Source organism: Numenius arquata, chromosome 2 (genome assembly GCF_964106895.1).
Source record: "Numenius arquata chromosome 2, bNumArq3.hap1.1, whole genome shotgun sequence".
NCBI lineage: Eukaryota > Metazoa > Chordata > Aves > Charadriiformes > Scolopacidae > Numenius > Numenius arquata.
Window position 1 is genome coordinate 49,483,609 of NC_133577.1, and position 70,222 is coordinate 49,553,830.

General features: G+C 42.1%; 4 protein-coding genes and 4 non-coding genes across 8 annotated transcripts; 2 read left to right on the forward strand and 6 right to left on the reverse strand.

Annotated features, from left to right (window-relative positions):
* Positions 1-12,167: 12,167 nt before the first annotated feature.
* WDR43 (WD repeat domain 43) lies at positions 12,168-36,144 on the reverse strand. The gene is made up of 18 exons (XM_074167978.1): positions 35,890-36,144; positions 31,057-31,191; positions 29,579-29,700; positions 24,528-24,648; positions 23,166-23,305; positions 22,583-22,685; positions 21,454-21,518; positions 20,656-20,827; positions 20,031-20,117; positions 18,076-18,207; positions 17,484-17,621; positions 16,571-16,657; positions 15,156-15,187; positions 14,567-14,630; positions 13,613-13,726; positions 13,240-13,309; positions 12,820-12,875; positions 12,168-12,724 (listed from the first exon to the last, which is right to left on the reverse strand). The coding sequence occupies exons 1-18, from the start codon at positions 36,121-36,123 to the stop codon at positions 12,605-12,607; spliced, it is 1,992 nt and encodes a 663-aa protein (XP_074024079.1). The 5' UTR covers positions 36,124-36,144; the 3' UTR covers positions 12,168-12,604.
* LOC141462696 (small nucleolar RNA SNORD53/SNORD92) lies at positions 19,191-19,269 on the reverse strand. Its single transcript, XR_012463211.1, has one exon. It is a non-coding gene; the product is annotated as a small nucleolar RNA SNORD53/SNORD92 (small nucleolar RNA).
* Positions 22,980-23,063, reverse strand: LOC141462699 (small nucleolar RNA SNORD53/SNORD92). Its single transcript, XR_012463214.1, has one exon. It is a non-coding gene; the product is annotated as a small nucleolar RNA SNORD53/SNORD92 (small nucleolar RNA).
* LOC141462698 (small nucleolar RNA SNORD53/SNORD92) lies at positions 24,303-24,386 on the reverse strand. Its single transcript, XR_012463213.1, has one exon. It is a non-coding gene; the product is annotated as a small nucleolar RNA SNORD53/SNORD92 (small nucleolar RNA).
* LOC141462697 (small nucleolar RNA SNORD53/SNORD92) lies at positions 29,234-29,311 on the reverse strand. Its single transcript, XR_012463212.1, has one exon. It is a non-coding gene; the product is annotated as a small nucleolar RNA SNORD53/SNORD92 (small nucleolar RNA).
* Positions 36,145-36,241: 97 nt separating the features above from the next.
* TRMT61B (tRNA methyltransferase 61B) lies at positions 36,242-41,385 on the forward strand. The gene is made up of 7 exons (XM_074168571.1): positions 36,242-36,809; positions 36,913-37,015; positions 38,278-38,468; positions 39,658-39,749; positions 40,174-40,409; positions 41,016-41,096; positions 41,278-41,385. The coding sequence occupies exons 1-7, from the start codon at positions 36,291-36,293 to the stop codon at positions 41,319-41,321; spliced, it is 1,266 nt and encodes a 421-aa protein (XP_074024672.1). The 5' UTR covers positions 36,242-36,290; the 3' UTR covers positions 41,322-41,385.
* A 175-nt stretch (positions 41,386-41,560) lies between these two features.
* Positions 41,561-48,000, reverse strand: SPDYA (speedy/RINGO cell cycle regulator family member A). Its single transcript, XM_074168572.1, has 6 exons — positions 47,772-48,000; positions 46,672-46,730; positions 46,328-46,413; positions 44,592-44,763; positions 43,142-43,439; positions 41,561-41,649 (listed from the first exon to the last, which is right to left on the reverse strand). Exons 1-6 carry the CDS (start codon positions 47,998-48,000, stop codon positions 41,561-41,563), a joined length of 933 nt encoding a protein of 310 aa, XP_074024673.1.
* A 12,581-nt stretch (positions 48,001-60,581) lies between these two features.
* EPCAM (epithelial cell adhesion molecule) lies at positions 60,582-66,227 on the forward strand. The gene is made up of 9 exons (XM_074168829.1): positions 60,582-60,953; positions 61,382-61,486; positions 62,134-62,374; positions 62,696-62,761; positions 63,995-64,058; positions 64,449-64,550; positions 64,715-64,909; positions 65,287-65,328; positions 65,700-66,227. The coding sequence occupies exons 1-9, from the start codon at positions 60,887-60,889 to the stop codon at positions 65,739-65,741; spliced, it is 924 nt and encodes a 307-aa protein (XP_074024930.1). The 5' UTR covers positions 60,582-60,886; the 3' UTR covers positions 65,742-66,227.
* Positions 66,228-70,222: the final 3,995 nt, after the last annotated feature.

The following is a 70,222-nucleotide window of genomic DNA, read 5'->3' on the forward strand; positions in this document are numbered from 1 at the left end:
CTATAATAAACACAAATGCCAGCCTCGTGGTTCTGGAGAACCTTGCAAGAACAAGCGAACACACACGCAGCGCAGTGCTTGTTCCTTCCTCCAATATTCAAGGAATCTGTACAGCCTGACACCGCAACTGTCTCGCTGAAACAGGATAATTCCTGTTTCTCATCTGGGCTTTGCACTTACGGATGGTAAGTCCTCATTTGCCACTTCTCAAGGAAAAGGCTCACCTAGATTGCCACTCAAGGAATTGAGGCAACCAGACTTCAGAACTCCTACTGATGATTTCCTCATTTTCTTTTCAAAATCTTTTGTTTCTCTCAACAGCTATTTAATTCTACTGCTGAGTATTTAAAGGAATAAGCTGCTTTGTGAAAGTTTTAACTAAGCTGCTGGTTCAGGTAAGAGCTTATAAAGCTCTCAAGTTTTAAAGTAAAACGATATCTATTGACACAGATATTTTCTTTGTTTAGAAAAACAAGTTTGGGTTGAAATGTCTGTGAATAAATTAGCTGACAAATATAGCTCATTTTGCTATCCACAAACCAATACTGACTTTTATGCCGAAACTGATTATTAGCAAATATTTTCCAAATAGCTCACAGAAGCAACATTCAGCTGAGTAATTATTCTTGGAGCAATTCACCACACTGCTGCCTCTGCGCTCGTGGAACATGCACAAGTGGGTGCCCAAGCCATATGGCATTGTTGCTGCTTCCTAAGTAACTGAAATGGGCAAAAAAACCCAGAAACAAAACGAACCCTAAATTACAGCTGCTTTTCGGTTTGAATTTTGAGCAAGCAATTATATGTACTAAAACTCTTGAATCTTTGCAATTTCTGAATATCTCTCTGAGCAAACCAGTAGCTAGGCAAAAAACCTCCTATGTTGCGGCAACCACAACACAGATTTTCCCAGAAGATATCACAACAGATCATGCATTTTATCCACAAAAAAACATAAACCAACCTTTCTTCAATCCATTCAGCCTGCTCTATTAGTATTTCATCATAGGACTCCTAGTGAGTCTGAAGTTCTGGCCAAAGCAGTCATTTGCTGCAAAAGAAGGTATAGCGGCATCCAAGCATACGTTTTTATGAGTGTATCCTACTAGACAGATATTCAGGTGCTCTGCAACTGCTTGGATAACACTGGAGAAGGCATTTCTGTTTCCCAGTGCCTAGAAGGACACAAGACCACACTTCCACAGCCCCAGACCCCTGGGAGCTTCCCCTGGCACACTGCTACCTCCAAAGGGAAAATCTTCTGCTCATGGCCATGTCAGAGCACACAAGGCCCAAACAACTGCATGTCTCAGTGGTGGAGCTGAAGGAGTGCATTGATGCCCATCCATTCGCAGCCTTGTCCTTGTTTCACCCAACTGAAGCATTGCCCTGGCCTCTCCTGAAGGACAGCTGTAGGAGGAAGAAGAACCAGGCTGCAGGGTTTTGCCAGCTCATCACGAGACCCTTCCAACACATTTAACATACCAGCAGTCTCCTGACCAACAACCACAAAGCCTGCAGACTCGTGTGGCACTTCAATAGTGCAAAACCCTCTACCTCCTCCTTCCAAACAGGAGACAATGTCTTACCCTGTTTCACATCTGGCCATTGCTTCATTATTATTTTTTTTTTAAGCTGTGTAATTAAGAGCTTATATAAACTTGATTTAAAGAGAGTCTGCACTCTGGATGACTCCACTGAGAGTGAGGTAAAAGAGCCTTGACAGGTCAGGGCTGGGTTCATTTGCTTTGTTTCCCTGAGCAGCTGAAGTTTCAAGGAGGGGTCCTGGGGATCTGAACAGAGGTGTGACTGGAAACTAGCTCCCTTGGGGATCTTCAGTTCTTGTCTAATTCATAAATTTCCTGTCAGCTCGCATCAAGCACTCTGGAGCAGAGATCGGGGCTGGGTTTATGCCCTCCATGAGGATGAAATATTCTCTCTGCCCAGAGCAGGGCTCTCCCGGCCTTGCTCCAAAACCCCGAGCCCAGGACGGCCAGAGAGGGGACTCTGGCCAAGGCAGGTGACCTGAGGTCCATCTCACCTCTCAGTTCACACATTCCTGACTGAGCAGGCCTCGTCTCCCACCCCTGGGAAAAAGCCCGGTTAAATTAGCAGCAGCTTCATTCCTCTTGCAGGCCTCTGCCTAATTTTCAACTGGCCAATTTCACAGCCCTTCGCAGCCACGTAAAATCAAGATTTTATTTATAAATACCTTCTCAAGCTCCATAACGCAGTGCTGCTACATACCAGGTGGTGGTCACAGCTCCAAAACCAGAGCTGGCTGGAGCGGGGGCCGCAGGGCGGGCTCTGTGAGGAGAGGCCAGGGCAGGCCATGCTGCTCAGGGCCAGGCCCCTCAGCCCCTCATTGCCCTGGTGGCCCCCCTGGGCAAAATGTGTCAATGGAAGGGTGAATGCCACGAAGACAGAGAACTGTGAGGGGAAAAAAGCGAGGAAAAAAAGCCCTGAGGTCCGAGGAGGGCAGGAGGTGCTGCAGGTGTTGGAGCAGGGATGGCCCCTGCAGCCCCCAGAGAGGAGGCCGTGGCGTTGCAGGTGTCGACACTCAGCCCATGGATGACCCCAGCAGAGCAAATACATCCTGAAGAAAGCCATGGCCCGGGGAGGACCTGTTCATCCTGAAGGACTGCAGCCCACGCTGGGGCAGGAGAAGAGTGTGAGGAGGAATGAGTAGCAGAGAGGAGCCATTATGGAGTGGCCACAGCCCCCAGTGCCACCCCATGGAGGGGGAGAGGGAAGGCAGAGGCGTCAGGAAGGAAGGGGTGAAGTTCAGTCTAGGACACAGCAGAGGGAAAAAAGTGCTGTGTCGCTTTTGCCTTTGTTTCTCACCATCCAAATCTCTTTTAACTGGCAATAAATTCATTTTCCCCAAGCCGGGTCTGTTTTGCCCATGATGGTAAATGGGTATGTGATCTCCCTGTGTTTATCTCTGCCCATGAGCTTTTTTTCACCTTATTTCCTCCCCCGCTGTCCCATTGAGGACAGGGAGCAAGAGGGTGGCTGGTAGCCGGCTGAGGTGAGCCCACCACAGGTGACATCGCTTCACTGGCACCGCAGTGACAAGAGGGGATGAAAAATGTAGGATCTCCCTGCGAGATCCATGAGAATTGTGGGGTGACCAACAAAACCCAAACCCACTCTGCAAAACCCACTCTAATTACTCTGAGATGGCTCAGATACAAAGGCAATAGGTACCAGTAATAAAGCACTATGACAACTCCTAGAGGGCCCCTTTGGCAAGGCCTGGAAAGCAAGGGAAGGTATCTGCAGCTGGTTTAAGACTTCCCATCACTTGCAGCTGTATTCATATTTCTAAAAGGAAATTGCGGGGCTGCACTCAAGTTCTTCCCTCAAGGCATGAGTTGAACTTGCACAGTTGCTCATTTTTTGTTTCCCCCCTGCCTCTAATGAACAAGGATTTCTTGCGCGCGCACACACACACACCCCCCTCCCTTCTGCTCCATCAGCCTTTCCTTTCTCCACATACTGAGCTGGAATTGTTCCCCATGAAACCATACTTTAAACCCTTTTAGAGTACAGAAATGCCAAATGCTGCAGTTAAGATAGCTGGAGCAGGTGAGGCACCCCCCCACAAGCTTCCTCTCCAAGATATTACAGCTCTATCATACAGAACAGCATTAAATGCTGTTTTTTAAATGGCGCTGTTTATTTGGTCCTGGCAAGCAAGAGGTGATAACCAAAGGAATTACTGACAAATGGAGGGATGCTGAGAGGAACAAGAGCAGACATTCTTAGGAGATGCTAATCCAGCAACTGAAAGCGTCAAGCTGACTGGGGAGGTTAATGGAAGGAAGATTTGTACAGGAGAATCTACTCTAATCTAATCCTTCAACAGCCATAATGCGCTGACACTTGGAGCCCCCTTCAGCAAGCCCTATTTTTGACGTTCAGGGCATTTCTTAGCAGACGCAATTAAAGCTCTAATCTTAAATCTTCAGGAGACAATAAATCTTTGGCCTCAACGTTAGAGGAGATTACCTCGTGTAATCAGTCATTTCCTCTCCTGAGTGGCACAGTGACATCAGCTCCCATACCCGGCCTCAGCGTTGTGTGTGGAACTCCCTCCAGCAGTTTGCCAGCTCTCTACAGCCTCAGCAGATGTCATCTATGACTCTCCTGGGCCTCCAGCACATTGGTTGCACTCTCCACTAGTTTCTTTTCTCCACCCAGCACCTACCAGTGGCAGTATCAGACCCTCTGAAAAGGGCACCCTCTGCAATGTATTTAACTGCATGCTTCAGTCTAGAGCAGCAGTTTCAACTGTGGCAAATGCCACACCACAACCATCACTGTCTTCAACAGATTTGTGGAAAGATCAAAGGAGGAATATGAACTTTACAGAGGAACTAATGGAGGCATTTATTTAGAACAGGTTTTTTGCAGTTACTCTCTGAGGAACATAACGGCCGCCCAGAAATATGGCTCTCCCTGCCCTAACCTCAGCATTTTGCTCAGATCCCCTCCCCTTTTCACACTAGTCCCTACCAGAAGGGAAAGGGCTAAGCGTGGACAACAAGGCAACCTCACCATGTTTTAAGACTGGCACACCAGCCAGCAAAGAATGAGGACTTGCTGTTTCAGACCACCTGCATATTCAGCCTCTTTACCAATAAATTAGGGTTGGTTCTCTTGGGAGGTGCTTTTTGAAGCCACAGGAACTAAAAGTACACTTAGAAATCAATGAAAGCTGAGATTCTGCACACGCTAGCAAATCTTAATGCACCAAAGAAACGCACTGTACAAATTAATTGGAACACATAGACCATGCTTATTCAACTCCCTTTTCTACAGATATCTTCTCACAAGGACTGGATTGGCATCCTTTATGGTCCCTGAGTTCTCTGTATTTCCAAAAGTGCTATCACCGCTTTACTTAAAAAGCCATCATCTGTCTTTTTTTTCCTGTCACTCCCAACATTTTAAGAACATCTCAACAGCCTTCCCCACAGTGAAGACACACTGACGTAGCACAAGACAAAGAGCCAAAAAGTCACATTCAGAGGGGCACACACTGAGGCTTGGCTGCGTGACGGACCAGAAAGGGCCGGGGCCAGATCCCAGGCAGCACAGAGGGAGCTGGAGCATTACAGCGCTCTTGCATTAGCTGCATTTTCCCCACCATTTTGCAAAGCAACCAACAGTTTGGAGCTGCAGACCGAAAGACAAGAAAAACTTGCCTTGGTGGTTATTTTGTCCCTCACAATCCCCAAAAGCTATACATCCCCCTCTGAGGGTATATCAGGTGTTTCATTGCCTGGCCCAGCAACAGAAGCAATCTGACATTTGGTCCCCTTCCCAAAATAGTTTGGATTACAGCACTGTTATCAACACATCCAATTTTCAAATGCTGGACTATGACTAGTTCCAGGAACATGGCTGCTTCCCAGAGCAGCTCTGAATAACATGAAGAACCGAGAGCATCACATCTGGAGAATCACAGAATGATAGGGGTTGGAAGGGACCTCTGGAGGAGATCATCTAGTCCAACCCCCTGCCAAAGCAGGGTCACCCAGAGCAAGTTGCACAGGAGCGTGTTCAGGCAGGTTTTGAATGACTCCAGAGAAGGAGACTCCACCACCTCTCTGGGCAGCCTCTTCCAGGGCTCTGCCACCCTCAAAGTAAAGAGATTCCTCCTCATGTTTAGACGATAGGGTTGGAAGAGCGAGCAGCTCTGGAACAGGATTTCATTTGCATGACTGCCCACTGCAGCTCTCCTCACCAGCACTGAGTGGGAAACACAATTTTCAGTTTGAAATCCAAATTGAAGGTGGATGAATCCAGTAGACTTGAATTGAAAAATAAAAACCAGACAACAACCACCCCTACCACAAAAAAAAACCCCAAAACTGACATAAGTGGGCATTTTTTTATGGGTACTTAAAGGAGAATCAATGAAAATATTTAAGTCAGTTTAAAAAAATCAATTCCAAAGAAAAAAAAATACCAGCAGTTCCGTTAGACTACTAAAATAAAATGCTTTAGCCTCTCCCCAATAAAAGCAGTCCAAAACCTTCAAGTTTTCTCTTCAGTTTTTCCCTCCCTTATCATTCACTTCACCCTCTGCCTTTTTTGTGCATCAAACTATTAGTCTGCTCAAAATTCTTTTTTTTTCTTCTGCAAATGTACCATTTCCAAGTTGAACTGAAGTCTTATTTCAAACGGCAAGCTTCCAAAAAAGCAGCAAAGGATTCAAGACACCACTTCTGAGCTCAGAGCAACCTTACACCCGTAATAAGACACACTTCTCCTAAAAGGCAGCCAGACTAAAAGGAGATCGTCCACAAAGCGCAGTGACCCATGCGGTTCTGACCTGTGGTGCAGAGACCAGGTTGGCCTTGGGGACACGGGAGAAGGATGTTAAACAGCCCACCAGTGGTTGCAGCGCAGTTTCCTCCTTGCAGCATCTTGGAAGCACCAAGAAGGACCTGGATGCCACCTAGTGCTGTTCCACTCAGGCCTTAAATTGTATAGAAATGTAAACACTATTTTTTCCCTTCTTTCAGAGGTTCAGCACATCATGCATCAGGTGCCTTTGGAAGATCCAGGGATGTGCAGCCAAAGCCTCCTGTGCACTCAGGAGCGTGCTGGGTGCCGAGCGGACAGTTGCAGTTCTTCTGCTTGCAGTTTCTAGCAGTGGTCATCACGGCACTAATACACATTACCAGAAGAAAAATCATCTAGAATAAGCAAAGATTGGTAAATTACGTTAGGATTTGTGGAAGTGGGGCGGGGGAAGCACCAACTGAGCTCCAAAATTGTTATCAGACCTCTTCATGACGCAGCAGCAAGCTGTGCCTTACAAAGCGGCTCTTCTGTGGAATTACCTTAGGGAGAAATTTATTTACACATGGAGGGAAAAACCCTTCCTATAAACATGGAAGTATTTCACTGGAAATTCCTGTAGAAAAGGAATTGTCACATTGAAACTCCCTTTATTTAAGGGTAAAGTCATTTAGTTTCAAGCATCCACCAGAGTTCATATTTTCCAGAACAGCCTTCCTTCAACCTCTTAGTTTCCTTCACCGAATGTACCCCTTTTCCAAATCTTTAGTTGTATCTGCAAACTCCATTTCAGCTATACACCTTGCTTTGAGGAGCCTGGAGGCACAATAAAGCTTCAGAGAACCAGAGGTTTGGAGAGGACCCAAGCTCCTTCCAACCGACGAGTGCTGGCAGCCAGTCAGCTGAAACAGTGGCTACAAATACCCGTGTTCCTGGTTCCCGAGTTCACACCGTGAGATTTTTTTGCATCACAGAAACCTCTGAACCAACACGGTGCAACTCCAGCAAAAGCAGGTTCTGCCAACCTTTGCTGTCAACCCCCCTTCCTCAGAATACCCAGCTGGGGGCAGAAAATATTTCTCTGATCTGATTACAGGAACTTCCAGCTTGAGGGTTGAAAGGGTTATTGGTTCCTGTGCCGGACACTCTGCATGATATCATTTCAATCTGACTTACCTCTACACCATCTTTTTGGGAAGTGTCACAAATGGTCTCACCCGATTCAGAGCGGGAAGATTTTTTTAATACTTTCATTGAGGTGGACATGAAAAAGATTCTTGTTGATGCCAGTTTCCCACAGCAACTGTTGCCGTGGTTATAAATCATTTATTGCCCCCCATCGGCCAACAGCTGAATATAAGGAATGAGTTTACTGTGTGCGAGAGAGCATGACAAACACACAAGCCTTCTGAAAAGTGCCATCAGGCCCTGAAATACTGTCGTCTGTTTTATTGCAGGTGCTTTGGGAAATCACTAAAATAACCAACAGACAAGTGCTGTCTGAGGCTGATGAATGCAAACAGTCCTCCAGTTCAGGGACGCAAAGATCAAGGGGGTCCTAAGCTTGTGTGTGCAATTACCGTCATGGGAGGAACCTAGAGACAACCCTCTTCCTTTAAAGCCCTCAGGGAGCTTAAGGGAAATAATTTCTACTCAAGGACAAAATGCGCCATTAATTCCGTAAGTTATTCCTAAATAACTTAAGAGCACTAAGGTACTGAGCCAAGGTATTTGAAATAACGTAGTTAACCCCATCTCCATGATTAGAGGAGCTTTGGGTAGGCTCCAGGTCTGACCATGACTTCACTTTCCCTCCTAGATAACGTGAGATTCACTCACACAAATCTTATTTATCTCTCATACCTCCTCGCCGAGCAATTTTGTATCTTGCTGCCAAAACAGAAGCAGAGATGAAGATACTAGGACAAAATTTTCCTCATACAGAGGCCCAGGCTCTCTTCCAAGCAGGATTTTCTTTACAATCTTCTTGATTTTGCAAGGGCTGGGTATAAGGTAGTTTTGGAAAAAGATCCAAGAAAGAGACTATGTTTTAGGCAGCAGTTGAGTCAAAAAACAATCATGCTGGCAACAACCAAACACATTTTGCAGTTTATTTCCTCTGCTCAAGCGCAATGGCTTCCCACGTTATTTCTGCAACACCAACAGGGATGGATCTCTCTTTCCAGTTCAAAACAAGCCCTTACAGATGTTTAAACGAACTGAAAAACACCACAGCTGTCCCAGCATAAGAGCTGAGGCATCCAGACACCGTAACTTAATGTTACCAGTCCCTGCTTTACATCGTCACCTCCAAACCACAGCTCCAGCAGCCCTCCCGGCTGTGTGACTCCTTCACACCCAGGACCTGCATGCCGGGAAGGAGATGGTGAGACTGATCCCAATCCTAAACTGGAAGGCTATGGCCACCTGGCAACCAGACAAAGTAGCAACCACCCACTTTCAGTAGAGTGGAGATGTAGGAACAAATTTTTCCTTACGGGGTCAATCATACTGCTCTCTAAAGCAAAACTGAAGTTTTAAGCCTCCCACCATAAATTAACCCACAAAATATCTGGCTTTCTTACAAGCCAGGGAAGCGGAGAGTCTTCTGGATGGTTCATCAAGGTCCCACGGCTGTGAGGTTGGACACACTTGCAAGGACACAGAGTGTCTGCCACAGTCACCTCTCTCCAGCCCCCTCCTTCCAGGGAGCGGGGAACCAACATCCCAAAGGCCACAGATAAGCTTCTTAGAGACTTAATCTTAGTTTATGCATGTGTTAAAGGGTTAAAAGGTGAAAACAGTGGACAGAGTGAGTTTTCCTTACCACCACACAGTTCCCTCCCACGCAAAGAAGGGTGAATACAGCACCAATCCCTTGTGTCATCACAAAACAGCCTAAACTATAACTTGGCTATCAAGCTAAATGCCATCTCCATAATTTTCATGTGCAGTTTTCAAATGCTGACATGCTGATGTTCCCAGTAGCCAGGAATTTCTAAGAACTAGTTGTGCACCCTAAATTTTTCCTTCTTTTCTCCCTTTCCATGTCTTCCTCCTCCTCTGCTCCATCTCCAACTGCATGTTTTGCTTTTGTTTGCTTCTTCTTAACCAATGCCACCGAGATAGTTATTTTGGGACAGAGAAGCTATTAGCAAAAGTAATTTAAAGGATGAAGAAAAAAAAAAAAGTTTTGTTTTTTAAAACCAATTAAATCACTTCCCGTAGCACACAGGGAGTCCAAAACATCCACACTCCAAGCAAGTGGAGTCCTTACACAGCAGGACCCTTAACAAGACCCTTAATCCAAGCTCTTATGCAGCAGGACCTTTAAAAGACACAGCTGCACATCCCACACGGGCAGCTCTTATTCCCGTACCAAACTTCTGAGAATCAGATGCAAAACTGCTATGTTTAGCAAAAGAGGCAACAAGCACCTCTTGCACCAAGTCCTGGTGTGGTACTAAGTCTCTTTGGAGTAGAACCTTAACGAGAGGCGAGACTGGGAGCCACACGGGCTTACTGCAGGATGCATTTAGCAACAACGAGATTGTGCCCGCCCTCAAAGGCTGGAGTCACACAGGTTGCACTTGCAGCCCGGGAACGCGAGGACTTTTTGTGGAGCTGGTGTGACACCCCTTGGCCACCTGTGGTATCGCTCCTTAGCGCATTCAAAGTTTATTTCCTTCTACATCCTGGAAATAAGGCCACCACCACATGAAAAAAAATCGCTTACACTGTGAAGCGGTGCCTGGAAAAACCTTAAATACACACCTACAAATGGGACACGTTACTTATTAGGCAAATAAAAAGAAAAGTACACCTCTGAGTTTCCACCCCGTTGATTTGTTGACTGCTCAACCATGGAGGCTTGCTCTGGACGCACCTTGGACTCTTTATGCAAACCCTTATCCAGCCTCCTCTGCTCCAAATGAGTGGGCAATCTGTCCTCCTGACTCTCTTCACTGCTCCAAAAATACCAGGATTAGGGCTGCAAGGGAGGACCTACCCCATTTTCCAGCCTCCTTCTCCAGATGCTGCTGCACCTTTGGGAGACAAAGACACAAACGGCGCAGTCATCAACTGGCCGAGAGTTGGCTTTACAGATAAATAGTTGTGAGGATTAGAAATGGCACAGAACTGCCAGTTTTCAGCTCTAAAGTGAGGGAAATTTTTGGAACAACCAGCCTGACTGCTTGCAGCTGCCATACCCAAACGGTTTCACACACAACAGCTCCTCGAAGATGCTACAGCCTCAGAGGACAGCATGACCCAGCTGCCGTTAACACCGGAGTAGAAGACCAGAACTACCAGCTCGTGATCTGATATTAAAAGAGATTTGCAGAATCTGAGCGTCAGCGAGACAGAAGACCGAACAAAATGTTCTCAAAATCCCCCTCCTCTTCCTGCTGCCAGGTTCTCCCGCAGCTCCACTCCTCCAACAGTTTCTGGTGCACTGTGAGGACAGACACAGGTAACACTGAAATTCGAAGTGTGATGGGGAGGGGTGGTAGGTCCACCAAGAAGATGCTCAGCCTGCTCGGACCCCAACCCGGGGCTGCCGCTTTGACATCTGGAAAGGCTGGAATGCAGATGCATGGAAGAACCTTGCAGAACCAAAATGCAGCTGCTCCACCTGTCAACTCCACATCCCAAACTCTCCACAGACTGGCGCTCATCCCAGATGCCACAGATCTTCATTCACATCCCTTGATGATCCCAGACTTGAAGCCTGCACATAGGAACATCAGTGCCAGTTAAAAACTTACACATCGCTTCAGCCCAATTTGGTGGCTCATGTGAGTACAGACAGTGCACGAGTGTTGGCATTTATTTTCACAGCATCTCAGAAATTAAATAAAAGCCCAGGTTTACGAATTATTAAGACACTAATTTACTGTCGGTTAAAACCCTCCATAGACTGGAAGCCTCCAGCTGCTGCCCTTCTACCTCCAGCTCTCCAAAGACAGAGCATGTCCCTTCCAGCTTTGACAACAACCCCCTGCGCCTCCAGACAACGCTGTGACCCCAATGCAGTCCCCGAGCAGGGCACAAACCCACAGACAGGACTGACACATAGGGAGCTAAGAAATCAATAACAATTAACGCTCTGCAGAGCACTGTAACCTTATGGGTTGGTTTCCTCCTCCACCAGAAATCTGCTTTCTACAAAGAACGTTTCATTCTTCACCACCACCCTTAAGCTACCTACAGTCTCTCTCAACAAACACCACAGGACAGGTACTTGGTAAAGGAGATGTATATTTATTCACTTTACAAAGAGGGTGGTATTTAGTTGCAACAGCTCCATTTATAGACAAATATATTATTGTACATTATAGTGGTGAATGGCTCAAACCTTTACCTTGTTTTGCTCTTAAAAATTTGTTTGCACCACTTCAGCTTCCATTAGCTGAGCAAATAGCTGTCCTTGTTCTGCCACTGAGAGATTAAAAATCCGTAATAAAGGTATAGCTGTGCGCTACATATTCACAAGCATCCACCTTCTCCTCTCCCCTGCGTTACTCCCCTCTCGCCACCCGATCCAACACAGTCTGTCCTCTGGGTTAGCATTAAACTTATATACAGCCTCCATTAAAACAAAATTAGGAGCCAGTGATAGTTCTAATGTCCTTCTGAAGCACAAGAAAAGTCATTGATTTATACATAGAAAAGTCTTGAGTTCAAATTTGTTAAAAAAAGAAAAAGCCATTTTTAAGTCAGGTTGGCATTTAGATATTGCCAAGGCATGGCTAAACCAATGGAGGGGGGGTGGGAAGAAAAGAAATTAAATATTACAAAAATATCTTTTTTTTTCCTTTTTTCTTTTTTTTCTTTTTTTTTTTTTTAAAAACGCAGCAAGATGCCCACTTGCTATTGCTAACTGAAGCATGGAAAGAAGGTATATAGATCGGTTGTCTTTGATCCTTGAATATTTGAAACAAATTCAATGTAAAGCTGAACCAAGTTTACCACACAAACAGCGGTGGCAGATTTATTTCACTTGAGATACAAATGCATGTCCACGTGACAGGCATAATCTGACCATGGGGTGGAAGAAATGTTTCTATTAAGTAAGCGCAGGGAAATAGGGCGAGAGAAGGCTGGCATGGTTAAACATTCTGGATTCAGAAACGCACAGTGCCCCACATGTGCCTCCACACACAGGCCGTGCACGAGTCTGCACTCCCCATATGCAAATATGGCCTCTTTCAGCAAGATGATCCAGAATTAGACAGTTTGGTGGCCCACTGGTTTAAAGTGTTAAACTTATTCTTTCGTGCTGCTATTCTTCTTCACTTTCATTCTCTGGGTCCAAATCAGAATCGCCATTGATTTCCTTTTCAACAGTCATGTCTTGTTCATCAGATTGCTCCTCTTTCTCTTCATCTTCTTCCCAGTTTTCCTGGGGAAAAAACAGACAGGAATGTTTGAACCTTTGACAGTAACACAATTTCTGTTACAAGCAACTGGGAGAAGATCCCATCCAACTCCACTTACATCAGAGTCTTTATCTGCAATCATCTCATCGTCTGAGCCTTCCTCCTCCGACGATTCTGCAAAGAGAAAACAATCCCTCAGTCCAGAGAACAGACTTTAAAATGTCATTGTGCAAACAAAGCCCAGCTCCACATGCTGCCAAGTCTCCAAACTATGCCATTTCAATTCCAAAACTAATTCTACCTGAAGATTTGGTTGATCAACATGAATTAGAAACAAGTCACTTTCATTACAATTACACAGGATGAAGTTGCAGTAGGAAAAAAGGCGAAACTGGAAGTGTACATGGACACACACTGGCATCCACCACCTTGATGTCCTGCCCAGATTGTACACGAACAGGAACATGATGAACAGCCATCAAGTATTGTCTGTCACAGGAATTCAGGAGCTGGGCTACCCCCAAGATAAAACACTTACCATCCTCGTATACCAGCTTCGCCGTCTGATTAACCTCGGTTACATCCTGAACTGCTTCCGATGCGGCAACCTGAATGGAATTGGCAGATTAGCCTTAGACGCAATCATATATTCCAACCTTAGAAGTCAACAAACGTAAACGAAGCCTACATCAAGTTTAACACGCATAAATTCATTTACAGCAGTAGTTTAACAGCAGAATAAGTACGAAGGACAAAGTAAATTTTTAGAGGCATTGCTCTGCAGTGGCCCAGTACCTCCTGTTTATTTCCCTTTAAAACGCTATGGGTTGGTAGACACATTTAGCAGGAAAAAAAGCCATGTAACACTTCCAGTGAGCACAAACTGAGTAGACAGTTTAGTTGGAACTCACCTGGGTGACGAGAATAAAGAGTCTTCCATGAAGACGAGAAAGCTTTTGCAAAGTTTTTACTCTGCTCTCCATTAACTGGTACAGCATTCCCAGCTGAGGAATAAGGTCTGGCAACTTAGGAGAAGAGAGGCATGAAGAAAAATGAAACTTTTGACCAACACATCACAAATGTCTTATTTTTAATCCTTGCTCACATTATTCTAAACAGAAGTGAGAGCTGAGGGTTCAGAGAAACTACCTGCATCCTCATCAATAAACTTTTAGCCGTGTTTAGAAACACATCTAATTTCATGGCAATTCTTGTACTACTCTGCCTTTCCACAGTCACTGCTGTAAGCAGGTGTTGAAGCACCACTCGGAAAGCTGTGCAAATGGGAACGGAACATACACCACTGTACAAATGCAGCATCAGCAACGTACGCAAGTTTTGTCGCACAGCTGTCCTATAATAAATAGAAGAAGTGCCTTTTTCTCACCTGAGTGATTTATCCATCAGTTGTAAAGCAAGGCTGGACTTCACTGCAGAAGCTACAACATTACTTACTATCCTGCCAACTCTGGCCCACCTTTGCCCTATAAATCAAGCCAGCCCCAAGACAGTCTCAAGATGAGCATTACAACAGCATGGCAAATACAGTTCTGTAAGATTTAGCGACACAGGCTGGATTACTCTCTTACAGTAGTTTTGCCCCCTAACTCTCACAGGGATGACAACTTATCTTGGTTTGACTTCAGGATGCCTACAATTATGTCATGAATGACTAAGACCAACAATTTATAACCAACGTGCAGCAATTTGTCAAAAGCGGCAGAAGTATAGCCCTCCATATGTTGATTTGTGCACTGCTGTATGTGGAGAGCAGGAGACAGTTTCCTGAAGGAAGAACATACTTACATTTAAGCATTTAAATCTAGTTTTAGTTACCTGCATTAGCATTAATGCAAAATACTTACTGTGGAAAGGTAGGATGCGTGTAGAGTGAAAACAGACTTCAGCCATCGAACCATTAGTGAGGCACTGGAAAAGAAAAATAAATGATATCAAAGAGATACTGGCTGAGAAACACCCATGTTCAAGATGCTAAACAGCTGTATAGAAAGCGCTTCTCTTCCATTGTATAAAAAGATAAATGCAGGTGGAAATATAACAGTTTGGCTATCCATACGAAATAACTGTGATTTATTTTTTCGGAAAAGAACAGATATTTAAGTGAGGGATTAAACTAGATGTGTCCAAGGGTTTGTGCTTCTGACATCTTTTATGGGAGGTTTCAATGAATAAAAGATCAAGGAATGCTAGTTCTTTCTCCACCTACAACGAGGGAATTTTTATTTAAAAGAACTTCTCAACTAACACCACAGTTAAGGACAGCTAGTCTCAGTAAAACTTTGCACCCACAACAAGGTGAGAATTTTTATCTCAAGTTGTTGCAGCTTAATTACAGTTACTATGGAAATCAATCACGTAGATGGAGCGAGGGACCATAAGGAACACAGTAGAAAAGTTTCAGGTGAATGAAACTGTAGTAGAGTTGTCTCTTACCTGTATGGGTTGCCCTGCAATCTCTTCGTAAGCTAAAAGGACAAAAACAGTCAGCAGTAAGTAAAAAAACACATCATGAGTTTTGAAACCCAAAATCACATGTGACAGTCCCAATATTGGGGCAGAAAGACCGCAGGCATTTGAAATTTGCTGGGATTAACCATCACCAGGCTCCAGAATATTACATTGCTGGCTTTACCATCCTACATGCAGGCTGGTAACTTGCAGAAGCCGAGTTTCATTATTACCATAAAATTGGAACTGTGAACAGGCAGCGAGTGTATCCAGAGAAAATTTAATCTGGCAGGAATAAGTAGAAGGAAATCCCTTTGTTTCTATGTCTCTGGGTATCTGCTTAGTAGAGCAGCTCTTAAAAGGCTGACAAGTTGGGGAAAGAACTGCAGGTAGTATCAGGTGAAGACTACTTCACAGAACAAATCTCAAGCTCTGGAGAGGACAGTTCCATGAAGACCTGCCATCCACTGAGATTATGTAGTCAAACACTTGCACTTAGATTTGTTGACAAAGGTCCTGGTGAAGAAATGCTGCTTCTCATTAACATAAGTCTAAGAAGGTGTCACAACACATGCTTAAAGGAAGTCTAACCATTCAAAACCAGGCCATTTGCATAATTCATTAAAGATTAGTACCACAAATTAGAATTAAATCTTACTTGTGGCCAGCACATTAAAACACGAGAAATCTAACCATTAATTTATGTGAATGACATTCTATAACACAACAAGTGCAACTATTCAATGTTCAGCTGAAAAAAGTAATGTCTATATAAGGCTAATCATTAAAATACTTCTGTCCAAATACAGATTTTATTTAATATCACTGCTTATTCAAGCAGTTCAGAAGCCAAATCCCTTTCAAAATTATTATGAAGTGATGTTGCAAAGCTTCAATACAGCAACTGGGCTTCTGAATTACTTTCAAAAGAGGAAAGAAATTGCCCCTCAAGTGCTATCTAAACTCACTGCTGTAAGTACGTACTCTATTTTTCTTTCTTTCACGTGAGTATCTAGCATATTTAATGCTCATATAACTTGCTCTGGCTAGCATTACTATTTTCATGTTTCAAATTATCCATTTTAATAGTTTAAAAGAAGATGTAGTGGTAATTCTTTGTCATGGACTAAACCTCTTCCTTCTCTTTTTCCCCATCTAATCATTTTAGATAATATTACATGATCTAATGCGCTTCCTAACTTTGACAATGGCAGTTTGTCCTTTGGTTAAGCTTCAGCCAGAGAAGATAAGAGCACAAATTAAGAATAATTTCTGTCCTGTAAAGCTACCAAATGAATTTCATTGGTAAAAATAGACAAGACACATCCTGGGTTTTCCCCAGCTGGAACACAAACCGAACGTGGCTCGTATGACAGAACAAGAAACACAGTCTCTCTTACCTCGTGCAGCAGTGGAATGACAGCATGTATAGGCATTCTGGCTACCGTGTTCTTTATTACGTGTTCCTTTCTCGTGTTAAGCACTCTCTGTTAAAATGAAAAAAATACAATCAGAGAATCATTCGGTTTTAACATGTGTATGAGCAATGAGCATAATCAAAAAATCCTGGCTTTAAATCACTTTTTCTACTCCCCTACCTTTGTATGCTAAGATGAGGGTAACAAGTAAAAGAAGATTTACTATGAAAAGGAGTGCCACTTTTCAAGTCAGCTACAATTAACAAAATAAGCCACTTGGTTAACCCATCTCATTGCTTCTAGCCCGCTCACCCTGTGTTAGAAACAAAGCATCACAGGCACATTAAAACTTCCCTTGTTATTTTCTGTGCTTGCCTTCGGTAAATAAATGCCTTTCACCAGTATCTGTGACAAGTAATTTCTATTCAGCACCAAATTCTGAAGATTCTGTTTTCCTGTCCCAGAACTGTTATTTCCTTCTAGTGCAACAGTAAGCTTTTCAAGTGAAACTGCTGTCATCTATGCATTTTTCAAACAGTGTCTACTTGGAAACCGTACACTCAGGAGACTAAGCACAGATTATGCTTCAGCTCAAGCAGAAGGGAAGATGGCTGTAACATTGCTTGTAAAACATCTGAACTGTGACACAACAAATTTATGATAAACAGAAGCGCCTCGAAGTTCATGGACTGACTCCGAAATCAAGGCAGATAACAAAAAAGTAATACCGCTACTATTCACTTGTAATATCACTGCCTTGAGCAGCAAATCAGCACAGAGCAGCTGGGAGAAAACAGCGGGTTCTTGAGTGTTCAGTCCCCCCAGCTTTCAGGGAGGCTCCCCACGAGCCTCAGCGAATGGATTAAACAGCACACAGTGATCTCGGAACACTTACATTTAAGATTTCTGCATCGTTGCTTTCCAAGCCCTGAACCAAAAGTACCGCAAAGCTATCTGTTTGTGGAAGGCCACCTGGAGTTTTTACTTTGCTCACATCGATGTCCAATGCCCCCAGGCGCTCCTCGATGCTTTCCTGCAGAGGGTAAACAAAGACAGTGCTGTTTCAGGGCAGTTTCTCAGGAACATCAGCTGAAAGCCAAGTACCTAACCTACAGCGTTCCCTCTGACTCTGCTAGGAAATATCACAAATTTTGCATATTTTTTTAAATGTACTGACAGAGAACAGCCCGAGAAAAGAAGATGAAGTTTTGACTGAAAAAGCAGTAATATACCTCAGCACAGAAAGACAGACACAGGCTTGTGACAAAGTTCTGCAGGAACATGGCAAAACTACAGGAAGGGCACACAGCTTGAATCAGGGAAAGGTTCTGAGCCGAAGGAAGTCTCTTTCATACGAAAAAATGGTATCACAAACTTCACTTCCACGCCAAACAAAGCAAGTGTAAGCTCACCTAAAGAAGTTATAATGATGCTTTATTATTCTAGTTGCTCCATTATTGCTGTGTTTAAAAGAGGAAGCACTTTACCTCTGTCTCTCCTGGTTTCCTCTTGTTTTTCTTTTTCTCCTTTCCCGAGGATGGAGTTTTGACAGCTGTACTATGTCCTGGAACGCCAGGCACTAGAACTTTGGTGTCTGAGTTCACAACGGGAGTCTTTACCTGGGAAACATGAGATAACCACATTTGCATGAATCGCTAGTATCTTGAGCTTTCTTCCAATTTAAAATATTGGTTTTATTCCAAGACGCTCACATACCCAGTAAAACCAGTCTGCCACAACCCATTTTCTTGGCATATATACTAGGAAAATCAGACATTTTTAAGAGCAAATAATGTCATATAACAGTCAGCTAGTTTTAGTCATTAACTAAAGCAACAGTCTCTTTGGAATCACCCGTGTATCATTTTTCTTACAAGCTTGTTTCATAACATTCACAGACCTAAGTGTTTGTATCTAACAACGAATATTTGGATGTTTGCTAGCAATAGACAACCAGGTGTACCAACAGTCAGGCCCATAAACCACATGCTGATTAATTCAGCTTCCACTGGAAGGTAAGAACTGATCACGAACAGCAGCACAATGTAACACTAGAAAGTAGTTACTATTTATTTCAACCTCACAGATTTTCTTCTAGGGATTGCTCAGATGCAGAACCTGGGAGTCTGAATTAGACTATGATCACAACGACAAACAGCAACCTCAGGTTATACCAAACAAGCTCTGGTGTCTGTTCTTCAATGAACACAAAGGAGATGGAATTTTAAAGGCAATATATTTAACTACCAAGTGCTCCCCTGACCCACAGAGGATGTAAGGGAGGACACACCACTTCCAGAATAAAGAATGCTACCTGCTACTTCCAGAACACTTCTTTAAACACAGTGCTTCCATGCAGGCCTTTTTCCATGCAGGAAGTACCTGCCCAAACTTCTGTACTTGTGGCAGCCCTGCTGGGTGCCCACTGAAGTGATAAAAATATAATTTACTACAGTGAGGAAAGCAACTTCCACAGGCTGTGTTTAGAAGTAAAAAAATCTGATTTTGTGGCTCAAGAATTTTACTGTAGGAGAGCAACGGTGTTAAAATACTTCCCCCTTTGCTCACCACACACTAATCACTGACCTTCTCCCCACAGGGCATGCTCAGACAGCCAAGAGAAATTCGTCTTCACTGGAATTCAGCAAAAAGCGAAACCAAGATGGGTATCATCACCGCATGCCAGGGAGTTCCTACACCTCTCACTGCATTTCAGCTCTGCCATCCACCAGCTCCACGACTGAGGAACCAACACAAAACCCCCCCAGCTGATGGAGCACCAGATCCAGTAGGTAACTCGAGGGTTTCTCACTGATACTTCAAGCGTTTCCAATCTTCAAGGCCTCGAATATGCACACTGATTAAGAACTTCACAGCCTGTCTCTAAACCCCGAGGGGATCCTGCATGAGAGAAAACAGTGGCAAATGGCCTCGGTGGACACTGTTGCCATCAAAGTGTCAAGCTCACATTCCCAGGTGCCACATCCCTTTGAGTAGGAACACATGAAGGCCACCTCGAGAAAGAGCGAAAAAGGACGTGCCCTTTAAGGCTCCACATTACATTTTGTTTAGACTGTAAAGCAAAGCCATCCCAACTTCACCCCAAACCATCAGGGTCAAAGAGGCTGTGGAAGGACTGATCTCAAGCAGAAAAGAAACCATCAGCCAGTCCTGTCTATCAAGAAGACCTGCTGAGAACAGGACTTGCCATGAACTACAGCAGCATACCTTTGTGCAAGAGCACACTCAGATGCAGAGCAGCCATGAAGCACACTGTACCCACACATGCCTGAGTGCTATGGACATCTGTAGCTACCACTTCAGCTTTGAGCAGGTCTATCCAAAAATCCAACCGCATTTTAGAAGAGAGCAGTGAATTCTACCCATTTCCAACACAAAACAAGAGGAGCAACAAACAAATCGCATTTCACAAAAAGCTCACCTTTGTTACAGCAACATCTGTTTTAAGTGACAACACTTTCTGGATGTCCCTTATCAAACATACGTGGGATTCAGTGGTGTTCAAAGACTAGAACGACAGGAACAAAACCAGTTAGTATATTTGAAACTGACCCCTGTGATTCATTACGCTATTGAAAGATGAGAATAAATTCAAGAGGTATAAAGTAGAATGAACTTCTTTTTTTTTCACTCTAGGACAGCAGCCGCTTTGCACATCTGCTGTTTGTTACCAGATCTCTATGCTCTCCAAAGAAGCTCACGCAGATAAACTGAAACAGTATTTAAACCAGCTTCAATGGCCTAACTCAGTAACACTTGAAAAGGCAAGAAACAGCCAGCAATAATGTCAAGTTGTATTTTAATTGAAAGAATGGAAGAATACAAATTGCCTTTCAAAACAGCTCAGGGGCAACAGTAATTGCTCCCAGAAAAGGGGGAAGGAATAAGCTTTGTCTTGTTATACAGATTTTAAAAAAGTAAAAAATAAAAATCCTTATTTATAAAAAGTCCATATTTATAAAAATAAAAATCAAAATCCCCCCAACTGAGAGCAGTACGCAGTCCATATTACAAAATCCAAAACCTCTCCAATAAGTTTTACATACCACTTTCTCTATGATGGGCTGTAAGAGGTTTCCATACACAAGCAGCAGAGACTGTTTGTCTGAGCAAAACGCAGCTGCTAGAATAGGGACTGGTTTTGGTGTGGAGTCCCCATCATTTCCAGGCGTTGCTATCTGGATAGTACAGTTTGATGTTAAGGGTTTTTTGCAATAACTGAAAAAAAAAAAAAAAAGAAATGAAAAAATTCCAAAAGGTTTAGCTTACACACTTCAATATCTTGCACAATTAAGCACCTTTCATTAGCAGGTCGTCAGCAAACTCAGCCAGTTTACAGCTTTTATAGATGGCTAAGATGACGAAGACACAAAATCTTGGATAAAGCAACACTTAATACTAAAGTGCAGCACAGCCCCCAGTAAATAAGTTCTCCAAAAAAGCGTCCAGTAATCTGAGACAAAGAACCAGCTGGAACCTGGTTTGTGAACAGATGCAAGAGCTTAAAGGCAAGCAGCATGACAAGACTGAACTTTGCCTTACAGTAATCCCAGACCTTTCCATTGACAGGACAAGGGTTTTAAACTGAAGGAGGGGAGATTTAGATGAGATCTTGGGAAGAAATTCTTTCCTGTGAGGGTGGAGAGGCACTGGAACAGGTTGCCCAGAGAAGCTGTGGCTGTCCCATCCCTGGAGGTGTTCAAGGCCAGGCTGGATGGGGCTTTGAGCAACCTGGGCTAGTGGGAGGTGTCCCTGCCTATGGCATGGGGGTTGGAACTGGATGATCTTTATTTAAGGTCCCTTCCAACCCAAACCATTCTACGACTCTATGAATACTAACTTACCCATTTAAGATATGTTCAAATAAATGCAACTGCCCATCTCTGCACACAACTGCTAACTTCACAGGCTGAAAGAAGGCACAGTAAAAGATTTTAATTAGATCAAAGGAAAAACCTCTCATAAGTACAGGACATCAAGAGACAGTCGCATGGCTATGACTCGACTTTTTTCAGTAACTAAACACATTAAAGAGATAACTAAATCAGTAAGGAAGATCAAAAACACTAACATCTCAGGAACATTTAGTACAATTATTAGGAGACAAAAAGGTAACTCATAACTGTACTTTACTGTATCGCTACTGATAGATCTAAATTTGAACAGTTTGCACAGTAGCAGACATATGTCATCATAAGCAGTAAAGTTCCAAAAATATGGTACCCAACATGTTTAGAGGCAGAGGGCTACAAAGGCGCTGAAATTGTAAATACGCTTACAGGAAAAAATCTGAGTACCCCGAGCAATTAAATGGCAGGCGTACATTACAGAATACTCTTATCTCCAATACATGCATAAGAGGCTATATAAGAAAATACAGCTTGAAATAATGTTTTTAAAAAAGGAATCTAAAGACAGAACAAGAATTTTTGAAAGAATTACTGAAACATTTTGTGAACACAGTCCACATGCAAGCGTTTTTCATAAGACAGCTACTTTGAAAGACTTGTACTTGCTGAAATTGAGATAGTTGGGGAATGCACCCTGCTACTTTAACTCATTAACGGCTAATTCCAAACACCAAAGCTACTTGAGATCAGAAAAAATAGGACCATACCCAAACTGGGTTTTTAGACAGATTTTTTTTGTGTTTTTTTTGCTGCCAAGTTCTAACAACAATTTCGATTCTAACTGTTCTAAATAGGAAACAACTGATATTCCTGCCATCAAAAGTAAAATTTCTAAAGCAAACACTGAATTTGCACTTAGTAGCTTTGAAAATTAGTATTTCAAACTACCAGCTTTATAAATGCACCTGTAATATCCTTACACCCATGAACTGGCAGGCAGATGTGATCTCTGCGTAACAGAGCCCAAATACAAACCAAGCTTCTTTCTTTACAGCCTTAAACAGAAACTGATGTGACAACTGAACACTGATGAACATATTTGGTTAAAAACTATTGCTCCTACCTCTTCTTTGACTTCTGATACTGTCAGGTCAATAAAAGTTGGTTCATCTGTTACTGTGAAAGACATCACAGCATTCTTTTCTTTCCTATCTGATCTGATCTGCCTGGAAGAGACAAACAGCATGCGTTAATTTACCATAGCACAAACAGCACCCTCTGCATCTGAAAAACATTATAAAGCCTGTAAATCACCAGCGACTGTGGTAGTATCTACTCGACCCAAAAATACTCATGCTGTAATTTCAGCTTTCAGCTTAGAAAGTGTTCTAAAATCCAAGTGCAAAGTAAGTCCCAAATGAAATCTACCAAGAAAACAGCATAAACCTTGCAGTAAGGATAAAGAACAATGATGCCTATGTTCTTGGCATACACTGGCAATTCAAATGGCAACTCGAAGGATGCTCAGACACAGCCAAGGAAATTCACATCTTCATTCAACAATCAGTGAGTTGAAAGCACTATTTCAGAGATCATCACTGCATTTCTCCAGAGTGCCCCTTCTGCTTAATCACAGGACATACCTGTTGAGCCTATCCTCAACACTGATCATAATCCAAGTTACAAATTATGAAAATCTTACATACCATACACTCAGTAATCGGTCATGTATAGCTCCAGACAAGAAATAAAGCCCTGTAATTCCATCAAAGGGCTTATTTTCATTCATAGGTTTCACTGTGGTAAACATTAATGATGACACTGATGTAGCATGGCCTGTGAAATGCTAAGAGGAAAAAAAAAGCAATCTTTCAATGACTGCCATAAGCAATCGCATGGCAAAATTTAAAACATTAGTTAAAAAAAAAGTTAGGAAATATTCAAGTGTTAGTAAGGACATTTCAATAACTTTTTTAGTAGTGATCAGCTTCCTTGCATTTCTGTATTTCAAGGAAACTTTTCCTGACCCTCCAGATATTTATCAGTATTTTAACAGTTAAATGGGGAATCAGAGGTTTGCTCCCATGCCTTCCAACTGTTTCAACAACAAATCTGATAATGCTACCAGTTACATGAAGCTTAGAAAAAACCCCTAAATGCTTCAAGGAGGGACTCATGTTAAGAATCAGGGAGCTCACAGAATTGTTAGGGGTTGGAAGGGACCTCTGGAGATCATCTAGTCCAACCCCCCTGCCAAAGCAGGGTCACCCAGAGCAGGTTCCACAGGAATGTGTCCAAGTGGGTTTTGGATGTCTCCAGAGAAGGACACTCCACCAATCTGGGCAGCCTCTTCCAGTGCTCTGCCACCCTCAAAGGAAAGAAGTTCCTCCTCATGTTGAGATGGAACTTCCCATGTTCAAGTTTGTGCCCGCTACCTCTCGTCATGTCACTGGGCACCACTGAAAAGAGACTGGCCCCATCCTCCTGACACCCACCCTTTAAGCATTTATAAGCATTGATAAGATCTCCCCTCAGTCTTCTCTTCTCCAGACTAAAAAGATTCAAGTCCCTCAGCCTTTCCTCATAAGAGAGCTGTTCTAGCCCCCTAGAGTCATCTTCGTAGCCCTCTGCTGTACCCTCTCCAGCAGTTCCCTGTCCTTCTTGAACCCGGGGGCCCAGAAGTGGACACAGTGCTCCAGTATTCACGCACAAACCCATGCCAACAGTAACTAATACTGTGGTGAACTGAGGTCTCCTGCTAGAAGGGTATCAGAAAGAGACACAGTGAAAAAGAACAGCGCATCTATCTTTCTGCTCCAAACTTGAGAAAGGGTGCTGGCAGCATGCTCAGACACAGCCAAGGAATTTAATGTCTTCATTCAACTCTCAGCAAGTTGAAACCACAGTTGAGAGTATCATCACAGCACAGCTTCCAGCAATCCCAAAACTGCCAACTGTCTCCTCACACTCAGTGAAATTTTCAGATGTCCCATCAGGAGACACTAGATATATAATGTCACTCATCAAGAACGGTATTTTTTTGCACCTAGTTTAACAAAGGTACTTACTCTGTAGACTTCTTTGGTCTCCAGGTCCCACAGTTTTATAGTTCTACCGGCTGACAGCAGCATTTTCCCATCTGGACTTATGCATAGAGAGGTGACACTGCTATTGTCACCTTTCCACTTGCTAGAATTTGGATGGAGGGGTTTTGTACAAAGGGAGAAAGATTGAGAAATAGAAAAAACGATATTCATTAGCACAATGTCAAAATGCCCATCAACCATGCTGAAAAATTTAAGGCAAATATTATTTAAAAAAAAATAATTTAAGCAGTCAAAGATGAGGTCAAAACTATCCGGTTTCTGCTCCTCTCCTTCAAACTACTTTACACAAAAATACAGCAACTAAAAAACGTGAAATTGTTTAATATGGAACTGTTGACTTTTTTTTTTTTTAAAATATTTGCCTGTTCTGTTCTGAATTCCTCTTTCAAAGTTCTCTGCTACTCAAAAGAGGGTAAGAGGAGCCATACCATTTGAAGACTCCTCTTTGCACTATAATCCAAAAAGCTTACATCAGCCCATTCAGAAAGGCCTTCTCAACACTAAAATTGAGAGTTTCAAGGCCCAGTCAGTTCCTGGTCCTCCCCCCCGAGTCTGTCAATGACACAGACAATAATAAACTTCACCTTAAAGGTCTATGGTTCAAAGCACTATTAAATAAAAACCCATCACATTCTGTTTGCAAACAAGTGCTCTGGAAATACTTCCAAATAACTTTCACACGCCCAAGGAGGCAGCGCCTCTCCCATCTTCCAAAACAGAGCTCATTTAGTCTATCACTTTTAATTAGATTTCACAGAACCTGAAAGTTTTACTCGCTACAAACCTGACAAACAAAATTACACCTTACAGAGAGTATGACAAATTTTTGTAGTCTCTTCCAAAGAAAAGTTAAGAACTAAGAATTTCAAACCATTTAATAATGTAAACCCAGGAAGGTATTTTTAAATGTACTAAAAAAGACTAGTCTAAACTAGATTGCCAAGCATAAAACACAGCAAAAATTCATTAGTTTTTTACTTTATATAATTTTACAGGTAAGAGTTTTAAACAGGATATCACAAAACAAGAAGCTGTGCGAGGAGACATACAGAACACCTCTGAGTATTCAGAGTATTTAAGACACGAAAAAGCTATAACCAGAGAAACAAGAAGTCAGAGAATGATTTAGACCACCTCTCTCCAACACCTTGTCTTGCCTCTTCAGAATCTCTCACAACAGCCTGTCCCTCTGCCAGAGGTTTCAATGTGTGCTGCAGACCTCCCAAAGTGGTTCTATGGATTATTTCTACAGAAATTAAGAAAGTCAAGCCTAAAGGCATGTGGTTTCAATTCCCTGCCAGTGAATTCCCCATCTAGCAGTCCACATCTCTGTAAAAAAACATCTAGAAGCCTGCAAATCAGAAGAAGTTGAACACCACTTCTCTACCCCAGGTGCAACATCATGAATTACCTGTGGAATGTGTAAAGGTTCATTTTTAGGTCTTGACACCTGTTAAAGAATGCAACGTACATGCAATCTACATGTACACTAGGCACAAGCAATTCTTTTCAATAATTTGTTCCTCCTCGTCTCATCAACTTAGGCAAATTTTTAGAGAATTGTTTCCTTCTACTCTTCCCAATTTCACTTACCTTAGGTACAACTCATAATACCACCAAAGAAATTTCATGTAAAAAGTATGATATTATATTGCTGGTGTACTTTTAATGTATACACTGCAGGAATTATTTTTTGTTGCCATCTTTAAAATTAAAGAACACTCTAATTACCTTTTCTAACCACAGCCCCCTCAAAAGCAGTAGTATGGGACAGGGGCGGATACCCAGGATAAAGCATGACAGGAAAAATTCTCACATTTCCTGAGAAAGCAGCATGACTGCGACCCATCTCAAGTACTTGTACATGAACACACACACTATGGGATACAAACAGGGTGAATTAGATGTCCATGGGCAGCTTCAGAGCTTTGATCTCACCGGGATCACAATAAAATAGTGGGAGAGTTTGCAAGACAGGAGTGCTGCAATAAATGGACCTTTAGGAAGGCACTTCAGCAAGGACATGACAGGAAGGAAAAAGGAGAGAGGTTTCTCCACACAACAGGGTAGCAAAATTCCTCCGAAACAGGCAAAGGTCCAGCGGAGAACTTACAGGTGTATGAGAAGAGACCCATAAGGGTGATGTGGTGGGCATCTGCTACAGATTGTCCAATTAAAAAAGAAACAGATAAATCTTCATAATCCCATGCCCTGGTTCTTCTAAGGGGCTTTAACCACCCCAGTAACTGCTGTAAAGGCAGCACAGGAGGGCACAAGCAGTCCCAGAGATTGCTGGCAAGAGCTGAAGATCTTTTCTTGATCCAAGTGATTTACAATCACACTATGAAAGGTGTGTTACTGGATCAGGTACTCAAAAAAAAAAAAAAAAAAAAAAAGAAAAAAAAGGAAAAACTGGTCAGGGATGTGATGGTTGATGACAACCTCCAGCTACAGCAACCACAAGACAATAGAGTTTAAGACCCTAAGAAAAACAACCAATATAAACAGTAGAATTACAACCCTGGACTTCAAAAGAGCAGACTGAGACTTATTCAGAGAACTGATTGACAGGATCCCACTGGAGTCTGCCTTAAAGCGGCCCATGAAAGTTACTTGCTCTTCTAGGATAACCTCCTCAAAGCAAAGTAACATCAATTCTGAAGAGCAGAACGTCACCAGCTACTGCAGAAGGCTGTCTTGGCCAAGTGGGTAACTCCCAACTCAAAAAAACCACCAAAAAACAAACAAACAACAAAAAAAAACACACAACAAAGAAGTGTAGAGAACATGAAAGTGGAGATAGGTTACACAGAAGAATACCAAAATATTGTCCCGCCATGCAGGGACAGAATTAGTCAAAGCTTAACTGGTGTTTAACCAGCAGGGAATATGAAGGCCAACAAAAGGCTATCAACATACAGCACATGAGCAGCAGTGAAATGATGACTGAGGAAAAGTGTGGGCCTGCTGCTGCATGGTATAGGGACCCCTTCAGTACACAGAAAAGGCCAAAACACTGAAGAGCAAAGTCTCTCAGGCCTCCCATGTTCCCAAACCTAGCACCAGAGACAGAAGGAACAAAGCACTCCCCACAATAAAGGGAGATCAAATTAGGGATCACAACAGCAAATCCAAGCCATGCAACTCCTTAATACTGAATGGGATGCATCCAGAACTGCTAAGGCCAGGGTTATTACAAGACCGCACTATCATTTTGAGTGGCCACGGAGCTCAGGAGAAATTTTTGATGACTTGGAAAGAAAAAAAAAAAAAAAAGAGACAAAATATATCCACCAAGAAGGAGAATACAGGAAACAACAGGGAAGGTTATACAACAAATCCACCTGGAAGCCACTTCCAGGCACACAAAGGTGAAAAAAGTGACTGGGAAAATCCAGCATATATTTACAAATGGAAAATCAAGCCTAATCAATCTGATTGTCTTCTTAATGAGACAATGGTCTTGGTGGGTGAGAAGAGCATCAGATACGCCATTTAACTTGACTTTTGCAACACTTTAACAAAGTCTCACACAGTGCCCTTGCAGCCAAACTGGAGATTTATAGACCGAATGGATGGACTCCAAGGAGGGATAAGATCTGGCTGGATCATTGAATTCAAACACTTGTGATCACTGGCACGAAGTCCAGCTGGTGGCCAGTTACTGGTGTCACTCCCTAAGGGCATCCCAATACTGTTTAATATCCTCAGTAACTGCCCAGGTCTTCATTAATGAGCTCAAAACAGGACAGAATGCCCATGTAATCAGTTCTCATTCAATAGCAAATTAGGCATAGCAGCTGATATGCTGGCAGGCAGTGCTGCTACTCAGGGGCATCTCAGCAGGCTTGAGAAACAGGCTGTCAGAATCTCAAAGGAAAACGTGAAGTCCCGTACGTGGGGTGGAAAAATCCCAGTACAGGCTGAGGACAAACGGCTAGAAAGTAGCTTTACAGAAAAGCAGCTTGCAGTCCTCATAGTCAAGTTGAACATGAGTAAGCAAGGAGTCCTTGTGACATGAGGTCAACTACCTACTGATTTGCATTAGGTACAGTGTAGTCAGCAGGTCAAGGAAAGTGATTCCTCCCCTTTGTGCAACATTTGAAACTGCATCTGAGCACTATGTCCAGTTTGGGACACTACAAGAATGTAACTGACATAGTCAAGTAAATCCAGTGGAGGGCCATGAAGGTGGCTTAGGGACTAGAGCACGGAATGGAAGAGTAAAAGGTGAGGGAACTGGGTGTGTTCAATCCTAAAGCGAGAAGGCTAGAAGGAGGTTTTACAGCCATCTTCTGCTACTTTATGTCAGGGTCTCAATTTAATACAACCTAAGCATGCATCTCTTTTATAGGGAAATCAAAGAGTCTATCGACAATGGGGCTGCCTGCAGTGCCCACACCATTTTCAGCAAGAGCTACAGTACCAATAACAGCAGTGGGAAATGTCACAAAAAAGAAACAACAGCATAAGAGAATGGTCAAAGTGTCACCACACACTTTCATGGAAGTAAGACAACCAGGATCGTTACTAGAAATCTTGGTTTCTTCTTTAAAGTTTAAAACCAGTTTGACTTTATTACAAAAGAAAGTAAATGCCTACACCAGACATCTTGTTACTCTGCACTAAGGTCCATTTTGCCCAACAGTACTGTGAACAGCAGCAGCCTGCTCAGACAGCCAAGTGGAACCGTCTCCACTGCACATCAGGAGTAAGCGAAACCAAGTGGGTTATCATCACAGCAAGGCCTTTTGAGCAAAGCCTGGTGCAGGTAACTGATTTAACTGGGATGAGGTGTTCCAATATCTGCTCCCCTATACTTCCAAGGATATTTTATAGAATTGATATTTTCAGCATCACAAAACTGACTGGAAGCCCGTGTCCCAGTAAAAGTTAGCATGGAGGGACCCAAATCCCTCTCAGCATAATTACTTGTTCCATCTAGTATTTCCATTACACAGAGGAAGAAACTACACAAAAGCAAGTGTGAACCAAAAACCAGCACCACTTACCACTTTACTTTGCAGGTCTGTGTGTTCCATTCCACAATGTGTTTGTCATCTGAACAGCTATACAAGCAGCAGTTGTCCTGATGCCATCTCACACAGTTTACTTTATTGTCATGACCACCATCCTATAAAAGGTGAAAGTCATTAATAAACGAAGAAGTCTTGACTACTGAGTCTTCCACACACCAACAACGTGAACAAGCTGCTCTTTCAAGAACTAAATTAGAATCATTAGCAACTTGAAGAGAGAATGGGGTTTTAAGGAGATATATATGTATATAAGTTAAAGATATTTCATATTTTGATACGTACACATAAGTATTTGAATTAATTCTTGTTCTAGCTATTCAGGGTTTACAAAAAAAATTGTCCTGCCCGCTATTTTTATACACAGAGCCAAACACAGTACAAAATTTGCTCAAAGGAAAGGCTAGTACAGATGCCTCGCTGACAGTCATCTAAGTGCCTGCTTGCTTGAGTACATTCAGACACGAGTAGCCTTCCCTTTGTACTCAGCATTCAAGAGTGAGCCATTATCAAACCAGAAAACCCTACCAAGAGGTATCATTCACCTCTCTTAACAAGCAAAATCTCTGCAGCTCAAATATACCCTTTAATCGCTTACAAAACATTTCCTGGAGTTTATAAAATTTCACTATGTGAATAGGCACCAGCCAGCTCAGACTACTCCCACAAGTGTCACCGCAAATCAGCTTTGAGCAAGACAAAATACAGCACAGCAAGACATTCGGTTTAACAAGGACCACTAAAAGGGACAGCTCTTACTCTAGCAGGAACAATCTTTTAATTCAACCTATCCGTGAAAAACAAAGTACTCACCAAATGACATCTGCTATCCTGCTCCTAAAGAAGAGCAGGCAGCATTTTCAAACCAACTGAAACTGTAAATTCTAACCTAAAACTCCCTTATTTTGTTCACAGTTTTCAGATATAAATAAAGCATTTCCATAGAACAGAGCTGATATTCATTAGCTTGTCTCACTTGCATGTATCATGATTTTAAGCAGTCATTGCTTTCTCTAAATTCATGTACATTTATCACCCTACATACAACTAACGGTTTTGAAGCAAAAGAATGCCCAAGTATCTCAAAGTATCACAGAGTCATTCATACAGATTTATTCTGCTTGTTATGTAGCCCAAGACTAAAACCAAGGTACTCGAGAGTAACAGGGAAGTTATCATTACTGCTATTTTTAATGCAAAATAACAAACCCATGCACAATGTTAAGATATTGCACTAACTTCGAAACCAAGATTTCTCAATGTGTACGTACTGCCAACAATAGAAAAAGTACCACTTGAAAAATCCCAAGCACCTGAATTACTGCATCTCTATCCATATCCACAGCTATTAAGAAAAAAAAATCTGAATAATTAGGTTAATTTATTCCATTTTTAAACAGCATAACTGAAACCATCAGTATTTGGTAGCATGTGATGAAGACTGTATTACTTACTAGCTTGCTCTGTAATTCTCCTTTTACTGTGCTGTACAACAAAACACTACCAACTGCTGTACCAATAGCCAGGATATCTAACTGCTTGTCCACTTCTGCAACTTCAGACTTCCGTTTTTTCCTCTGTGGGCCATCCTGGAAAATCAAAAAAGAGAAAACATTAAATAAATTAGCCTGACCAGCTAATGCCAGCGTTAAAGCAGAAGGGAAAAACACTTCTGGTGAGACCCCATCAGCCAGTACAAACTCTGCTAAGACACAAAATGAAGACACTGAAGGGCACAGCAAACTAGAGAACCATCTTGTACCTCCAGGTAAAAGGTAATGAAGTTGCTATGAGTCACTTGGAAACGTTTGGTGGAGGCCATTTTGCCAGCCTAACAACCATGTACATGAGAGAAAAAAAGACACATTTAAGTTTTTCACAGAGTTTGAGTCCCAGAGGCAGAGGTAAAGATCAACCCCATCAGAATCCTTCATCCCCAAAGTGGAAACGCTTGATCAAGAATGATCAGTTTATTTTTTGTCAAAAGCTATTCAAGAGTCTTGTGAATATTAAATACTCATAATGCTTTTTAAAAAGAAAGCACTACCCCACTCCGCAGAGGGAAGCAACCCGGACTAGAAGCTGAGTGCTCTGCCCAGGTCCTCTCGTCAGTACCAGGGGTCCTCCTATGATCAGGCAACTCTTAAAGTCTTCACTCTCGTGCTTTGCAAGTGCTATCAACCAACTGCTTCAAGGAGGGTCTTAACTTCATCTCTCTCGACCAAAAATGGGTAAATGCAGCACATCGCTGGGAAGGGGAGAAGGAACAAAACTGGCTCTTGAGCACGTGAAACTAAAATAAAGGCGGCAGAAGCAGCCACTACTTTTATTCTCACCGGGTTAATCCCACATAACTAATCACACACACACAAGAAAAAAGAAAAGAAAAACCTGTTCAAGGACTTCAGAAGAAAAAAAAAAATCATCCCTAACACTACTGATCAGTTTTTAAATTGGACTTGGGTAAGTCTCCTTACATTTGCTATGTCACAGCAAAGCATTCTCTCCAATTTCAAAACAAGAAATTATACACAAGCCAATGCTTCCTCTGCTTAACAGATATATTTGCACTGATGAGCAGCCAGAAGAAGCCAAAGGAGACTCTGATAAACCATGATCAATCAGCTCTGTGAAAGCTCCACGTGCTGTAGCTAATCTGTCACAAAACAGACATCACACAACGAACATAAATCATTTTTATTCGCTGAGTCCAGAGATACAATGCCAATCAGGATTTGGAGGTTTTCACCACAACTAAGATTTAAAAGTTTAACAGTGCAGGATAAATACTTTGGTTCTTCAAAGTAGGACTTTCTTTTCCTCTGTATTTAACACAGATAACACCTTGTGCAAGGAAAAGTGTTTTGGTTTAAGCCAATAAATACCAAAATGCTACATACTTTTACATCAAAAGCAGGCTCTTGAGAAAAGAGATTACATTGGGTTTTTTTGCAAGCATTTGTTTAGGCTTCATCTTTCCTGGGAAAGAAAAGTGTTTATAAAGTATTACGAAAACATAGGTGCTGAGAAACCATTACAGTCTCAAAGCACAACCAAGTAAATGAATGAGGTTTTTTAGACAATATCTGAGAAAAGACTCAACTAGTTCAATTTTTGGCAGCAATGGCAGCTAAGCCATCTTGAAACTGCTGTCTCACATGCAAAGACAAGGGCCGCAAAACTAGCGGAGATATAAGTACAGTTTATGTGTTTTCTGATACTTTTTGATCTCTTTGTGTAGTTTTACTAATTATGCCACACAACCCCACTGCGAAGCAAAGCCACAATTAAGAATGGATTTTATTCTCTTCTCTTGCGTAAATCTTTTAACTAAAATTTCTTCATTCTCCATTTCAGTTTGTTATGGCCAATTTCCCTTGAAACAACCCAAAGGTACAACAAAATCCCCACTAAAGTCCACAGTTACTTCCAGTGTCCAGAAGAAAGCTAGAGGCAGTGAAGGTTTTTCCAATTATTTTTTCACATGTATTTCTTTACCAACCTCAGCATTATTAGTGCGTTTTGTCAGGAATTTTTACATGAAAGAAATGCCAGTGGAAAATTCAGACACCTACTAATACTGGAGATGATTTGAAAAAAAAACAAACCTCTGAGAACTAAAAAATAATTAAAATATTTTTTGAAAAACCAATCAATCTTCTCTATCCTGCCTTAGATTAGTACATAGACAGACTACCAACCGCAGTACAGATCCCCGTGGAATTCACTTGTGGATCAGGGTCTTAAATATAAGAGCACCTTGTTTTCATGGATAGGATAGGACAGGGGAGCTGAACTATACCAAGTATCAGTTTCCTTTTGATTGGTTTTTTTGTTGTTCTTTTTATTTCAGAGCTATGGAAACTCAAGCTTATTTAGAAATCCTTCAGCTTTGCCTGAAAAAGCACAGTGTTTTAATTAGTAGAGATGGTTAAAAGTTACTTGCAAGGGGACTGTGCACCTTATTTTTCCATAATGCCCTTACTTGAGGTCAGCCACTGAGACTTTTGTCTTTAAAAAAACAGAAATCCAATCTCAGCTGCTCACAGGTAAAGCAAAGCACTTCAAACACCAAAATGAGGGGAAGCCAAATAAGCCTTGAGAGTTGAAGATGACAGAGCGGTTGCAACTTATTAGGCAGAATGTGGAAGAAGGTATTTTCGAAGTCAGTAGTCCACGTCCTCTTGCACAAGGCACCACTTCATGGAGCAGGAGATGGTGAACATCACCAGCAGAAAGCACGGACACTACACATGCCCGTGTGCAGGGAGCATCCCAATAAGCCACCACTGCATCAGCAATTCCAGGGCCTGCAGTTCAAACTTAATTTCTAATATTCCCCTGTAACACATGGCCTTCATTAACATGGCAGCAGTCCAAAACATACTTAGTTTAGGTGCAACTTGACCAAACACCATTTATAGGTATCTATTGGCACAGTTTTACTCCTGAACACCTGACACTGGTACTACCCAGAGAGATGTCAACTCTCCAGGAATAAAAAAGGGAAAAAAAAGACTAAATAATGTCAGAAAAAAACCACACTCAATAAAATATATTTGGCAGAACCATGACAGCTTTAGTTCTTCAGTTCAGTCTAAGGACAAGTTTATGGCAAATTACTCCAAAAAACGGTATGTTTTCCAGCTCCACTTGAAAAGGTACCAACTTTCAAGCAGCGGACAGAACTCAAACTACTGCAATAATTAGAAAGCACTGAGAGGTAGCCAAATGCCGTCTGATTAAGTTTGTTTTTCATACAACCCTAAATCAGGTTAAATTGGAGTGTCTATGACTTTTAGGGGTTGGTCTCTAGAAAAGGCTTACTTTTTAAAAGCCACTCAGAAACCTCCTGTGCTTGACGTAAAGCACCACAGCAGTGCACTGTTAGTTTAAGTTTTATTTCACACAGGATAGATTAACCCTATTTCCACATGCTAGTTTCAGTTTATTTAAGAGTGAAGAACCACTTACAGAGTCCTGCAATTAATGCATGTATCCTTTTTTCTTCAAAGTTACATGACAAACGAGCAGGTTCAGGCCAATCTAATACTAATCCCTTCTGCCGCATTCTTCAAATGTTCTGGGAGTTTTCAAAGTTCAGGGACTATGAGAAAAATGAGACAATACTGTCTTCCTTTCGATTGGTAATGTGTGTTAAGCATTTTGAAATATCTCTTACAGTATTTCAAAGACACTAAATTATTGATACACCAGAACACGTTTTAAAAAGCCGTCCTACTTCTTATGATAAAGGAAGGTGATTTCACAGATCTTATCCAAGGGATAATTTTTTGTCTCAGGAAATGGTATATTCTAGCTAAAGAAAATAGGATTACTTCAACATAAAGAGGATGCAAAGGTATCTTACTGTATATACTCCAGATATTTTCAGGTCGAGCGTTCACCTGAGGTGAAGTTAAATAAAACAAATTCAAGGTGGAAAACATCTAAGCCCTCTAACGTCTGCTCTGAATAAAGCTACTGAATACCTTCTCGCAGGACTCCTGAGCTTGAGAAGAGACATCACGGACAGCGTAGCAGCTTGCCTGGAAATGCTTCCAAGGGTAAGGGAGTATGGAGAGATACTGCCTTTACTGGAATGTGAACTGTATGTAAGCTAAGTGGACACGCAGCAGCCGACCTGCTCTGCAGCATCACCTTTTTGACTAAGGTGAGATGTGCCATGAAGTAACATACCTTGCTCCTTCAAGGAAGGCTTCTTCCATGCAGGTGATACGAAAGACAAATGATTTTACACAGTCAGTGCTTATATTGATAGCCCCCCCACCCCTTTTTTTTTTTCGTTGTTTTAAAAAAAATAAATTATAAAACCTCCACCACTGCTGGCCCCACCAACACGTGAAATTTAATTTGCCCCTCTTCGTGAGGAGCAACCCTGCAATGCTCCTCTGAGGGGAGCGGATTCCCCCCACGCACACACACACCCCCCCCCCCTCAACCCGGGGGGACGTCACGCGTGGCCATGCCTCACGAACCACGGCGGGAGGGGGGTGTCCCACAGCTGAACCCCGCGGAGCTCCGGTCCTCCCCTCCCACGGGACCCTCACCCCGTTCCCCCACACCGGGACGCCGCCTCTCCGCTCCCCGGCCCGCCCGTCCACGCCGACCCCCCGCCACATGGCGCCGGGAGGGCGGGGTGAAGCCGAGCGGGCCGCGGCCACGCGTCCAGGCGGTTCGGGGTGCCGCCGTCCCCTCCTTTTTTCCCCCCGGGGCGTGTGTGCCCCCCTGCCCCACCTCTTCCCTCACAAACCCACACCCCGTACCTTGCTGGGGGGCGGGCGTCCCCCCGGCGGGGCCCAGGCCAGGCAAGTACAGGCAGCGCTGAGGTGGGCGGAGGGCACGTACTCCTGCTGCAAGCGGCTGTTCGCCGTCTCCCACACCCGCAGGCGCCCATCCGGGCCGGAGATGGCGAAGAAGCGGCGGTCGCGGGGGGAGAAGGCGCAAAGGGCCGCCGCCGTCGCCGCCGCCACCTCCCCGCCACACGCTGCCGCCGCCATGGCGCTTCCCTCGCCCGGCCCCTCCGCGCCGGCGCATGCACCGGCCGCGTGCTCGCCCCCGCGCGCCTGCGCCGCGCGCCCCGATGACGCCGGGACGGCGTCATCGGGGCGCGCGGCGCAGGCGCGCGGGGGCGGCCGTTAAACGTCCCTTCCCGCCTATCGTTCACATGCGGGTCTGGAACGCGTTGCGGCGGGCCGCCTCCTCCGGCCTCTCCTCCGGCGATGGGGCGGCCGCCGGCGGGAGGCCTCGGAGACGGGCGTGGGAGACGTCGCTGTCGCCGCTGGAGCGGGTGAGGCGGCTGCTGCCGCCGGAGGAAGCGGCGGCGGTGGGGTGGTGCGCGGCGGCCCCTCAGGCTCCCCCTGTGGAGGAGAAGGAGAAGGAGGAGGCCGCCCCTCAGGCGCCTCCTGAGGCGGTAGGAGAGCGTCCCGGCGCTTTCCGCGCCGGGGAGCTGGCGCTGGCGGAGGTGCGGAGGAAGCACAACACGACGCTGAAGCTGTTGTGTCGGCTGGCGGCGGGTTCGGTGTTGGCCAGCCCCGGCGGCATCCTGCCTCACCGCGACATCATCGGGCAGCTGCCCGGGCAGGTGCTGCGCACCTCGGCCGGAGCGCGGTTGCTGCTGAGGCGGCCCTCTCTGGAGGAGTACGTGCTACTGATGCCGCGGGGACCCACCATCGCCTACCCCAAGGTACCGGCTGTTTGCTGGGATGGCTGGCGACTGGGAAGTCACCGGCCAAATGTTGCCCTTAGTTTCCAAGCGTATTAATGTGCGGTGTTTTTCTCACCCGCAGGATATAAGTGCTCTGTTAATGATGATGGATATCCACCCGGGAGACACCGTTTTGGAAACTGGCAGCGGCTCTGGTGCTATGAGCTTGTTTCTGTCAAGAGCAGGTGAGCACCTGATTTTAGAAAACAGAAGCAGTGCAGTTCTTCCCGGGATTGGGAAGCCTGCCATACCAGGAAAGGCTGAGAGAACTGGATTTCTTCAGCCTTGATAAAAGAAGGCTTAGGGGAGACCTTATCACCATGTTCCAGCGTTTAAAGGGTGGCTACAAAGAAGATAGAGTTTCCCTTTTTCCAAGGGATGTGACTTGGAAAAGACAAGGGGTAATGGGTACAAGTTACTCCTGGGGAGATCAGGGAGAGGCTGCTGAGAAACCCATCCCTCGTTTTGTTCAGTTTTCTGAATGGATTCACAGCGGGAACCCATAGGTGAGGCAAGGACCATTGGTTACTCTAATCTATAAAATGGCTTCAGAAGTCACGGAACCTCACTCGCTGAGCTGCTGATTGCTGAAAGCTGTCTTTGCCTGTTAAAAAGCAGCAAGGAGAAGCTAATGGTGTGATAGGTTTGAGAAATCAGGAGTAATACAAGGACAGAATGCAGCAATGTGCTGTCTGTGCCTGGATATCTTCCGTGAAGGACATCGTGTATTGGACTCACATGGTAAATTTCAGGATAGTAAATTTATACTTAAAACAAGTAATAGAGTAATTTATTACAGTTACAAACAATAACAGGAGAACAACACAAGCCTGTGTAAATCAAAGGGTACACTTGCAAGCTCATCTGAGGGGCTGAGATCAGTGAGCAGGTGTGGGGCCTTTCTTTGCCTTTCCCCAACCCTAAGAAGTGATAGGGGTTTAAAGAACTATGTGTGGAAAACAGCAAACCTTTGTAAAAATGAGGATTGTCAAAAAAATTTAAAACCAGCGGTCTCAAATCCTATGGGCACCAGAAGCAGTCACCGTCTGTCAGCTTTGCAGCATCTGTGAGCAGTGAGCAATGTTGCAGCTTTCTCGGCTGGTACCACTGTGGCTGTAGCAGAAGAATCGTAGATGGATAAGGTCGTGGATGCTCAAGTTGTCTTTTGTGGCAGGAGTTACTTCGGGCGGATACCTTAGGAACAGTTTGTACTGCTCTAATTGTGCTTTATTTCATCTGTGGATTGATGGATTTCAGTCTGTAGAAGAACGAACCCAGCACTTTATCTGCATATATTTGTTTTAAATATAAAGAAAAAATAAATTGTAATGATTGTTTGTGATTTTTTCCTACAGTAAAGTTGAGATTTAAAGGTGTACATTTGTTATTTACTATGCTGCTTTTTTCTAAATTCTTAGTAAGTCTAGCACCTTTTCTTTGTTTTCAGTTGGGCCCAAAGGACGTGTTATAAGTTATGAAATCAGAGACGATCATCATAATTTAGCTAAGAAGAATTACAGGCACTGGCGTGCTGCATGGGAAATAGGACATACAGAAGAGTGGCCAGATAACGTGGATTTCATTCTTAAAGACATTTCAACAGCTGCTGCAGATATGAAATCTATAGCACTTGACGCAGTAAGTCCAAAAAGTCCCTGCCATTTGACATCTATCTTTTCTGCATAAATTAAAACTTCTAGTGCTCACACTCACAACAGGATTCCCATAGCTAGTTTAACAGGGAGAAAACACAATCCGATCTTCATCAATGAAAGAAACATTGTGATTATTTTTTTTTTGTCATATTACAAATACTGTCAAGGTTTCAGTTGCAGGTTCCCAGATGGAAGAGCGATACGGCTTTAGTACAGAAATACTACAATTAATCACTGCTGTCTTGTAAGCAAAGACAAACTTACATGCCTTAATCAGATAATACAAGAAAGTATTTCAAACATTAAATTTAAGAAAAATACATAAGCTTAATATGTAAACACTTTGCTATCAGCTATATAGAAAGCACAACGTAACTAAGGCCCAAGTTAGAGCAAGGAACGCTCTTGCTTGTTCTGTTCCGCTTTTTATATCCAGGTTTCGTAAAGAGACGTGTGTAGGGGAATGCAGCTGGATGTTAACCACTCTTCCCCATAAAGCAGACAAACTACTTCCATTAATGCTTTAAACAAACGGCAATTGTGTTAAATGGTTTGAGCAAAGAAATAAAACATGTAGCATAAAAATATCACCTTTTTTAAAACTTTAACAATCTACAGGAAGGGTCACATATTGCATATCCCATTATTTTACAGTCTGACTAGTTTTTTAGCAGAAGATGGATTAATTGCCAAGGACAGAAGTTTTGTAAATCTTGAAACAAACAGCAGGTTAGACATTGAGACTGTCATGTGATCCTTTCGTCATAAAAATGCCCTTAAATGTTTATGGGGGTTTTTTTGCATTTGTAAACTGGATGCCCAAAGGTGTTAGTAAATGCAGTCTTCTGAAAGCTTTTATTGATGTCAGCACTATAGAATTTAATTAGTAGGAGGTTTAATGGTAACACAGGACTCCTGTGTTGATGAAATGCTACTTGCTTTTTTAATAGAAATTCATTTGGAAGTAGCAAGGACACTGTTTTGTAAACATGTGGCCCTCAGGTTTCTCTAAGGTTTTGAGAGGCAATAATCAAACTGGTTTGTGATTGCACACTGCTGTTGTACGCATTTGCTTTCTGTAGATAAACATTGTTTTTTCAAGTGTTGTTACAGAAAAAAATGATAGATATATTAATATTTACTGGTAAAACACATGTATCTTTCACTTGCAGGTAGTTCTGGATATGCTTAACCCTCAGTCTGCTCTGCCCATCGTACACCCAAGTCTGAAACAGGGTGGTGTGTGCGCTGTGTATTTAGCAAAGTAAGTATTTACTTCTGGCACTCGTGCATTTATTCAGGCATCACCTGACATTTGGTTATAAAACCAACCCAATGTTTTCATTAATGCTGCATGTATATTTGAAATGTTTTAACAAAATTCTCCCTGCCTCCCTTTTTTTTAGGGAGTTGCACTCCGTGTATATTACATTTGGCCAAATCCTTTGGCCTTTACTTTGGGAACAGTCTTATTATGGTCAGTGGAAGTTTGCACGTAATGACATCCTCAGAATAACTGCACTGTTTTCCAATTCACTAGTCAGGTTGCTAGCGCCTTTAACCTAAAGTTGAAGGACTCATGTAACTTCAAAGGTTAAAGAACGTGACAAAGGCAGTAGAATTGAGGCTTAACGGTGTATGATTTGAGTTTTCAAAATACTACTTTATCCTTTGTATTTCTTCAAAAGCATCACACAGGTTATTGACCTTTTAGACAGAATAAGGACCTGGAAGCTCCCTTTTTTGTGTGAAAGGATCATTGAGGTAACTCACAGAAATTGGTTGGTACTCCCTGCCAAACTCAAGAATTGCAAATCGAGCCAAATAGTGGAAACTCAAGAAAATATTCAAGAACCACCTCAAAAGGAATACGAAGAAATCCACATTCAGGATCAAGTAGTTCTTAAAGAAAGTGAATACAATGGTAAGAACGTTATTGCTGATGAGAGATCCTGTTACTGCAATTTGATACTCCAAGGATATAATGACGGCAAAGTTTGTAGGAAGAAGCAGTACTTTTTTCTTAGGTCAGCTGAGATTGTTGTGAAGAATAGTCAAGCTTCTGGGCAGCCTAGGGCTTGTCAGGTTTGAAAAAGGATACGTTAGCAGTTATTTAAATATCTAAATAGAAAATAAATTGCAATCTGCAAATAAAGCATGACTGCCCTTCTACTACTTCAAATTTTTTTTTTTTAATAAAATTGAGTCCTCTGTACTCATCCTATTGTTGCTTTAGAGGACGTTGATGGGCTTAAGGATTTCACATAAGAAACGTTACCAGTGTGCTCTGTTTTGTAATCCTGCTGTTCTGGCAAATCCCAAAAAGATGCTTCATACTAGTATAGATTTGCCAAATCCATAGTAGAGCAAAGACATCTGAATGTACCGATAGGTGACAACAAAGCACTTTAACAGAAGTAAAAAGGAAATGAAACTATTTCAAGGAAAAATAATCCATGTTTGTTGGCAACTAGTCTGTGTGTGTGTTTTAATCTTGTTGGAAAGAATTAAAGAAACTTACTTCTCACAGAATCACTTTCTGACGAAGCTGAAACGTACTGCTCTGTGCCTTATGTTGCTAGACCATCATATTGGCAGGAAGCTCATTCAGGTGAGACACTTGGAAAATGTTTTTTTATCTTAAATGTTTAGTAATATTTTTATTTTCAAAAAGATTATTTTTTGTACTAGCATTTGACATGTTACTATATCATCAAATCACAAAAGTTATAATAAAATAATCATTGTATATTGAAATACTGAAGTAGTAACTTCTTTTGTTCTTTAATTAGCATTCCTTGCCAAGCTGAGGAAGTATCGACCGCTGCTTTTGTGATGCTGCTGAGATGTTAGCTGCTAATTTATTGATGGTATCACAATCCAATAAAATGTTACAAAGTAGCTGCTACGTTTTTCAAGTTGTGTAACTTTTAACTAATGACTGCTTTGACTTCTAGGTATAAAGTTTGAAATCCCACCTACTATTTAAGGGGAAAGTTTTACCAGGCTCATCAGGTATGGTGTTATAATGCAATGGTGGAGCATGTTATCTGTTTCTGCCTCGTTGAGCGTATTTCATTCTTCATTGCTTGCAAACCAATCCATGGATTTGTCTTGGTTCAAGGTGCTGCCTCGTCTCCTTTTGCCGGACAGCCTCCGGCAGTCTACCAGAAATAAGGAGAGAAAAATGTATTAAGAAAATAATCGATCAAAGTCTGCCCTTTGAAATGCAAGTGAAGCAGCCAGTTGGTGGCTACCAGTTTCTTTGAGAACAATGTTCCTCAAGCACAATTGTAAGAGAAACTGAAATTCACTGAATTTGTTCGCTTGATCAAGCTGTGCTTATTTCAAGAAAAAGGCCAGTTATTAACAGGTATTGCTTTGCTTCACTTCCACCACCCATGCTGAAAGTTGCCCAATTATTTGGGAACCTTATATAAAGCATTCTCAAACAGTCAAAATAAACAACTTTTTTGTGACCTCTGTCAGATATGAAAAGCAAGATCTCTGAGGTTAAAATAGATTTAAAATTAAGTTTTTTAGGGTCTCATGTAAGTCTTCACATTTACATGAGGTGGTTTAGCACATTATATTTATTAAATGATGTGTTGTAGACACCTGGCTTGTTCTGTATCTCAAGGAAGATTCGAATGCCAAATTTGTCCAAGCTGAGGGATCCCTTGAGAATCACAGTTGTACCGAAGCTGTCAAAAGCACACTCTTACTATAATAGTGAAAATTTGGATATTAGTGAGAATGTAAGCAAGTAAAAAATAGAGCTATAAATAACTGTAACCCTGTATTAAGTAAGTACACTACGAACTTTGCAGTGACCAAGCACATGAAAGTATCTTTGCAGAACTGAGGCCTTTTACAGCTCCCCCAGGAAGTTTACATCTCACATGTGTTCCCCTCTTAATAATTAAACAATAAGCTTTTGCCCCATAACTGCTGTATGTCATGGAGGCTTTTCATACAAAGGCTTAGAACCATTTTGAGTAGATTAACAGAAAGAAATTACATAAAACAATTTTCACAATAAACTCTTGTATTGTTTTCTACTTGTACCCCAGTCTTCAAAAGAAATTGTTTAAACTCTGTCAACAATTGACATAGACTTAAAGGAAAATGTGAATTGTGATTTAACGTGTGTCCAAACTGATGATGGCAACAGAGCAGCCCACCCTTCCTAAAAATGGCACTCTTAACAAGAGCAATTTAATTCATGTAACACATTCTTTTAATTCACATGACGCACACCAGTAATTTTACTGTTTCTTCTAGCCAATCTTAAGTGTTAAAAATAGGATTCTCCATTGAAGTTATAATGCAAGAATAGTAATAAACGCCTAAATAGCCTGGAACGCATCCCAAAATCTACCGCAGTAGATGACGGTAATTTGAAGAGACTCGGAACATAAAGTAGTTGGTACTTACAGGAAGTCAAGAGACAAGATGTGAAAACAAAAATGAAACCGTGGCAGTAAAAGCACAGCTCTGCCAAGGTAACTGCATTTGTAATAGGGACGTCGGCTCACAGAGAGACCGCCTCTTGTCATAGCAAGAAGACACAGTTGTCCCTAGAGTAGCCTGAAGGGCAAATACGGCCTCAGTTGCCTAAACTAATTTAAAATTATTTGCAATACTAAACCATACCTTGGGCACAATTAAAAGGAGAGTCAACAAGCATTTTTTCAGTTGGGAAGGTGTCCTTCAAATTCTGGGATGAATGTAATTCCATCATCTCCAAAGCGCCAGTAGATGAGGAAGAAGATGATGATAATCCCAGTCGTACAAATCTTCCTTTCTTACCACAAAGCAAGCAGTCTGTAGGAGTAGCACTAGGCCCTCGGGGCACCTGTACTTCATTATTGTTGTAGTTTCTCACAGCTCCACTGTGGTGCACAGAACGTTCTCGCTGCCACGCGTAATGTGTTGGAGCAATAGCCATCACCTACCAGAACAGCCGTTACGTCAGAAACCATAAAAGCAACAGGAAAACATACAGCTGAAAACAAGGGATCCAATTAACGTATGGCAGAGAATTAACACTGCGTAGCTGAAATGAGTATCATCTGTTATCTGTCTGCTGCTGTCTCTCTAGGGAGTTTGCTACCTTAGGCACAAGTAAGTGAACCAGTTCTGAATGAAACGTGGAAACACATCAGTTTACACCCTTGTATATATTCATGTGAATCATCACAAACACCAGCTTGTGCTTTGTTTGTTGGACTGAAGATGGTGTCTTTTACTAACGACTAAGCATAAATTAGTCAGATCTTCTGGTTCACAATGTCACTGAACTGATGACCGTTGGAAGCTGGGAAAAGCATTCCAGAGTTCCCTTGTTCCTTGTACTTTTCCCATAAGCATCTAATCCCATCCCCAGAGATGGGGTTCTAGAGTAAAAGAGATTTTCTTTTCCACCAGCAGTAGTAAACATTGTGTTCTTAGAACATGACAGGGCTTTTCCAGACAGATACCTTCCATCTGAAAAGTGAGGAATGTCTTATTCCCCTCCTAATATGTTTGAAAAAACTGTAGGTTGTAACACTGCATTAATAGTACAGAATGTTACAAGTGTGTCCTTCTGAGTTTTTTTAAATGCAGTGAAAAACCCTTACCTTAAAAAGCCTATTGAAATTATATTATTAATTTTGAAGAGGTTAAAATTTCACCTGAAGTGCTGGGATTTTTATTTGAAGGTTTTACTTGCATACAAACTTGTAATTTGTAAAGCAAACACACACACGCACAAGATTATTTCTGAAGTGAAGTGAAACAACTGATGGTAAATTTTAAATAAAAATATTTGCATAAAGCAGAAAGATTCTAGTCAATAAAAACTTCACTTTTAACAACAGTGCAATGTAAAATATCCTAGCTATTCTAGTTTACCTTAAAAGCATGGTTTCAAAAAACGTATTTTAAATGCAGAAAAAAATAATCATGGAGGATAAATGGACTATTATATTTTAGCTGCATCTTTTCTCTCCCATGGCTTGTCTACGCACTTTAGGGAAGAGGTAATTTGCATAGAGCTTGATTGTTAGCTCGTATTAATTGCTGTAGTTTCATCATCTACAATATTAAAACCCTCCCCTACCTCTTCACAGCAGCGTCTGCTTACAATAGCCCTGTAGTCAATTCTACTCCACAGTTGATCTTTTAACTTTAAGAAATCAGGGAAGAGCTTTCTCCAGGCTTTTCCCAAAGCCCATGGGAAAATGTCATACTTTGATTCTTCATCGTCTTCTTCAACTGTATTTGCCAGGTACCTTCAAATATACATATACTTGTATCTGTAAATGTTCAGTCTTAAATCACTATATTAGTATGATTTTTAACATTAAAGACATAATATTGAAATAGTTCTTTTTCCTAGTATTGTGAGAAAAACTGCTAACAACATACAGCCTTCTCTCTCAAGTACAGTAGTTTCTTAATCAGAAAGATCTGTATGCATCCTTTGGGTAAATAAAAACTTAACTTAAGCTATGATAAAAATTGCTTTACCCTAGAGTCTCCTAAATTAGTAGATATGCAAGAACTAACATATCCTGACAGCTTTTTCCAAACTGGCGAGATATCCTTGCACTAAAATGAGCAGGTTTTGTCTGATTCTCTAAATAAAGCTTAGAACTATCTTATGAAGTCTTACGAACATTTTACATTTTCTACTTCATGGATTTTAACTACTCTTGGAAAATTGCATTGCTGGCATTAAATTAGCAGCAAACAACTAAATACAGGTCTACTTTCATGTATAAATGAAAACCTTAAATTTTTTTTTATTTTTTTATGTCCGTATTTCTCCCTCCCTTCACTATGAGCTACTTTTGGTTCTGGGTCGTCTTCTTAGACAACAGGAAAATACTTATTTCCTCTGTATCCACCTGATACTAATCTCCTGTAAATCATACCTGAACAAATTATGACTTTCAGTCTCCTCCCCAATTTTCTCACTTTCTCCTAACCCCAATATTCCCTCTAGTCCCAGTCTCACCAGCCCCTTTGTCCCTTTCTAATCCTCTTGCTTTTCTGGCCTGGCTTTTCTCCCTTCAGCATGGAGTCAGATGAGAATATCATTTACAGGGGAATAAACAGCCATCTTTCTCCCTGTACTAGTGTGCAAATCAGAGCAGCTGAGAAGTGCTGTTAGAGAGAAAGATGAGCTGAACACCATAACACTGTGAAAGAAAATGCTGAATCATTCTGTAGGTACAGCCAAATATAGAGAGATTATATCGACTTGGTAAAGACAGATTCCTGACTGCACCTCCGCTTCAAAGTATAGAAATTTTACAACTGTTCAAAACAGTTCTCAGAAACTCTCTAGCAACATTTTTACAGTTGACTCAAAACATGGTGACAGAGACTTTAATAAAAGTTACTCCCGGGGTGCGTATCCCGAGGTACTGAAATGATGAAACATTTCAGTACAAATGACTTACAGGCTGGCAAAAATATAACCCGGGGTCTTATAATAGGAAATGTGAGCAACCTGTATGTTGCCATGTATTGTCCTGCATGCATTTCTTGTAATGCTTAAAAAAGTTCGCAGATTTAGATTTTAGTGGGCAGAACGCCACATCAAGGCAAATGTCCCCTCGCTGCTGCTCAAGCTTGTCTCACACAGGTGGTCATAACAGGAAGAATGCTGAATTGCACTATTTATATATAGTATGTTGATTATGTTTCTATACTTCATATAGGATCCAAACAACAACAAACTCATTAAAGAAGTCTCATCATATATCTTAGTTATCAAGTGGCATAAACAAAGGAATAAAATAATGCAAAGTTTATGCTAATAAACCCAGATAATTTAAAAGTACTTACAGAGCGACAAAGAAATTGATTCTGGTATGTTCATTTATTGTGAAGTTAGCCCTCTTGAAATAAACGAAAGTCATTGCCAAGAGATACTGTTTTAAAATGTAAAATGAAGTATCAATATATTATTTCAGTATATAATTTCCTAAAATGCTTCACATATTCATCTTGCACCAAGATATTTCGATCATTTCTATCAGTGAAAAAAACACAAATTGAATTTTTTGAAGCTTCCATACGAACACATTAGAATAAAATGACAGTTTGTATTTGCATTACAGTACCGAGTGACTACGAGCAGATTTTTCACTCTGTATCTGTTCTGTTAACTAAGAAGGAAATGCACTCACCTTGTCTGCAATTTTACAGCAACAATCCATCCAAAGGAAGTCTTGGATAAGATCATCATCTGCAACAAAAGCAAGCTGTAGCATTTCAAACACCAAAATTGTTTTTGTTAGAAAGCATTTGTAAATAAATAACAGATGGTCCTTTTACCAAGCTGAATAACAGCAAAGAAGCTAGAGAACAGAGAAATTGAGGGGAAAAAGAGTTTAGGTATGAAAAGACTTAAGCAACAAAAGGAGACAAACCACCAGAAAGGCAAGGTGGAAAATCTAGTGACTGCATTTCATTCATTCTCAGTAGTAGTAAGTGAAGTTGAAAAATCATCAGTATTTTTTTCTATTTATGTAATTTCTTCCTGCATTAAGCGGTTCCATCTAATAGAATACCGTTATTTCTAATGAACCATTCATCATTGAGATCTCTGCACCCTGATTACCTGATAATAGCCTTTATAAGGCAATACTGGCTTAATTATTTGCAGTCAGTGCATTCCTGTTTGTGTACATGTACTATAACAGGATTACTGCAAACACCCTCTGATTCACTCCTGTGTTCAAGGTTCAAATAAAAACCACGTGTAATCTTCTACTGTTAATCTCGTCACTAAATTAAATTAAGTACAAAACTCTGTATGAAGAGACACAAATGCAAAAGAGATGCTACAGCTCCTCAGATTTAATTCCCATTCCAATTCCCCTCCCAAATGATTATTCCCACAATAAATAACATGTTTGTAAAACTGGGAGTCCAGCCTTTTTTAAGCCTTGTGTAAAACAAGGCGTACATTGTTTCACATGTATTTGTTGAAACAGAAGAGGAAATAGAAAGGAAAAGGAAGCAATCATAAAAGGAAGTATTGTACCACCTGGGTTTCATTTGTAATTTAAAAAGATACTTTTAATCAGTTTGGTACCCCTTCTTGTATTTTTAACTTAAGCATTAAATATTTATACAGTAAAATATAACAACAAAATAAGTTTAGACAAAGACATGGCCATTAGTGTAAAAAGCACTCCCAAAATTATTGAATTTAGAAAACATACTTGCTTAATAGTTTTCTACTGTTCACTCAATACATTGATATCTGTCATTATTGACCTACCAAATAATTTAAAGAAAGCTGTCATTTCCTGACGCTGAATAACTAGACATGGTCCCTTTGGACATTTATATTTATGACTAGGAACCTTTTTTTCCCAATTTTCTTCATGGTCTTTAAAAGTAGGCCGCTTTAGTCTAATAAGGTTTTTTTGCTGATGTGATCTGGATGCACTTGATTTTACATGAACAGTGACAGTGGGAGGTGTCTGACACACCAGATTGTGTCTCATTTTGGTAAGTAAAGGTTCCTGTTGAAAAAGAAGAAGATATTAACTACAAAAATAGTCAGTTTGAGCAATAGTTCTCTCTTTTGTTCAAATGAAACATTTCAGTAGAGCTTGTACGTCAGGTGATACAAAAATTAAATGTATCAGTACTAAGTCTTGGGCCCTCAACTAATTATGTAGATTTCCTTAATGTAGTTCTAATTTGATAAAGCTTTTTTTTCAGTGGAAGGAGCCTTTAGTCTTTTTCTATTCAAATTTTTAAAAAATGGAAAAAAAAATCCTTCCCAGAAAAAGTTGTCATTTGCCAGATCCCCATAGCCCTCGTAGAACTACCAAAAAAACTCCTTTCCTCACCTCCAATTTGACTATTTTTAAAAGAACATGAATAGAATTAACATGACAGAACCATAATTAAGTGAAATACCATTGAAATTCAAGTCTTGAGCTCTGAATTTTTATAACATTTTGTTACAGCCATTGGGAATAAAAACTTATCCCTCAAATAGGACGTACCCCAAAGGCATGACCAAGGGAACAAACCTGAGGTGTTGGTAACTGTGAAAATCTAGAAGACACCAAATGGAACGTGAGGAAAGGTATTTTTAGACGGAAGCAAATGCATTTACGTCCTGAGCGGATCCCTCCACAGAAGACAGGGCTGTGGGAGGCCGGCTGCAGAGCAGCCTACCCGGCTCTCCAGTTCTTGGTTAGCTGCTACATAAACAACAAAAAAGCTCCCCACGCCTGGATATGATTACGCTCTTTGGTTCCCAGGAGGCCGGCCCTCTCCCCGCCGGCCCCGCTCCCCTCACGGCCCTTCCCTCGCACCACAGCCCCCTGCCGCGCACCGCGAGATGGCGCCTCTCGCAGCCAATCGGAGCGCGCCAGGCAGCCGCCTCAGCCAATCGGGTGGCGAGGCGCTCTTACTGCCCCTCCCATCCTCCAGCCGCCTGGGGGCGCTGGGCTCCCGCGGAGCCCGCCCGGGGCCTGCCAGCCAATCAGAGAAGGGCATGGCTGTTGCTAGGCGGGCGGGAGCGCCTCCCCGACGTCCGGCATCTCTCGTCAAACTATGGTGGCCATTGCTCCTCCGTCCGCCATAAACTACGCTTAAACTTGCCTGTAACCTCTCAGCCCGACAGCATTGTAAAAATTTCCTTAAAACATCTCCCCAGGAGATCCAGGACACGAAGGAAAAGGCATACCTCGCTTGAAAGATCATTAAAAGTACAGGTGCAATATACCCTGCTCTTACTTTTCCACAGAAGCAACTAATGCGATTAGTCTAAGGCAGTCTATTGAGATGTAATAACAAGACTGAAAAACTCCCTTCACTAGTAAGATTCAGTGTGAAATCCTACTGTTACCTTTTGTTATGAGAGCCAAAGATTGATTCTAGGAAGATGGAAGGACATACATCCAATTTGTTTCCCCTTGTTGAGGCCAGTTAAAGTGTAACTGGTCTCATTTGTTATGGTAATGAGAAGAGAGACCTTTTTACTCCTTCCTCATCTTTTATTAATAACTTGTTAGGTGCATTCATGTAGGTGCTCTGAGCTACTGAGCATATAGGTTGCATTCAAAGAGTTGTGGTCAACATCTCAATGTCCAAGTAGACACCAGAGACAAGTGGCGTTCCTCAGGTGTCCATATTGGGACCAGTACTGTTTAACATCTTCATCAATGACACACACAGTGATATCGAGTGCTCCCTCAGCAAGTCTGCAGATGACACCAGATGAGTGGTGTGGCTGACACCCCTGAGGGACGGGATGCCATCCAGAGGGACCTGGATAAACTTGAGAAGCAGGCCCCTGTGAACCTCATGAGGTTCAACAAGGCCAAGTGCAAGGTCCTGCACCTGGGTATTGAACCCCTGGTATCAGCACAGGCTGGGAAATGAAGGGATTGAGAACAGCCCTGAGGAGAAAGACTTGGGGCTGTTGATTGATGACAAGCTCAACGTGAGCCAGCAGTGTGCGCTCGTCACCCAGAAAGCGAACCACATCCTGGGCTGCATCGAAAGCAGCATGGCCAGCAAGTTGAGGGAGGTGATTCTGCCCCTCTGCTCTACTCTCTTGAGATCCCACCTGGAGTACTGTGTCCAGCTCTGGGGCCCCCAAGATAAAAAGAAGATGGACCTGTTGGAACGGGTCCAGAGGAGGGCCATGAAGATGATCAGAGGGCTGGAGCACCTCTCCTATGAGGACAGGCTGAGAGAGTTGGGGGTGTTCAGCCTGGAGAAGAGAAGGCTCTGAGGAGACCTTTTAATGGCCTTCCAGGACCTAAAGGGGGCCTACAGGAAAGATAGGGAGGGACTCTTTTATCAGGGAGTGGAGCAATAGGATGAGGGGTAATGGTTTTAAAGTGAAAGAGGGGAGATTTAGATGAGATCTCAGGAAGAAATTCTTTCCTGTGAGGGTGGTGAGACACTGGAACAGGTTGCCCAGAGAAGCTGTGGCTGCCCCATCCCTGGAGGTGTTCAAGGCCAGGTTGGATGGGGCTTTGAGCAACCTGGTCTAGTGGGAGGTGTCCCTGCCCATGGCAGGGGGGTTGGAACTGGATGATTTTTAAGGTCCCTTCCAACTCAAACCATTCTATGATTCTGTGATATTCAGGGAAAGATTATATCAAGTTTCTGATCACATACTCTAGAGAGAGAAAAAACATATTAAGCAGTTAATGTATGAACTAACATCATCTCTGTATGGAATATGCTGAAATCAGGAAACTTGGCAGCAGGGCAGAGATTATATCAGTTGGGCAATAGTTTCTTTGAGGTTCTCTGTATCCATGTGTTCAGGTTGAGTTACCCTGCATTAAATTGTTCTTTATTTTTTTCATTATACTTTTCATCTAAGCAACTCAAAGCACTCTTCAATTAATTACCATTCATTTGAAAACTGTGGAAAAACAAAGAAACAGTAAGTTACAGGAACTTTCACATAACCATCTAAACCCTTCAGGCTAGGAAACAAGCTTCTGTCATTTCTTTGCCCTACTGCAAAACATAAAACTGCAATGACAATTGTGAAGTGCGTGCATTCTTATTCTTTACACCTTCACAATTGTATTCCTGGGCTTTTCAATAAAAAGGGGCTTACAATGTAAATCTTTATCCACACAGAGCTTTCCAGGGTTTGTATGTTTTTTTCCTGCAGTTCTCCTCTTGCTTTGGTTTTTTTTTTTTTTGAGCTGGTGGTGCTGCAACAAAATATTAAAAGATTTTTTTTTCTTTTTACTTTCAAAAATCTGTTACAATCAAGTTATTCAACAGGTATTGTGACTCCCTAACCCCTACTGTATTGTCCCCTACCTCCCAGTACCCAGGGCTCTGCTCTGAACCACACCAGCTGCACAAACTTGGCTCAGACTCTGAGGAAACCGAAATTGTGAGAAAAAGCTGTGAGAAAGTCTGCAACTTTACCTTTTTTTCCTTGCAGGTCTCCGCAGCCTGAGGTAGGATTGTTGAGATGGGGATGTCTCAAGGATTCGACTTGCAAACAGCATGCAGAACCATCAGGGTGGAAAGAGGTTGATGCCTGAACACAGTGACAATAAGGAAACAGAACTTTACCTGACTAAATCCTCTGCACGATATAGTGGAGTTAACTGGTTCTCAACTTCGCTTATTATTAATTATGGTTTTCAGAAGGTTGTCGAACCATTCATCTGAGAATATGTGGAAGAATGTAGCTGATTCCCAAGTAGTTGTTGGACATCAGGGGGCACTGTTTCACCACCAGCAATTTAAATGGAGACGCTGCAGCATTTGTCTAGTATTACACACTGAATTTATGCTGTACTTAATTCCTAGTCCTTCCTATAGGTGGACATTAAATCGATTTAGCTACTCTTCATCTTTATATGTTATCACAGATTGAACTGATTTTTTTATATATTTATATATATATAATGACTAAGACCTGGGTTTGAAAGACCTGGGCTTCTTACAAAATCTTATTTTTTGAAAAAATAAATCCATAAATCATAAATCTCGATTATATGAGATATATAGTTACATAGGTACCCAGTAGCTAGATCCAAAAAGGCAGATGCAGAGCAGTTTGCTTCCTTTAAACAAAAAAAAAAGAACTTAAAAATTTTAGTGATTGAGTTGCTTACAGACAGATTAAGAAGCATCACTGAAGAAAAACACAGGGCTGGTATCTTAATAAATGATATTTAGGCTATATATCCTTTTTTTTTAAAATTTTTTAATATTTGTGAGGTAGGGAAACAAATGCCTTTGGCCTCTGATGTCCTTTCCAGTGAAACTTTTTTTGTTGTTTAAGAAAGATAAAGTACCATAGGAAGAACACCTGGTAGTTCTTTTCATACAAAGGCATGACGAAGAACTATTGGTCCTTTTAAATACAGATCATTGTTCAAATTAAAATACCTGTTTCTTAATTATAGACTTTTCCTACTTGTTGCAGAGTGTGAAGTAGAAAAAAAAAAGTCCCTCTTCCCTGCAGAGACGACTGATGACCTTGTTGGGGGGATCCCAGCCTCTCCGTCAAATATGCTCTGGATGAAATGCACATGGGATGAGAGCTCAATTTCTAAAAATCATAACGAAACTGAAGTATTCACCTAAAAAGCAAACTCTGGACATGCGGTTAACTCTTTCAGAATAAAGGGTGTATAGCAAGTCACACAAGTTTCAGTAAATTAAAAAGGAACAGATAAACCACCCAAACCCACATCTATCACCAGAAACCTGTTTTTTAACGTGGGAAGAGTGAGGATTTAGATGAGTTGTGTGAAACAAATCGTTTCAGCATCACGGTGCCTGGGCTAGGACTGAGCGTAACAGACAATATGCCGCACCTGTTTGCTACTTGAGAAAGCAAAAAAGGATACTGGAAAGGCAAGGATACTGGAAAGGCGCCTTACAGCTAAATCCTTGCTTTTGACAAATGTTACAGTATGATTAGAACTACAAATGGTCCAGTGCCACTTAAGTATCTGTCATTGATGGATGAATGGGCAGGAAAATTGTTTTCAGCTTTGTTTCCTTGAAAAGAAGTTCTAAGCATACAGCAGGGCTTTCTAATACCTAAGTCCAAGAGCAGCTGTAGTTATTCTCAGGTACGGAGAAATTCAGGAACTAGAAGAAAAAAATCATTTGGAAATTACGTAGAGAACAAGAAGGGTACTGACTAGACTAATACAGCAAATGATAAAAGAATGTGAAAGCTGCCAGCAAACACAGTGCATGTTTAAACACGCTGCTTCTGCACACTTCCCCACAGCCGAGTCCTCTGCAGCAGAAAATCTACATCAAGTACTGGGGACATGCGTTTAAACTTGCTCTTCATTTCTACTGTAAATAGACTGATATATCCTGTATGAACTTAATTAATTCAAAGCGGCAGACAGTGGAAGACTTTAAGATTTATTTTTAAGGATTGGCACTTCCATGCTGGTTGTAAATGGAACAAAGTAATCTTATGTGAAGAGTTCCAATTACTTTGTCAAAATAAATAGATGAGACAGACTACATTAGGTCATCACCATCATGCCCCGAAATGGCAAGTGACAAATGATTTATCTCTCAGCAGCAGTAACACACAACTCTCAGTGCATATTTTACATTAAAGGGAAAAGAGACGATCTGTACAATATTCCTTTAAGTGCTTTTTTTGAACCTTCTGACGTCACCCACCATATTCTAACTTTTTACAGCCACTGGAGATCCTATTTTGCATTGGTGAGTATTTATTTAAAAAAATCTTAAAAAAATCTTCTTGATGGCAATGTAGCTGAGCCAATAAAACTTAAACAATTTTATGCAAAAAAACCTTTTTATAAAATCACATTAGCTGAAAATATTCCATTCGCATCTCACGAATCCTGCACATGTATAGTCTCACTGATGTAATACATATGCACACATCAGTACACAAAACCATGAAAGATCTAAGCAACTTATTATGCAGGAAATATATCTTTCTTTTTATCTAGGGAAATCAAAAGTAGAAAAACATTGCTGCTTTCAAAATAATGTCCTATTTTTTTTTTCCTGAAGATGAGTTCAGGACTTTTTAAAACAATAGTCATTTGAGAGGGTGAAAATAGGTGAAAGCCTTCAAACTCTTGGCTGGCTGGCTTATGATTCTGAAACTCAGCAAAATGTGTAAATTGCATCAAATCTTTCCCATCTCTCATTTTCAGTTCCAAAGTTTAGATTTACCTCTCAGTTTATTGGTCACATAATTCAGATCACAAACTCTGTCAAGCGCAGGGTATCTATTTATGCTCTGGTTTTACACTGTTGAACACAATCGAATCTTTGTCCATGACCACAGCCCCTATAATATGAAACAAAAGTAGTAATCAAGACAGGACAATTTCTCTATTGTCAAGAGCCTTATTTCCATGGCATAGCATTCAGAAGACTCACCCCATGAAAGGATTAATCAAGAGTAATGTAGCTATAATTTCTGAAGGGAAAATTATTTTCGTATGCAAATATTTTGGCTCCAATCCCCTCATCCTGCTAAGAAAGGAACAGCATCAAGTTCAGTAGTGGGAAGGCAGAACATCAAGGACAGCCCTTTGGAGATTTAAAACAGATTAAGTTAAAATGTGAGCTGGAAAGAGTCTGGAATTGTTTTTTTTTTTCACTCTCATCCAATGGCCCAGGCTCCACACAGTTAAATTAGAGTAGCCACAGTCTGTTAAAACATTGAACGCCCCTCCCAAGAAGCAATGGGCGTTATAATTACTCCACTGCAGGTCAAAAAGCTTTCTTGTTTCTCTGAGTTCAGTAATCACCAGTTGTAAAAGTTCTCTCACTCAGAGGTTGAAGCAATAAAATGACTCGTACAAGGGCTGTAAATTAAAGTGCAAAGAGAAACAGATGGACTTTGGTAACAGCTATTGCTAACTGAAAAAATCAGGGAAACTCGTGAACTAGGAAAGTAGTTACAACACAAAAGCAGTTTATTTCACCAAGGAAAAAAAAAAAAATAAAAAACAACCAACCAAACCCAAAAGCATCCTGTGAGCTCTCCTAACCCCACTCTCTGCTGTCCGTCGTGTTATGCTAAATGGTGTCTGTGGGATGAGATGTTTCTGCTCAGCTCATGGGTGTATTTATTCACCTTTGCTTGGGGTATGACTACACACGCAAGTTGGAGTGAGGCAAGAGTGGGTAGGGATTTCCATCATGTTAGATGCTCCCTGGAAACCGCCCCTGTGCATGCCGTGACCCTGTTTACATTGAGGAATGTCTTCTGCTTACAGCTGGGTACACCTGTATCTATAGGGTGTTGCTCTGGCTTGCCTTGTAGCAACCTGTATATATAGACAAGTCCGACACAAGCAAATTTAATGGCAGACACCTCCAGGTTGTGAGAAAAGCACTTAATGTGCCTTCTGATAACACCATCCTGAGAGACGGGACCACCATCTGTCTGTATAACCATCTACTTTGGTTCTGCCTACAGCGCAGAGATGTCGCCATGCGATAAAACATGTTAAAAACTATTTAGGACTCTTTCAAACAGTTCTTAACAGGTGTTTTGACAAAGTTCTGCCTGTGTCTTCTTCCACAGGGAATGGCTAAAAGTGAAAAAAAAAAAAAAGTGTCTTAGATACCAGAATTGAAACAATTTTAGTGTAAATGGAGCTTCTCTTACTACAACTTGTGATCTCATGTTTTCCTCCAAGCCCTTTCCAAACTGTACTAAACCAGAGAATCATAGAATGGTTTGGGTTGGAAGCATTAAGATCATGGAGTTCCAACCCCCCTGCCATGGGCAGGGACACCTCCCACTAGACCAGGTTGCTCAAAGCCCCATCCAACCTGGCCTTGAACACCTCCAGGGATGGGGCAGCCACAGCTTCTCTGGGCAACCTGTTCCAGTGCCTCACCACCCTCACAGGAAAGAATTTCTTCCTGAGATCTCATCTAAAACTCCCGTCATTCAGTTTAAAACTATTGCCCCTTGTCCTATCACTCCATTCCCTGATCAAGAGTCCCTCCCCATCTCTCCTGAAGCCCCTTTTAGGTACTGGAAGGCCATTAAAAGGTCTCCTTGGAGCCTTCTCTTCTCCAGGCTGAACAACCCCAACTCTTTCAGCCTGTCTTATAGCAGAGGTGCTCCAGCCCTCTGAGCATCAACCAGTGAGTGTTCTGCGGGATTGGGCATAGTATGAAATCAATATGCTTGCCTCTCTGCTACTAAGTAGTCTGGGTGAAGAGTTACTAATTTTTTTTACATCTAATGCTGCACATTTTAAGCTGCTTCGAATGCTGATGATAGATGTTTTAAAAATGCTGTTGCTGTAAGAGCCATAGAGATGTATTTTCAGGTAAGTAAAGACAAGCATGACAAGCCTCGTTACTGACCCCACCCACTGGAGTTAAGACTAAGCCCTGGCAGAGAGGTGAGGATGCCAGAGCATATCAGACAGGTTGGTTTCTATAATCCTCAAAGACGCAAATAGAACATACATTAATTGCATGAGCGTTTCTCTCCTGTGGCTACACCCTGTCTAGTTTTATGAACCTCTGAACCAAGAGCCCTTTACCTCTTAGTAGATACTCTTACTTTCAGTCAAAGGTCTCCAGAACCAAGCTGTGGGCTTCCGAAGCTGAGCTGTATTTGACCAGCTCCATATGGCTGAAACGTTTAAGCTCTCCATGACTCCAAATGTTCTCATTATTCAAATCAAGATAATCATACCTGTTATGTAGTGTTTTTCAAACCTGCAGGAAAAATAAAATACGCAGAAGCACCACTTCTTACTACACTTCTTTGAGCAGCAGCATACATTGGTTTGTGAAGGCATAGAATCTTCAGAAACACAGCATGGACAAGATACTCTAGATAATTTTTAAGTATTGTCCTCTTCCTACAGTCCTTTCAAGGCTTCATCCTATGCAGATGGTAAAGTCTGTAAAAAAAGTTGAACACACACACACACACACACACACACACTATAAAACTGTAGTAATAAAAAGCTCCCGAGCAAGTCTATAATGTAGATAATGTCTGCCGTCCAAAAACACTGTTGGCACTTCGGAGCATAAGGCTGTTTCTGGTTGTTTCTAAATTTGTCAGCCTTAACCAGTTAAAAGTTATCATGAATTTTCAAAAGTCATCAATTTTCTTGGGAAAACACTAGTAAGACTATGTTTTGCTGTTCGATATAGTACATGACCTATTTTCTAGGGATGAAACTTTGGTTATCTTCAGAAGGGTACACCCAAAACCAATCAGGTTTGCAGCCTCCGAAGAATCTCAGTTAGAGCTAGATTGCCAAATACTCCAATGGCCCTCACCTGGCTCCCTCCACTCATCTCTCTGATCTGCTGACCACAGAGCATGTCACAGCCCCACCTTGCCGTTTCCTGATACTTCAGGAGTGACTCATACGTCCCTGCAACTTTCCCTGAAAGCAGATTTTGTCCCTTTTCTGTGCCTGGGGAGTATCACAAAGCCCATTTACCCAATTTCTAAGGAAGACCTGGAAATGACCTCGTAAACACCTAGGCCAGATCCCAGTACCGTGCTAATTCTGACTGGCTTCAGAAAGAGCTGGATTTGTCTCCTTCGATCTGATCCACAGTTCACCCAAGTCAATAGAAAATCTCCCACCGGCATTACTGTCTCTTGAATACTTTAGTGAACTGAACTTTATACTCCAAACAGATCTGGAGCAGATGTAAACTACAGAGCGAAAGTTGAAAAATACATGAGTTTTCCAAATGTAAGTTTACATATTCTCTAGGGCCTGGTGATCAAAACATTTTTTTTTCTTTTTTGCTACATCATAAAGCCAGTGTGCTCATAGCATTTAAATTATAATTTGTCTGAGCTGTAATTATGCTTTAGTAAGTGTAAACCACAAGTAGCCTACACTGCACTGCCTGATCAGCATTCAGCTATTTGATAAGAGGAGGTATCTCCAACAGTTGATACAATTATCCTGTTTATAACCAACAAGCAAGGCCCTACCCTTAGATCTGTACACTGAGGAAAATTAATATAGACTATCTATTGAGTAAGGTCAAATATTCCAGCATAAAGAGTTACGTATCACTACAAAAGGTACAAAAAAGACACTGCCTTCCAACTCCTTAGACACCATGGTATCTGTGTAATGAAACTACTTTGACATTTGGGCCCTTTTATCTCTTTAACCATATGCTTGCTCATCAACTGTCTTTGATTCTACGGAGAAGCTTCCCTCAAAATAACCTGGAAAGAAGGTAAAATTAATGCCATTGTGAATGGTTGCTCATTTCCGTTGCTTTGCTGGGGAATGACATGTTGAGCAACCCTCTCTGCTTCTAAAATACTGAGCAATGTTTAAGCAGTAATTTCTTCAGATTTGGAATCCTGGGAAAATTATAGATAATGAGCTCTTTATTTGCTCCTGCAAATTGGAGACAAATTAAATGCTGTACTACAAAAAGCAATACAATGCACCTATCTTTGCACCACAGTTATGGTATGGCTTTCTACAGGTGATAACTAACAGTGCAGGGAAAACATAAATAGTAAAAACACAAAACACACTGTAACGGGCTTCTTTAGTCCACACAAATATCCTAAGACCACTCAACCCTTAGACAGTAAAGGTTATGGCTATTTTTTGGGTACTGACAGCAAAGACCCAGCTGGCATTTCGAGGTGGTTGAAGAAGCAGAGCTACTTTCAGTGGTAGCCACTATGAGGTTTCAAAACTGCAGACTAAGGCTTGGATTTTTAAAATTCGGCACAGAGGTTTACCTACACAGCACAAGGACCAGGAGAACAAGGAGGATTAGCTTGTACTCAGCCTGTGTAGTTCTTCCACTTTTACAAAAAAAGGGCAAAAGCCTATTGTAAAATTTACAGTTCCTTACTATCAAGGCTTACGTAGTTCAGCTTGGTGATTTGTTAACAACAGGGTAACTCTTCTCATCTCAAACAAACCAGTACATTTACATAGAAAATGAGCTTTACAGTAAGACAGGCATTTCTAATCCTATTGATCCTGCTCATCTTTCTGAAGAATGCCATCATTTGACAACAGCAAAGTGAGAAGTCTGTATCCGAGACTTTAAAGTCTTCCCAAGTTTTCACATTGGTAACATGCTGCTATTTTGGGTCGTTAACAAGTGTATCAGAAGAGTATTACGAAGCCACACAAAACCACAAGAAGAATCAAGATAAATGCTGCAAAAGTCTAATTCGGGCTTTACCAGAAGACCCAAAAAACAGTCATTTAACTCGGCCCCATCTAAGATAGCACCTACCTGATTTCAGCAGGGCACTGTACACAATGATAAATACAAAACCAAAAATACAACACAAACACAGCTGCGCACAGAGACAAAACCACAAAGATCGCTAACCTGCACTTACATTTCAGAATATGCAAAGGTTTCAGTTTAATTAACGGAGTTCTGCATATACAAAAGCAGCAACAGCATATACAAAAGCAGCAACATGTTTTTATTGTACAGTGAGTGTAAACACCGGTAAGAGGAAGTTCCAACTCTTTGGAAACTGTTGATTTCTCATAAATGCAGGAACAGACTTAAGAGGGATGTCATTCAGGTTTTCTCCTCTAACTTGTTTTTCTAGGACACTAATCTATCTTTCAGAAAGATCTATGCGTATTTTTTTTAACTGAATTAATAAACTGGGAAAAAAAAGCTTCAGAAAATGTTTTCGGTGTACCATACCTATCTTTTGTCTTCCATTTTGGCATTGCTTTTACACTTTGGAAAGCCGTTTTGGAACCTGCAGCAACCTTTCCTGTGTTTCCTCCTCGGCAGCTCAGCAGGGCTCAGGCACCACCTGCCATCTTGTAGATCCCCACAAAGCCCTGCTGCCCGGAGACAATGCAAAAAGCACATTTTTCTGCACAAGGAAGCGCAGGTACCGCAGCACCAGAAGCCACTCTTCAGGGCAGTCCCAAGGGAGAACGACCTAGTGTGTATTTTAGAAAAAGAGGCAAAAAAATTCCTTAGTTTATATAGACAGGTGTTCTGTTTTTTCTTAACTGAACCGAGGGTTTATCAGGATTTAAACACCCAAACCCTCACCGAGTAGTACAAAGGGCACCACAGGACGTGACTAAAACTAACTATACAGTGTGAATATTTATGACTGGCTCCCAGATTGCGGGGGCGAGAGAAAACAACCACCCACCAACCCACCCCCGTTTCTCTCCTGAGGGGACGGAGGGCACAGGGCCCGGCGGCCACACGGCCAGGGCTGAGGCCTTGGGGCCGGCGGCCGCCGGGACAGGCCTTCGTGGGCCCTGGCCCTCTGAAGGTCACCAGCGGCAGCGGGAAGCCCCGAGCCGGGACAGGAAGCGGCTTGTCCCCCCTCCCCGGCCTGTTTGTCACAAGGCAAACACACCCGGGATCTTGCCCCCATGACTAAGAGTTTCTCCTCGACGGCGGGGGCTGCCATCCCTCAGCTCCCTCACAACGACGCCCCCTCCTCCCCTCCAGGGCGGGCGGGTCGGTTTCACAGCCCCTTTATGGGGACCGACAGTACCTCAGGATACCCCTCCCCGAGCCACCGCTCCCCCTCCCCGGCTCTTACGGAAGAGGCTATATTTGGGCCGGGACAGGGAGCGGCGACTCGCCCTACCCCATCCAGTTTCGCCCAGGTGCGGTGAGGGGGGTGGGGGGGGGGCGGTGGCGGTTTAACAGCGCCCGGCTGGCCTGGGAGGAGGAGCCGTCGCCTCCTCCGCGTCTCAGGTGTAACCGGAGCCCGGAGGGCGCGGCGCAGCCACCACCACCTGCGGAACCTGTTGGGCGGCTCACATCGGTTCGGCCGCCGCACAGGCACCGCTCCCTCTCCTCCTCCTCCGCCCGCGCCCTCGGAGGACTCTTCCCCGGCCCCTCCGCGACCCGTCGCCGGCACCAGCCATGAAGCCGCTCTGCGGGGCTGCGCTCTTGCTGCTGCTCTGCGCTGCTGCATGCGCCCAGCAGAACTGTGAGTGCCCGTACCTCTCTTCCCTCCGCTTCCTCCCCGCACCCCCTTTTCCAACCGGGCTCCTCCACTCCGCCACCCCTTCCTGCCGTCCTTCTCGCCCTCCGCCGGCCGCTGAGCCGACCCTCTGGGCACCCTGCTCCGCCACAAAATGGCGCCCCCTCTCCGCTGGGGCCGATGGCGGGTGGGGAGGGGCAGCCCCGCGGGCGGGAAGGTGAGGAGGGGGAAGCCCAGCGCCCCTTTGTCCCCGGCCGGAGCGGCCCGGGGGGAGCCGGAGCGTGGCGAAGGGTGGGGAGTGGTGGAGTATGGGTGCCCCACGCCTGCCCGGCACCGTCCGGTGAGGGGCGGCTTTGTCTCTCCTCACCGCGGTGCCCCGGGGTGTCTCCCCGGGGGACGGCCGCGCTCACGGCCCCGCTTTCCCTTCCTTCTAGCGTGCATTTGCCAGAAGAACAAGCGTGTGACCAACTGCCGGCAGGTCAACGACGTCTGCTGGTGCGACTCGGTGGGCTCCGGCGTCTCGGTGGACTGCGGCACCCGTGAGTACAGCGCGCCCGGGGGGAGGCTGCGCTGGGCCCGGGGGTGCTCCGTAGTACGGGGCGGTGAGGAAAAGTGCCAGCTAAACTCGAGGAAATATGTGAAAAACGACCATTGAGTTCCCGGCAAATAATGGTAGCGAGGAAGGAAAGCTGCTTCCTGGTTTCCCAAGTTAACTAGTGATGGAAGATTATGGTTCCTCCTGTGTGACTTACGTGGACGTGCATACACTGGTGGAGGCTCCTCCAGCCTCCTTTTATATTCGGTTTCTAATGGCAAGGATTTATCAAAGATTAATTTATAGCTTCCTTGTAAGCACGTATCATGACTTTTCCTACCAGTTCAGAGATGGAAGAGTCTTGTCTCAAGACCTGACTCTTGGTTTGGCCTCAGCCAAGCTGTAGATGATCCTGTCGCTGTAAGAAATGGAAAGTGGCTGGACTTCTTAAGGTGTTTGCCTTGAGAAGCTGACGTACCCCAGTTGTGTTGGCTTTATGCACCACCTACGTGTTACACACCCGTTCCTCCTTGTAATGGCTTCAAATCTGGTTCCTTCTGATGTAAACCTGTGTTTTTACAGACTTTAAGAGCTCTGTTTTGAATCTGCATGGTTGGATGCTGCATAACATGACTTTCTGGTTATTTTTAGTGACTTCAAAATGCCTGTTGATGAAAGCGGAAATGAGAGGCTCAAAATCAGGTCGTCGCGAGAAACCGAAAGATGCATTTGAAGATACTGATGGCCTTTATGATCCTGAGTGTGAAAATACTGGTGTTTTCAAGGCAAAGCAGTGCAATGGAACCACCTGTTGGTGTGTGAATACAGCTGGTGTTAGAAGAACTGACAAACATGATGCAGACTGGAAGTGCAATCAATTAGTCAGAACAATGTAAGTCTTTCAACAGGGTGTGCTGTGACACTAAAACATTCCTGTATTGGGCTCTGTGATTCTGAGGGCTTATCTGTATGAAGGATGTGCTGGGATTGAATGAAGACAGAGCAATAAACACTTGATTACTGCTTCTTTTTTTTTTTTTTAATTCAGAAATGAGTTATTGAAGGGTTTTGGAGGGGGATTTCTTTTTTTTTTTCTCTTGCTGCTCCCTCTTTGTCTTGCTGTTCTGCTTTTTTTCCTGAGGTTAGACTTTTAGTATGTGTTGTTATATGCACATGCTCTGAGAGTATTCATTGTACTTGCTTATTACTTCAGGGAGATCATCATTGAAATGAAACATGCAGAGAGAAACACTCCGCTGCACTCTGAATCTTTACAGAGGTAAGTGATGATAACAAGATGGTATGGCAATGCCTGTGTGCACAACTAGATACTTAGTGTATTTCTGAACAATTGTTTAAAAGCCCTGTCAGACCTCTGAACTAATCTGTAAGACATCTTAGAAGTGACCTACAGATCCTTCATAGAACGCTTTACTACTTATTGGAAATAAATTAACTGCTAATGAGACTCACTTCTTTTTAAAATTGATTTTTTTTTTTTTTTATCAAGTCAATATACTGAAGTAATTTAAAAAGTCAGACTGCCCCAAAAGTAAACTGACAAAGTTGGTGGAGGGACTGCTAGAGGCAGCAGGAGAAAATACAGTTTAGCTATTGTTTTGGCTAACACAAAATCCTACTTCTCTCTGTTAGAGGTCGTATAGCAAGAAAAACGTGCTTGTAGCTATTAGATTCCTCCCACTGGAACAAAAGCTGCTATTCTCTAGCTTCTCTTCTGAACTCTCAAAGCTGTTCAGACTCTTCTCTCTACCACTGCAGTAATGTATGTGTTTATTTTTCAGTAAGTGCATCTTCACTGTTGGGAATTTGAACAGAGCTCTAGTATAATTCAATAATGAGTGCAGTGGGTTTGGTTGGGATGGAGTTAATTTACTTGGTAGCAGTTGGTCTGGTGCTGTGTTTTAGACTGGTGACCAAAACAGTGTTGATAAGTCATCAGCGTTTTCGCTGTTGCTGAATGGCGCTTAGGTAGTGTTAAGGCCTTCTCAGGCTCCCACTCTCCCATCCCACTGAGCAGGTTGGGGGTGGGCAAGAGGTTGGGAAAGGGGGGGGACACAGCTGAGACCACTGACCCGAATTGACTAGAGAGACATTCCTTATTGTATAATGTCATGAACAGAATCTGGGGGCAAGTCTCTCCCAAGTAGCCATTGCTTAGAGATTGGCTGGGCACTGATCTGCTAGTGGTGAGTGCTTCTGTGTCACTTGAGGTTTTCTGTTTCCCCCACTCAACCCTTTCCCTTACCAGACTGTCTTTACTTTGACCCATGAGGGTTTTTTTTCCTTGCTTTTGACCTTTGCTTCTGTTCCAAATCCTGCTGGGGGAAGTGAGTGAGAGACCAGGTGTGAGGGTTTAGTTGCCAGATGGGGTCAGCCTACCACAGAGACTGCAGGAAAAAACCCCAATTAATTACACTAGTCTCCCTGCTTCTGAAAATAGATGTGTAAAATAGTACTGTTTTTAACAGTTATGGCTTTAATATCCTTACAGATTCCTCAAGGAATTGATTACCAGTCGCTACCTGCTGGATGGACGCTATATAACTAGTGTTCTGGTAAGAGGCGCTTAACTTTTACTGAAGTATCAGATTTTTATTTTGTTGTGAATAACTTTGAAAACTCTTGTTTGATAAATGCAGTACAGCCTGAGTCTTATTTGAAGATCTCAAAATAGTGACACTTACTGAGCAGGTAGCAAATAGCTGTATCTGAACTGAAATACTGAGAAATTACATATTGCTCTCCTCAGTCTGTAGATTAATCTTATTTTGCTTCACTAAAAGAGTGGAATTTGAATCATACTGTAAACAGTTGGCTTGAGAACAAGTACCAGAAACTTGATTCAGGTTGTGAGTTCACAAGTTGGATCATAATATTTTACTGTGTTATTTGATAGTTGGACCTAAATCAGCCACTTCTTAATACCATACTATATTTTTTTGCAGTATGAAGAACCTTACGTTACTATTTACTTGAAACAAAACTCCTCCGAAAAATCTCCCAGAGATGTGGATATAGCTGATGTGGCCTACTACTTTGAAAAAGATGTAAGTGTGTTTCAGGTGAAGTCTGCCAAAGAGTAGATGTGTATTTTGCATTGCACTCAGTAGTGTTACTAAAGCTAAAGCAAGATGAACTAATTGCAGTGCCTAGATGAATGCTTACTGCAATGTGAACTAGCAAATCTCTTTTTTTTCCGATGTATTCTTAGGTCAAAGGTGACTCCATCTTTCATGACAACATACTGAACATGAGCATTGATAATGAGAGGCTGCATTTTGAGAAGACGGTGGTCTACTACGTTGATGAAATAGCGCCGGAGTTTTCCATGAAGTCTCTGACTCCTGGTGTCATTGCTGTCATTGTAGTAGTAATAATAGCGATAGTCGCTGGAATTGTTGTTCTGGTAAGTGGTAACAGTGTAATTTGGGAAATAACATATCAGGGTAATTCGACTCCGATAGAAACATCTTCCTCTGTAAACTGGAATCTTTTTTGAGACTTGAGAGGTGGGAAGGAAGCAATGGACATACCATCACTGTTTCAGGTCAGGACTGAAGGGTGTTGTGTGGAAAATGAAAGTACTAGGAAAAACTTATTGAGGAAGAAAGTACCTCCTGGTTTAAAGTAGTAAAGAGTGACTGATGGCCTCTTGTGTATCTTGCTCTGGAAGGATGGGGAAGGGACAGTTTCAAGGTCGGAGTTTTAAAGTCACAACCAGATAAAGTTTTCTGTAAGTAGACTTAACTAAAACTTCACAATTATTCTGTCCTTCTCTTGCAGGTCATGACAAGGAGGAGGAAAGGGAAGTACGTGAAAGCAGAGGTAATTAATTTCTGTTTATGTGTTTATTATTCTGGCCAACCTCTTCCCCGCACCATAACAGAGTCCAGAACCTCCTAAGTTTGTTGTATCTTAAAAGTTTGTTTTGGGTTCAAGGAAACTGAAAATATTCAAATTCTGTTAACTAGTTTGCACCTCTATAGTTCACCCTGTCTGTTCTGGCGCAGTTTCAAAGGCAACTCATTATCTGCTGCATTTCCCAGGGGTGGGGGGTGGTGCTGACAGCAACTACTATTTTTACATGTCTATAGCAAGGGCTACACAATCCACAGGAAATACTGATAGTCTTGTTCTGTCCTGAACTGTTGAGAAGTAGCACAAATGTTGATCTCACTCTGCCTTCTCCCCTCCAGGTAAAGGAAATGAATGAAATGCATAGAGGGCTGAACGCGTAATTAAATTGCCTGACAACAGAGTAAGATTCCAACAAGAAGACAACGGAAACATTGGAGGCATGGATCTTAACTCTTCAAAGATTCCTCCTGAAATCGAGGCAATTGTGCTCACTTAATGATTTGTTAAAACTCTATAACAGCCAAGACTGGTAACTGTGCTACTGTTTTTACCATTTGTTGAGAGTTAAATCTTAAACGCCCCATCTTACTTAAGTCAAACTTAACTACTGCTCCCTGATTTCATGTTTATTACGGTGATTAAATGAGTTGTCAACTGCTGTTACTAGGGTTTTGGAGCATACATGCTTAAATGGTTATTTTACCCTTGTGGGAGTTTTATTGAAGATAAAATGGCCTTTTTTGTAGCCATGTTGTGAGGAGACTGGCTCCTGTATAACTGAACATGATGTTTTTATGGCTGTTTGTACATATTTCAAGTTGCTGTAACTTTTTTATGACTTGAATTAATAAAACTTTGAAACAGGCTTCTAGTTCTTCTATGTTGAAATGATGACAATCTGGTGAATTATCGTGCTTATGAATTCTGCAGTGTAGTATTTCCTTAAAGCAAGCAACCTCAGCATAAGTGAAAATCTTCTAGAGCTCCCATTACCGAAGTTTATTAGCCATCTAATATCTCAAAAACATGATTTTTTTTTTTCTTAAAGCTGTGAAAACCATTATTTGTCCTATTTTCCACTCTTACTGTGCAACAGGAGTCAAATGATAAAATATGGATTGTTTGTATAAAAAAATAAATATGCTGTGAATGTAGCAATTTCAGGAATGCATAGACTGCTCTTTCAATGCCTATGTATTTATAGTAAAACAGGCCTCTAATCAGAAGATCTGTGGTGTAGGGTTGGGGGTGGGTAGCCTTGGCATCTGATAGTGGAGCTGGGAAAGAACTGTTACCCCGTTCCTGTGATTTGCATAGCTATCCATTGCGAAGATGTTGCACAGCTAAAATCTGTTTCTGTTGTTATTACTGTTTGCTGTCACAGAAGCTGACCAAACTTAGGCCAGGTTATCTACCTCCCAGAGCTTTGGATAAAAGCTTGCTTTGGCAGTCAGTAGTCTAATGTATGTTGGCTAGCAAGTTAATATGTATAGTCATATATAAATCAGCATATCTGATTTATAAAGGAAATGCTGTAACTCCTGTTGCCAAAGAAATAATTATATACGAGATAAGGAACTGAATGACAAATCATATTATTAATGTGTTGGGTTTTTTTTGTTTTGTTTTGAGCCGCTTCCCTAAAACAGGAAAAGTAGGATAAATACCCCGTTCATAAAACTAAATGTGAAACATACTCCATTAGAGAGCTTGTGTGTGTCTGCTAAATATGACAGGGAAGTTGCTGAACAGTGTGGAACATACGTCTCATCTTACAGCTCACCAGTACGACCTGCCTTTGGACAAGGTGGCAGTGGACAACCATGTGTTCCTGCGCCCACAGTATGTTTTGGGAAGCGGAGACATGCATGTTGGTTTGCTCTTGTCAAGTCGGTGCTCCTGCTAAGCACAAAAATTTCAAAGTAGGGAACTTCCCTGGAGTGCTTTGCAGCCTTCTCAGGTGGCTTTTTCAGTGACAGCTGCTGTAGGGCAGTCTCTGGCTCTGCCAATAGATGCCACTCCCTTTCTCCCCAGGTATGCAGGTGATCTGCTGAGGTATGATGAATTTCCTACAATTCTGTAAGCTGTTAAACAAACAAGGCCTAGTTTACAGTAAGCTTGTCTTTTATCAGGTCATGTGTATTATTGTCTTCCCCAGTTCTTTGCTCTCCATATCCTATACTTTCTTAAATGTCTGCAATATGGTATCCTTATCATTCCTTTCTTAAATGTCTACAATATGGTATCCTTACCATTCCTTTCTTTTACCCAAGATTGTAATACTATTGTTTCCTCTCCTTTTCCTGCTGTCCCTACCCCCAATTTCATACCTTATTTTTGGCCTATGGGATAGAAAGAGATGTTGTGTGCTAGGGCTGGGCTAGGAGCTACACATGTGCTGACTTGACTGGCTGGTATGTACCTGCTGGGTGGCCTGGACTTTGTCCCAATTGCTTTGTTTGAACATCGTTTTCTCCCTACTTTTCCCACAGTAGAGGAAGGCGTTTAGATTCTTTCCATTTTTTTTTTTACCTAACGAAGCTTTTCACATTACATACGTGCACAAACTTAGTATCTCTATGGTCTTGTTCCTTGTCAAATTTGACTGAAGCTAGCCAAGGGGTTAGAAAACCACAAAGTTTACAGAAACTAATTAAAAAATAGAAGAGATTGTACTATATCTGTTTCTAAACTCATTTACTACAGTACAAACACAATGCTGCTCAGCTCCCAAAATGATGGTCAGTAATAGGGTTTTCCCTAGTTTCCTTTTCTAAATAGTTTTATTGACCTTTATATTGGCTTTTTTTTTTGTTGTTTACTAGACACTGCATTTGTGCAACAATCCAGCTGCATAAAAGTGTGTATTTATAGGGAAATGGAAAAGCTTGAGGGGAGAAAAGAGTTGAGAAACCAGTGTATCAGCATCCTGCAGCTAAATTGTGTTTTTACAGGGGTTTTTTTTATAGCTAGAGGAGACTAATGTGCTGAAAATAAAAAAAATGCATGTGATTTTTCATATGTAGAGCAGTTTTGAACTGCTGGTAAAAATTGCTACTGAAAAATAATAGCAAATACTAAGTGCTCTCTATTTTAATATTTTGAAAGTATTCAGCAAAGTTAAAAAGTTTCCTGTAAAAGAAGCAAACCAATATACCTTAATAAGAGTATTAGTCACTGCATCAGATTTTGATGAGGTAAATATTTTGATGCTTTCATTTGCCTAATTCATTAACTTCGGTGAAGCAGCATGATTTTTAAATCTAAAGTTCCACACAAAATTGTGATACTGTGTTCCCTCTCTTTTAATGTAATACCAATTATGATAAAGGATACGAAGGGCCAACTGAAGATTTATTAAATAATTTGAGACTGAATAAATGAGATTTTTTTGTTACAGAGAGGGGATGGACACAAAATGTACAAGAAATTATAGTAATATTTGTCTTAGTGCCTATGAACAACATGGGAAAATAGTGTTTGTATAGGCAAGTGCAAATCTATTACTTCCTTATGAATGATTACACTAGCACATATATATTAGTTATTATTACTGCTGAGCAAAATTAAATAAATATTTATGCAAAGACAATGAGAGACTTTTTAAGAAGAGGGTATGCAAATAACATGTGTGAGAAAGCATGACCAATAAAGCCTATAAAACTTTCCTCCAAAGATCTAAGTAATCCCTAAGCACGGTTTCCACAACTACAAAATGAAAGGTCAGCGTTGTGTATGTAGGGTCTGTTGACAGTAGCACACTCATTACCCTCCCGAACAATCATAAGTTTGGTAAGAGAAAGAACATTGTTTGTGAACAACAACGTGTTTATTTATATCCTTACCTGCTGGACTTTGGTTGCCGTAACATACATTGACTTGGGATTACAGAGTGCTTGAAATAGCCTGAAAAATACTCTAGGAAACTAAAAACGCTTGCAGCTCTGCTACTGTAACTTTACCTCTGCCAGTTGCTGAATTCTAGCAGCTCCCAGGAGAGGTTGCAGTCCCCACATGTTGTGGATAGTTGGGCCCATCCACACAGAGTTTTATGAACTTTGCTAATATCTTTGTCCTCCTTAACGGTGACATGCAACGGCAGCCGTACGCAAGGGAAAGGGTGGCAGAGAAAAAGGAGGTGGTGTGTAATGTTAAAGGCAACACTTACCAGGTCGTAGCATGTAAAAACTTCATACATGTAAGAAGTGGGTTTTTTCTTTACTACCCTCTAAATGCACTGCAGAATCCTTGTGTGTTCAGGTATCTGCAAAGTAGAAGCATGGCTGTGCCAAATTGATCTGAGTGAAAAAAGTGCATACACAAAAGTTAAAAGGTCATTTACAAGGCAATAGTCACATTTTCTGTTTAAACTTATATTAACTAAACTTACATTAACTAAATATTCTTATCTTGTTAATATTATCCTAAGTCTCTGCTGCATTATACATACAAACACCCCAGTCTAACATAAAATTTTGTGGCAACATCCCCACCAACTCAAAAGCATTAGAGCTGTCACTGATCACACTCCAATATTAATTAACCTTTGGTGGAAAATTATTTATTTTTTCTTTATTTTTCTTCTTGTGCAAGAGATATCACAAAGTGAATGGCTGTGGTCACCACACTAAGAGCATTAGCAGCTGGTTTAGGTGGTGGCTTTCTGCAATTGTGAGCCTGCAGCACAGCAGAGCTGCCTTGAGCAAACTGCTGGATGACAAGGTGGAACCAGCCAAAGGAGAGAGAAGCAAGGACTGCAACACACAGCAATTACAGCATTACCACCTCTTGTGAAAGGTGGTAATGAGGTCCCTGGAGCCCACCTCCTCTCCAACTGTTTGTACAGGACACATTTTCCTTC

Bases quoted from the DNA above. Each gene is read 5' to 3' on its own strand.
- SPDYA (XM_074168572.1), bottom strand. From the start codon at position 48,000: ATGAGACACAATCTGGTGTGTCAGACACCTCCCACTGTCACTGTTCAT. The intron at 46,414-46,671 runs GTGAGTGCATTT...ATTTTAAAACAG, and splicing joins GCTGTAAAATTGCAGACAAG to TATCTCTTGGCAATGACTTT. The intron at 41,650-43,141 runs GTATGGTTTAGT...TATTTCTGGTAG, and splicing joins TCCTTTTAATTGTGCCCAAG to ACTGCCGGAGGCTGTCCGGC.
- EPCAM (XM_074168829.1), top strand. From the start codon at position 60,887: ATGAAGCCGCTCTGCGGGGCTGCGCTCTTGCTGCTGCTCTGCGCTGCT. The intron at 60,954-61,381 runs GTGAGTGCCCGT...CCTTCCTTCTAG, and splicing joins TGCATGCGCCCAGCAGAACT to CGTGCATTTGCCAGAAGAAC. The intron at 64,551-64,714 runs GTAAGTGTGTTT...ATGTATTCTTAG, and splicing joins CCTACTACTTTGAAAAAGAT to GTCAAAGGTGACTCCATCTT.
- WDR43 (XM_074167978.1), bottom strand. From the start codon at position 36,123: ATGGCGGCGGCAGCGTGTGGCGGGGAGGTGGCGGCGGCGACGGCGGCG. The intron at 24,649-29,578 runs GTAAGTGGTGCT...TCCAAATTCTAG, and splicing joins CAGACCTGCAAAGTAAAGTG to CAAGTGGAAAGGTGACAATA. The intron at 14,631-15,155 runs GTAAGAGACAAC...TTTCTTTTCCAG, and splicing joins TTGCAGGGCAACCCATACAG to TGCCTCACTAATGGTTCGAT.
- TRMT61B (XM_074168571.1), top strand. From the start codon at position 36,291: ATGCGGGTCTGGAACGCGTTGCGGCGGGCCGCCTCCTCCGGCCTCTCC. The intron at 38,469-39,657 runs GTAAGTCCAAAA...TTTCACTTGCAG, and splicing joins AATCTATAGCACTTGACGCA to GTAGTTCTGGATATGCTTAA. The intron at 40,410-41,015 runs GTAAGAACGTTA...TACTTCTCACAG, and splicing joins TAAAGAAAGTGAATACAATG to AATCACTTTCTGACGAAGCT.